Source organism: Papaver somniferum, unplaced genomic scaffold (assembly GCF_003573695.1).
Source record: "Papaver somniferum cultivar HN1 unplaced genomic scaffold, ASM357369v1 unplaced-scaffold_21, whole genome shotgun sequence".
Lineage (NCBI taxonomy): Eukaryota > Viridiplantae > Streptophyta > Magnoliopsida > Ranunculales > Papaveraceae > Papaver > Papaver somniferum.
The window spans coordinates 3,933,577-4,005,665 of NW_020631041.1; the positions used below are offsets into that span (position 1 = coordinate 3,933,577).

At 35.7% G+C, this 72,089-nt stretch overlaps 1 protein-coding gene and 1 long non-coding RNA gene across 2 annotated transcripts; both read right to left on the reverse strand.

Moving 5' to 3' along the window:
* Positions 1-2,771: 2,771 nt before the first annotated feature.
* On the reverse strand, positions 2,772-7,453 carry LOC113339457 (ABC transporter C family member 10-like). Its single transcript, XM_026584724.1, has 11 exons — positions 6,050-7,453; positions 5,652-5,972; positions 5,488-5,574; positions 4,827-5,396; positions 4,570-4,734; positions 4,184-4,478; positions 3,853-4,067; positions 3,454-3,759; positions 3,309-3,372; positions 2,988-3,227; positions 2,772-2,875 (listed from the first exon to the last, which is right to left on the reverse strand). The coding sequence occupies exons 1-11, from the start codon at positions 7,451-7,453 to the stop codon at positions 2,772-2,774; spliced, it is 3,771 nt and encodes a 1,256-aa protein (XP_026440509.1).
* A 13,911-nt stretch (positions 7,454-21,364) lies between these two features.
* On the reverse strand, positions 21,365-23,344 carry LOC113339948. Its single transcript, XR_003355195.1, has 3 exons — positions 23,219-23,344; positions 21,980-22,086; positions 21,365-21,703 (listed from the first exon to the last, which is right to left on the reverse strand). It is a non-coding gene; the product is annotated as an uncharacterized LOC113339948 (long non-coding RNA).
* Between the last annotated feature and the right edge of the window lie 48,745 nt (positions 23,345-72,089).

A 72,089-nucleotide genomic window follows, 5' to 3' on the forward strand; every position in this document is an offset into this window, starting at 1 on the left:
TTGATTTCAATTAGATAAGATTCTAGCCTGTTTTGTTGTTACATATTCTTCACCATGATGTTATTGTTGATGCGATGTTCATCCATAGATAGGGTTTTGATTGAAATCTTCACTAATTTCTGTTTCTTTTTCTCTCGGTTAAATGATTTTTTTGAAAATTTTTTTCTAGTTTTTGTTCAGATATTGAGAAAAATAACGGTTTTAATTCGCAGCATGTGTGGATTACGAAAAACATGTGAAAGATATTAATGTCTTTGCATCTTTTTTGGACTAATATCTAATTGACTCGGGATGGACCAAACAATACTTTTGGACTAACCGTATTTTTCCGTTTCCTCCATTTATAGCTTATTATTACTTACCACACCGGTCCCACACAGTCACCACTCGTATGGGTTACAATTACACTCTTTTTTGGGTTTTTTTCCCCAAAACTAGTCATAAAAACCCAAGGTGACCAAACTTGTGGTACAAAAACCCCACTCAAATGTTGGGATCCATTAAAACTCCACCTTAAACAAACTTTATACAAAACCCCAAATTTTTAAAAATTGATACAAAAACCTCAAATTTTAAAATTTTGTTTCATCAAATTTTATTATGGTTTCATCAAATTTTATGACGAAGCCAAAATAAAATTGATGAAACCAATAATAAATTTGGGGTTTTTATGTTACTTTTTTTTTTGGGGGGGGGGGGGGTGGGGGGGGGGGGGGGGGGGGGGGGGGGGTTGTGTTACTTTTGTTTTTATGGGTTTTTTGTGGATGGATAGTGACATCTTTGGGATTATAACTCGCGGACCGTTTTTTTTCCCTTCCGCTATTTATATTTCTGGAAACATTCTTTTTTTGTTCAAGATATAACTAAACTGCTGGTGTTTCTTACGCCATATTTGTATAAATAGGATGGATAGTTAGACTACACATTCTGTCCCTGGCTGATCTCAATTTTATGTGACCCAAAAATGAACAGTCATGACATTAAAATTTAAAAATAAATCTCAAATTCATGTTTGATTCATCAGGTTGCCATTTGAACTGACGCATCATAGAACCATCTACAAATTATTTTTTATCTGAAGAACTACATAGCTAAGCATGATGTAAATGTTAATGTTGGTAATTTTCTTTTTATGAAAATTGGTTTAGCTATTCAAAAAGGTGTTGGAGCCCAACTTGTTGCTAGGTTCCTATCTAGTTTATTGTAATTTTTCTTTTCTTTTCAAATAAAAATTGTGTTTTATAGAAAAACATAATATAATAAAAAATTTAAAATAAAATAGAAAATAAAGAGTTACATTAACTAGTTGGAAGCCTAACAAGCTAAGATCCAACAAAGTACTACTACATTAATTGAACAGGTTGTCGTGCTAGCCTACCAGCGAGCCTCATGGGTAACTTAGCCAAGGGAAAGGGGGGGGGGGGAAGCTACCTCTACCTTCCATGTTAATTCCTGCAATATTAAGCCATTGGGGGCTCGAACCTGGGACCTCCTGGAGCGCACGAAACTTACGAGGGTTTACTCGTTAAATACAGTTTGTGATTTCCAGAGACTTTAATGGATTTCCAAAGTATTGTATTACTGGTTGTATACTTTAGAAAAATCCTTGTAAGTATATGTTACTCGTTGCATACTTGCAAAATCTCGTTCAAAGTTTGTGTTACTCGTTATAAACAAGAAAATTTAAAGACTTTGCATACTTACCAATTTTTAAAACTTTGAATGACAATTATGTGATTTTTTTCCTTAGAGAAAGTCTTACAAAATATGAAAGATTTTGGGAGACTTCTATGAAAATTTAAAACTTCATTTATAATTTTTTATTTTATTTTATTTCAAGTTGATGCAAGAGCTTGCACGTATACGCTAGATCAATTTCTCTCTCTCTCTATCTCTTTCTCTATCTCTCTCTCTTAATTATATCCTTAATGCATACATGCACACATACGAATGTTTGTGTGTCATATGATACGATCAAACTTTTTTGAATTTGTAATTTGTTGAAATGAAAATTTCCATCGATAGCCAGAGTGTTTTCAGATTATGATTGTTGCTCAATTTAATTTGCAATCAACGTTTTTCAAGCATTGTTTTTGATAGGATAAATTTTATAGAACTCTACAAATCTCTAGATTTGTCATGTTTGGTTGTTATACAATTCTCTACAAATCTTGTTTTCACAACTTTTTAGAACTGTACAAATCTCTACAAGAATTAGGCCGACTCAACAAAAACTCTGCAACTATTTTTTCAACTCCTTAGAACTCTCTGAAAGTTGTTATTTTTCATGACTTTTTTTAAATCAATAGAAATCTACAAAAATATTTATTGAGTAAATCCCCCGTTAGTCATTTCCTAACTTTAGGACACCCTTTATAAGTGTAGGGCTAACTGCTAAGCTCATCCTGATCCCCAGAGTGATGCCCAAAAAAATCATTCTTTTTCTAATCTCAGATGTTTCCGAGCCCATATCTTTAAGTTTGCCGTCGAACACCCAAATCTCTACGTTTTGTATATACCTCAATGAAATGCAATGCACGATTTATACCTCCATATCACCTATAACTCTCTTCAAGTTGTTATTTGCCCATATCCACTGCCACAGTGTAATGACCAGGAAGTTTGGGAGCCACTTGAAAAAGTTACATTTAGATGGATAAACTGTGTGGCGTATCTTTTCGTATTCATATTTAATGAATGTGTTCAGGTTCTTGAGAAGACAGCATACATATATTGATCACTTATACATTGTCAGTATCTCGTGATTCTCATCATGCAGAATGACAGTGAGACCAATATTCATTGACAAGTTGCCCAAAAAGCGACCCTTCCTCCTTCATTAACTTCATGGGTTCATCATACTCTACGATTTTTCCTGTAGAATCACACAAGAAATAGTGGTTTAGTTTAGACATCAGGTAAAATTTCCTTTAGGATTTTTTTTTTTTGGTTGTTGTTGTTGCATAAAATAGTCAGTGAATACATACCATCACTAATAGCAAGCACCAATGTACTGTCCATCACGGTAGGGATTCTATGAGCTACTGTGATTACTGTACATTTTGCGAATTCTGTTCTGATGATTTTCTGTAGAATGCAGTCTGTTGCATTGTCAATTGAAGCTGTAGCTTCATCAAGCACCAAAATCTGACCTTTCCTTAACAAAGCTCGGCCTAAGCAGAATAGTTGCCTCTGTCCCATGCTCCAGTTAGCACCGTCATGTGCAACTGTAAAATCGTATTTTTTTTTTCAAGAATCAAAATATGAAATGAAACAATAATTGAAAGCTCTAAATCCTACCTACCTACCTAAACAATCCAAACCCTCGCCTTTATTTTGTACAGCCTCGAGAAGTTGACATTTACCCACAACCTTCATAGGTAAAATTGCAGAACAAGTCAGTATATGTCAGACAATTTTCATTTACAAGGTATTAACAAAATGCCACATTACCTCCCAAATTTCATGGTCCGCGTATTGGCTTAAGGGATCCAAATTGTATCTCACTGTCCCACTAAAAAGAGTAGGTTCCTGAGGTATGATCCCTAAGCGTGATCTCAGATCATGAAGTCCGATGGTGGAGATGTCAACACCATCTATGATGATTTTCCCCCCTACTGGCTCTACCAAGCGAAACAATGCACCTATTAGGGTTGTTTTTCCGCTGCCAGTCCTGCCAACAATCCCAATCTTGTGCCCTCCTTCAAATGTGCAAGTAACCCCTTGAAGAACAAGTGGAGTATTGGCCCTGTATCTTATCTGTTTGAGGTCATTATCAGATTCGTTAAATTAGTACTAACGTACATTTCAATAAAGCCAAAAGCTTCAAATTTAGAAATAGACGATATATACCTTCAAATCGCGAATCTCCACTCTACCTGCAGTAGGCCAATTGGGTCTCGGTCGATTCCCTTTTATGACTTGTGAGGCTTCACTAGGAATGTTCACGTAATGGTTTAGCCGTTCAACAGATATAATTTCATTTGCTAGTGTACACTGATTTTGAATGGAAGCACCAAGGGACAAGCTCAACGTGAGACCATAAAACAGTGCCAGTCCGATAAATCCTGCCACATAATGGCAGTCAAAGTATAGCAAAATTAATTGCTAATCGCAAATTCGTTATGGTTTAATTGCTTCTCTAAACTAAAAGATGTAATAATGCAAACTGGCACACCCCTACCCGAATTAAAAGTTCCCTGGGGAAGCAACACCATCACAAGTACTGAGCAAGAAAGGACAGTCGCACTTAGAGTTTCCAGACGTTGTAAGAGCCACTGATTCGTGGAAAATATGTGAAATGTAGGACTAGCATTTTTGTCGATGAGACTGAGACTCTCAGCAAAGAATCTTTCTTCCTCGTCGAAAGCTCTAATAGTCATCGCACCTGCTATGGATTCCCCAAGTTGGTTTGCCACCAACGACTTGGTTGTCCCATTAATCCTCCTCAACTCATTTGCAGAAGCTGAGTAGTACCTCTGTCAGTAAAAACAAGCAATGCATTTAAGTAAGTTACTTCTCTGTCTTAAATTTCTTTTGAGGTTCCAGAATACACAAGCAAAGTTTTACCTGCAAGTATATCACCAAGCATACCATGGGTATGGTGACAAACAAAACTTGCCAGGTAATAACAGCCATTACCCCGAGACTCGTACAAGTATTAAGAGTAGTTATAATTGCTAATACCAAACTGAATGGAACATCAAGGTCAACAATTGATGAATCAGAAGACACCTAAAACGTAGAAACATCAATTAGCATCGTGTGCATAGTTGTCACTTGTCAGTAAAAAAGTTTTAAATCGTAACTGTGATTTCGTTACTTACTCGACTCAATATCCTTCCCAATGGTGTAGATTCGTAAAAAGCTATCGGCGCATGAAAAAGAGATTTTAATAGTTTAGAGAAAAAGGACTTAGATGAATGGATACCCATAGCAACTGTAGAAAGAGATTGAACAAGCAACCAAAATATAGAGCTAAACCCGATCAGCAAGTATACTTGGATCAGTCGCAATTTGCTGATTTGAGGATTCTGAACATTTGCAGCCATCCAATAATTTTGTAGAATTTGGCTAACAACAAACATAATTTGGGAGACAGTTGCCAAAGAAAAGTAAAACAAGGCTTTGCCTTGATTTAGATATTGCAGGTAAGGTTTTAAGGAACTATTTCCGGATTCTCTTTCTTCTTGCTTAATCAACTGATGCTCAACTGCAAATGGTTGTACAGTCTCTTCAGCAAGTGGAACGCAAGTGTGGCGAGAATTCACCTTAGCAGGTAACCTGTCACAGTTAACCATATCTTTGTGTGCATTGACAAGGCCAGAAAATTCTTGGCTAGAACTCATTAACACGTCAAAAGAGGATGTATGTTGGATTTTCCCAAGCGACATCAACTGTAAGAGAAATAAAACGTTGATCCAAACCTTGGAAGGACATGAAAAACCAAAGAGTAACATAGCAAAAGACATTATACTGCAAACTTACCAGAACAGAATCAAATGCAGGAAGGAAGTCGACTTGGTGAGTCACCAGTAAGACTGTCTTTTTTGATAAAGCTCCCATAACGTAGTCCTGCAAAATACAGGTTAGTTACCATATTCATCCACGCGACCAGAAATAAAAAACATTATGTTAAGAAAAAAGTTCACATTAAATAGGCTTGTAGCAGTAACGGTGTCAACTGCACTGAATGGATCATCAAGGAGATAGATATCAGCGTCCTGATAGAGTGCACGAGCAAGTTGAATACGCTGCTTTTGCCCTCCGCTTATATTAATTCCTCTTTCTCCAATTTCAGTTAGATCACCATGAGGTAGCATTTCAAGGTCCTTTACCAAGGAACACTTTTCCAGTGTTTCTTGGTATTTCGGCTCATCCATTGTGCGACCAAACAGTATATTTTTTTGTATACTTCCTGACTGGATCCATGCAATCTGGGAGACATATGCAAGTTTTCCATGAACTTGAATCTGCATAGTAATGGGAAAAAATGAGTCAGCACTTCACATCACATGTTTATGAGTTAAGAAGGGCAAAAAGCACTTACCGAGCCTTCAACCTCTGGTACCTCACCGAGAATTGCAGCTAGGAGGGTTGATTTACCTGCACCTACCTCTCCACAGATTGCCACTTTCTCACCAGCTTTGACCTCTAAGTTTATGGATGTTAAGGTAGGATTTGATGGATTTTCTTCCCACGAAAATGTAGCCAACTTCGCATATATGGCATGGTTATTTTGTGGCTTTTCTTTTCTAGCATGCCTGATATCTCCACTTAGCAATTCTGGTTCAGAAAGAAATTTTTCAATCCGTTGTGACGCGACTTTTGCATGAATTACTGCTCGGATAACCGGAGGGATTGCTCTAATAGGATCCTGGATAATGCGTAGAGTTGCTATGAATGTGAAAACATTTGTAGCATTGAGAGGAACTTTGAGAAAGTAACAAGCTCCAATAGTTGCAGATGAGACTAATATGGAAACTGACAAAAAGAAAAATCCGTCGTACGCCTTACGCAACTGCACAGCTGACAACCACTTGTATTCTACTCTTCTGAGACTTTCAATAACAGTCTTGAAATGTGTCTCCCAAGCATACAGCTTCAACACTTTCATGTTCAAAAGTGCTTCTGACATTGCCTTCAGCCTCCTATCCTGAGCGACCGCAAGCTTAGTCTGGAATCTAAGCTGTAATTTGGCCAAGGGACCATTGCATAACAGGGAGAGTACTATAATGATTAATGCTGCAAGTGTTGCAATCCCCACAGCATGGACAAGAATTAATAACCCAAGGCATGTCTGGAGGACCGCTGTCCATATATGATGAAACCGATAAGAGAATTGGCCTACTCTATAAGCATCTACAGTTACATAACTTATTATTTCTCCGGATGAATGTGTATTCTTAGCAGCATTAGAAAGCCTGAGTTGCTTCCGATAAATAGCTGCTGAGAGCAAAGACTTGAGTCTGACTCCAATTAAACCGCTCTGAAAATTCCACTGCCTCATCGATTGCGACTCTAATAATTTTACCAAAAACAATGCTGTAACCAGTACAACACCTTCATGTTTAAAGGTTCTTTTTCCTTCTGTAACCTTAATCAAGGCACCGACAAACAGGGGAGTGGTGGAAAGAGTGAGTACCTTCAGAAGCGCAAAGAAGCCAGATATCAGAATTTCTTTCCAATAACATAAAGCAATTGCCCGCAAAATTGATGGTTTGGTGTGGTTTTGATTCTTGAATTGATCCATGAACAACAAATAACATGTTTCTGCTCTATCATCTTTTCGTAACATGGGTATATCATCATCTTCAAGCTTCTTCTTCTTCTTAGCTCTCTTCATTAGTGGATTTAACCACCAAAAAGACATCCTACTCAGTAATCCAGCATTCGAAAAAGGAGTAATCATCTCATTCTCATGATTTTGAGTCTTGATGTTATCATTATTCATCTCTAACTTTGGAAATTGTCCTTCCTTTGAATTGGAAAAGACCGAAATTAAAAGGTGTTTTGAAAAAGAAAAAAAAAACAAGAATGAATCTATTTAGACAAATGAAGAATGATATGCCCGTTAGATTATTATCTGAGCCTTTATTTGCCATGCTAATTCAGGATCAACCCGAGAACGTAGGTTACCCGTTTCATGCATATTTCAAAAAAAAAAACACAAAATTGGTTAAAAAGATCAAAATCAACAATTTTTGGGTGAAAAAGATATCTAGATTTTGATACTGTTTAAATGGACAAAAATGTAAAAATAGCCAGGATGTAAACAGTTTCATCATTCCCATTTTCAAATAGCTTTTCTTATTTTTAATTTACACATGATGCATCTAGTTTCATCCTCGCTATTTTTTAAGTTTAATCCAGGATGAATCCATCTTTGCTATTTTTTTTGTCCATTTCACTCATACTAATTTTTTTTAGTCCATTAGAACCTTATTTTAAAAATATTTGAACAAATGACCCATTTTTCGAAAATAAAAATAATAATATTATTCATAGCATTAATTAACAACCCCCACCAGCTGCAGGGATATCATTTTCCCGATATAACTTCAATCATGCTGCGCATGTATGAAAGTTCTCAACAGATGTATATCTTCTTATCACGTCTTGGTGCATTTTGTTTTTCTAAACAGTATCATATCAGGCAGTATCTCCATTATTAGATACGCAATCAATTGCCAACTGCAAAAACTGAAGTTAAAAAGATCCTGCACAGTTTTGGTTTTGACAAAATATGCATGGTGCTCTCTCAGACGATTGCCTCATCATGGCTGTACAGATTTGTGGGTTCAGAACGTGCCCAACAGAATCAAAATGTCTAAGTTCCAAGGCATGATTTGATTATCTCTAGATTTACCACGTGCCGGTAGTTGTATTAGATTGAGGTGAGGTTAAAATATTACTAGTAATTTGCACCAAATTAATTTTGATAAATGGCCGTGAAAAACGTCTGCACGGTTAATCTCCAACCGTTAAGGTCTCTGTCATAATGACCGGCGTGCAATTCTGATAACCATGGATTTAAGCTATAATTTTTATTTACTTTGGCCAAACTAAAACTTTAAAATAATACTAAGCCCTCGAACTAGAGTTTTTGAGAGCACCATCAAGTGGTTTAATAGTCCTCGAGCTTCCTCCCACGTAAGAAATTGGAGATCCAACCCCTTTAATAGCATAAATAGTAAGAGTATCACCAATAACAGGTGTTAAAAATCTAACTTGGAAATTTTATTCAAACCCTTATATTTTATTCAAACCCTTATATAGGTGGATTTTCACATATAATATATATAAGGCCCCATGGTTAATAAACTATCTCTAACGGTATAGAGATTTGATCCCTAAAAAAAAATTATGTGATAAAATCTTAACCGTTCAATAGTATTTTAATTAACTATTAAAAATCAAAAATATGACATGGTGGTCATTATAAAGGTTTGATAAGATTTTCTTTAAAACCTTCAATATTAATATCAAAAATTCTAAACGAACCGAGAAAACAGACCACACAAAACCACTAGACACAACAAAACCTAAAAAATGGGACCCTTCTGTCCTCCGCGGGGCCCACCAGGACCACACCAAAAATTTTGTGAGACAAAAATGGATATGCGGTTTTGGTGTGGTATGTTTTCTCGGTTTGTTTAGAATCACCCTATTAATATTTCATCCCTCCTATTTTGTAGGACCCACTCTTGGAAATGAATTTAGTTAAAATGAACCCACAATTGGGGGATATGAATTACTTCCCCCAACCAATAATGTTTGCTAAAGGGTGTTTTGGAGGACAAAAATACTAAAATACCCTTCCCTCAAAATAAAAATCAAAAAACAAAATCATATCTCCCATTTCCATCTTCACCTCTTATTAATCCCTTTTAAGGTTAAGGCTTTGAAACCTAAAAATTTCCCATTCCCTTTCAAATTTTAAAGTTTCCCCACTCCCTTTCATATTGTCTTCTCCTTCTCTGTCGGCTCCTCTCTTTGAAATCGATTTTATTTTTTAACATTCGGAAGTGATGAAGACCATGCCGGAAGTGATGAATACCATACCGGAATTGATGAAGACCATGCCGGAAGTGATGAAGACCATGCCGGAAGTGATGAATATCATACCGGAAAAGATGAAGACCATGCCGGAAGTGATGAAGATCATGCCGAAAGAGATGAATATCATACCGGAAAAGGTGAAGACCATTCCGGAAGTGATGGAGACCATGCCGAAAATATTTTTTTTTACATCGCCGGAAGTGATGAAGACCATGCCGGAATTGATGAAGACCATGCCGGAAAATGGTGTCGGCATTCTTAGTAACTATCATTCAATGCCTTAACTAAGTTCCGTCATGCTCGATAGAAATCTATCAATGCCGGTACTCAAGTGACAAAAAAATCAAGTTTCTGGATACTTTACATCATGTGCCGTCAAATAAATTCAAGCACATACCATGCCGGTAGTTGTACCGGCATGCTCGAGAAGTAACAGACTGTGCCGGAAGTGGACTAATGATAAGTGCATAATTCACATGATTTTAGTGCCCATTCTATATTTGTTTTAACTATATTTCTTGCATGTTATCCTTTTATTACTCTTGTTTTGTGTTTTATTTGTTTGTTTAGGTGAATCATCCAAAGTCAATGAAATCGGGGTTGAAAGAGCTAAAAAGAAGAAAGGACCAAGTTCTGGAAATACATACGGTCGGGAAACCCAACCGGACGCAAACTCAGGGCCACTTACGGTAAGGAAGTGCTACAAAACCACACCGTATGCCTGGGAAGAAGAGAACATTTTCTATCAGAGTTACGGTCGTAAAATCATATCAACCCAACCGTAGATGAATCAGGTTCACAAGGAATTTTCAGAGTCAGAGTTACGGCGAGGAAAGCAAGCCGTATGCAAATCCAGGGAAGGTTACGGTTTGGAAAGCATTCTCAACCAAACAGTAGAAAAAAAAATGAGAAGATATGAAGGATTTGAATACACCATCTTGCATAGGACGACAAGACAAAAAGAACACAAAAAGAATGAGCTTAATCGGACGTCGGATGACGAAGTTGTGGCAAAAATTGTGAAACAATGTAAAAGAGGAGATTCAGAAGTACATACGGTTGGGGAACCCAACCGTACGCAAACACATATGAACTTACAGTTGGGAAACTCAAAATTACCAACCGTACGTAATCTCAGGGGATATTACGGTGGAAAACATATAAAAACCCAACTGTAGCCAGGTGCTGAAGGTGCGACTTTTGACTTCTAAAACATGTAAAACCCGGTACCAGACGGATTCTAAACCCTATATTTCGTGGGTACTATATAAGGAGAGCCTCAAGACATTAAGAATCTATCTTTTGCACAGAACTTTGCAAGCTTGGAGAAGAAGAAAAACAACGAAGCTATGGTTTCGAAGCGGTTCTCATTAATAATAATGATTTCTTCTCTAGTTTATAAATTGTATAACATGGATGCTTCTACATCCATGAGTATCTAAACCCATACTTGATTGAGGATGAATTCTAAGTTCTAGACTTGATTTGGTTTAATATATGCATCTAGTTTCATTTCTTCATATGATTATCGTTTGCTTCTACTTTGATTAATGCTTATGATTGATAAATTGATTGCTCTAGGTGGCCAACCATAGTTGTTTATTAATTGATCTATTGCTAGTAAAGGGTTAGGTTATCCGTGTAATTGTTGAATAATCCTTACATAAGTAGAAAACGTGAGACGTGGCAGAGGGATTCCGTGGAGTAATCGCGTGTAGAAGAACATTAGAAAGTGGACCTTGCGCTAAGAGTCTAACTACTAAGATTAACCTAAGTCTTAAAACTTAAAGCATTCGACCAAGTTACACCTTGAGTGCGGTACTACTTGGTGGCTTGGCGAGTATAATCTGATATTCGAGCGCTTCGGTATCCAGTGACCAAAGGACTTTAAGGGATAGCACTGCTCTAGTTGTTATCCCACGATTGATAATAATCTATGATTAATGATGAAAGTGTGAATATATTAACTCATTGATGGTTTAGTAACGAAGAAGGATTCCTCGATCATCTCTCTCCTTATTGCTTACAACTCAATTTCAATTGCTTTGTTTATTTACTTTGAAATCTAAAAACACAAAACCCCCCATTTGTGACCTTTTTGACAACTAAACTCCCCGCTCTTCGTGGTAACGATCCTTCCTTATGTTATATTACCAGTTAATTGTTTGGAAATAATTGATTTAATTTGATTGCACTCACGACACGCATCAAATTTTGGCGCCGCTGCCGGGGAGCAGTCGGTAGCTTTAGTTGTTTTTGTTAGTTTAATTTTGTTTTTAGTTTTTAACTTTTTTTTCTAGATTTTTGTTTTAGGTGCTTAATATCTGGCATCGAAGGGTTGGAATTACGAGAGGTGTGGAATTCAAACTCGCAAAGGAACGGTACTACAAGCACGTCCAAAGTTGCAATAAGAACCTTCTACATCAACAATGGTCGGTGGTACAAATAATACTCCGCCACCTCCACCTGAGAGGAAGTTAGGAGATTTGACATCTCCATGCTTAGATTCACAATCACTGTGCATTACAATCCCTAACCACTAGAGCTGAAGTCGAATCTACTTCATCATCTGCCGAAGTTCAAGGGACATCCTGGTGAAGATCCGAACCGTCATATTCAAGTATTTCAACAAAAGATGACAAGTCTTAGGCAAAGTACCGAAGAATATAGGGATACAACTTTGTTACAGGCCTTTCCATTCTCCTTACAAGACTTGGCAGAAGAATGGTTGTATTATCTTCCTTTAGAGAGTGTTACAAAAGTACTTTCCTGCTTCTAAGGAGGCTGCTGCTCGTAAAGATATTAGTGGTATTCTACAGATTACTGGGGAATCTCTTTATGAAATACTGGGAGAGATACAAGAGGTTGTTGGCGAGTTTCCCTCACCAAAATATATCCTCAACACTTATCATTCAATACTTCTACGAAGTACTACTTCCAGAATAGAGGAATTTGATTGATGCAGAAGCTGGTAGTTCACTTACTGAGAAGACAATCTTGCAAGCAACTAGTCTGATTGAGAGTATGGCCTCAAATGCACAACAGTTTTATAAAAGACATGACTCAAATGTCAGAAGGGTTAGCGAGATGGGGGAGTCTCCAAATACAGAGCACCGGTTAAGTACAATTGAGATGGCGATTCGTATAACTTCCGTAGTAGCTCCACTATATGAAGAAGAGGTCGAGGTTAATGCTCTATTTACTAATCCAAGGCCAAGGTATGATCCATATTCTAACACTTATAATCCATGTTGTAAAGATCCTCCTAATTTCAGTTATGCAAACAAGCAAGCTGTATCTCCTAATCCTTATGCAAGGCAAGGTGGTTTTCAACAACAATTTTAACCACAACCGCAACCACAAGCTCCAAAGGAGGATGCCTCTGAGAAGATGATTACCATGATGCAAGGTATTTCATCTATGTTCCAACAAAGTCAACAAAAAGCCGAAAAAAATCAGTTAAAAACGACATTGAAAAGGAAGTAGAGGTGGAAACCATACAAAAGGAAAAGCCAACCTCAACCGGCCAACCTAAGGACACAGTTCCCACCTTTACCACACCACCTCCTTTCCCTAGTAGTTTTTCCAAATCAAAGAAGCAAGCTCAAGATAAGGAGATCATGGATATTTTCAGCAAGATAAAAATCAACATTCCATTTATTGAAGCCATCAGAACCGTACCCAGGTATGCCAAGGTTTTGAAGGATTTGAGTACAAGGAAGGATATGTTGATTGTTAATCAAATTACTCAGGTGGGCGAAAGTGCTACAGCTATGTTACTAAAGAAGATGCCTGAAAAATGTGAAGATCCGGGTGGTTTCACAGTGCCAATTACTATTGGTAAACGACGATTCTAGCGTGCTTTGCTTGATTTGGGAGCATCCAAAAGTGTTATGTCAGCTGATGTTTATGATTCTTTGAATCTTGGACCTTTAAAAGAGGCAAAGATTACTATTTAATTGGCAAACAAGTCCAATATATATCCTAAGGTAGTCGTGGAGGACATGTTAGTTCAAGCGAATCAGTTAATCTTTCCGGTTGATTTTTACATTGTGGACATGCAAAATGGAGATAATTGTTCATCTACTTTGTTACTTCTTGGGAGATCGTTTATGAAAACTGCAAATACGAAGATTGATGTGGACAATGGTTCATTCGCTTCAACATATTTGAGGCTATGCGTTATCCTAGTAATGTGCACTCCGCTTTCTATATTGATGTTATTGATTCGTTAGCACAACAAATGTTTAATTTGAGCAATGAAGATGAACTTGGAGTTGTGTTGCGAAATAGCATTGATTTGGACGTTCATGGGAAGCCTAATTTGGACGTCGAATTAGTCAAAGAGCTAGTGGAGATGTGTGGTGCTTTAAAAACATTACAAGAAGTTAAAACGGGTAATATCTCTTATATTTCTTTACCCGTGACTAATGAGGTTCCTTTAACTTCTATTTTGTAGGCACCTAAGATAGAATTGAAGCCTCTTCCCGACCACTTAAAGTATGCTTACTTTGGTGATAAAGAGGAGCTTCCGCTGATTATCGCAAAGAATCTCACTTCCATACAAGAAAAACGTCTACTTAGGTTTCTGAAAGAGCACAAAATGGCCATTGGGTGGACTATTGCTGACATCAAAGGAATTAGTCCATCAATGTACATGCATAGAATCCTTATGGAAGATGATAGTAAGCCAGTACATGATGCTCAGCGTAGGCTTAACCCCCCAGTGATGAAGGTCGTGAAGACAGAGATCCTCAAATTACTAAGTGTGGGGGTAATTTACCCAATTTCTGACAGCAAGTGGGTTAGTCCGGTACAAGTGGTGCCTAAGAAATCGGGCGTCACTGTTGTTATAAATAAAGATAATGAAATTGTTCCTACAAGATTTCAAACAAGATGGAGAGTGTGCATAGACTATCGAAAGCTTAATGCTGCGACAAGAAATGATGACTTTCCTTTGCCTTTCATTGATCAAATGCTAGAAAGGTTAGCGGGACATTCACATTATTGCTTTTTAGACAGTTATTCAGGGTACAATCAGATTGTTATTGCACCGGAGGATCAAGAGAATACCATTTTTACTTGTCCTTTTGGTACGTTTGCATATAGACGGATGTCGTTTGGTCTTTGCAATGCGCCTGCCACTTTTCAGAGATGCATGGCTAGTATATTTTCTGATTACGTGTAAAACATCATTGAGGTATTTATGGACTGTTATATCATTGCTCAGTCGAACTCGCATGCATTGCTATCTCAAGCATGTTTGTCAATGTTAGTGATCAAAATTATAAGTCTTGATTTCTAGTCTATTATAGCTAAGTCTCGGACTAGGATAGAAAGTGTAGTTGATCTCAAGGACTTCATGGCGATTCATCATACAAGTAAAAGAACTACTCAAGGAACCGGTGTAACTTCTCGACAAAAAGGTATGTGAAGAGTTGAACTTATCTGTCACTCAAAAGTCTATCTACTCTATCTCCTACTCTTTGAGACAAGAAGTCGTATGCTATATATATAGACTTGGATTATACACATTTGGTATTTCGAGCCGAGTATACCTCACCTATCTATATCTCGAAATATGTGTTGGTAAGCTTTCGCTTCGATCAAGTTTATCTTTACCATGTGACGAAAGTCATAATATGTTTCAATCATCTTGAAAATTGCTTTGACGAGAAATGGTGTAAAAACTATATAACCTCCTCTAAGAATGTTTCAATGGTTGAAATGAGAGTTTAAATTACATAACCAATGGTGGACATAATCATTTTTGTGGAAACACATTTATGTATAAGTCCTATTCCTTGAACCAAAGTTTGCGAACTTTATTGATCAAGAGAACCAGAAGAATGGCGTGAGCCAAGTCCGCGAACTCAGTCCGCGAACTACCAGAGTTCTCAAACCCGAGAATTTCTGCTGGAGTTGAAAAACTACTTGCGTGAATCTAAGTCCGAGAACTCAGTCCGCGAACCGGCGAAGTTCTCAAACCCGAGAATTTCTGCTGGAGTTTGTAAACTCTGCCCGGTAACTTAAGTCCGCGAACCTAGTCTGCAAACTTGAGAAGGTTATATATCTGAAGATGATTTCTGAACTTAAACTTAAAAAGGCTAAGGAATGCAGTTTCCAAACCGTGGCTATAAAAGTTCATGAACCGATTAAAGTGAATCAAATCATCTTTGCTTCAATTGTGTCTTGTGCAGTACATGAGATTTCCTTGCAATTGAACAACTCTCTAACTAGTTCATTTGAAGTCATTTGAACTATTTATCGTGAAGACGAACGTGGTTGATATGAAATTCTCATATGTCTAACCATTTGGTTAACTATTGTTGAACCAACAAGTTTATACGTTTGGGTACGATTAACAAACCTAGAAGCGTGCATTGTCAATTGTGTATAACAAGCTAAGTTTTAGATCTAACGGTTTAGAAATATTAACTTGAATCTAAATCAGGTTTTCATCTAACGATGGATATTGAATGCTTTGTTACTAATCTAACATTGATTGCAAACCCTTATTTGAAAGACTATATAAAGGGAACTCTAGTATTTGTGCTAAACTAATCCCCACACCTCACGTGTGATACTAGTTTGCATATTAGAGTCGGTTCTCCTTTAACCTTTGGTTTTCTTCTTCTAAAACCAGGTTAACGATTTAAAGACTTCATTGGGATTGTGAATCCATACCGACACTATTTTTATCGTAGTTGTGTGATCTGATCTTGCATCTTCAATCGTACGAGTACAATCAGATTGATTGGCTTGAGATTTCTATCTCCGATAGGCAAGATATAAAAAGTAATCACAAACATCTTCGTCTCATTGTTTGTGATTCCGAAAAATCTTGTTTCGCTACCATACGATTAAGATTGTTTTGAGGTGATTGATAACTCTAGGCTGTTCTTTGGGAATATAAGACCAATTGGTTCCTATTCACCTTGATTATTATCAAAAGGCGGAACAAAACCTTTAGGGTTTATCTTTGGGAGACAGATTGTTCCTTTGATAGAATTGTCTGTGTGAGACAGATTTGTTTATTGTCAAAGCCTGCGATTTTAAGTCGTAGAAACTCTTAGTTGTGGGTGAGATCAGCTAAGGGAATCAAGTGCGCAGTATCCTGCTGGGATCATAGGCATAGGGAGTACAACTGTACCTTGGATCTTTGGGAGACTAATTGGGGTTCAACTACAGTCCAGTCCAAACTTAGCTTGGAGTAGGATAGTGTTTGTAGCGGCTTAATACAGTGTGTGTTCAACCTGGACTAGGTCCCGGGGTTTTTCTGCATTTGCGGTTTCCTCGTTAACAAAATTTCTGGTATCTGTGTTATTTCTATTTATGCATTATATTTGTTTATATAATTGAAATAATACAGGTTGTGCGTTTGAATCAATCAATTGGAGATCCGACCTTCGGTTGTTGATTAATATTGATTGATCCTTGGATATTTCTCTTTGATACCATCCAAGTTATTCCTTGTATTTGATTAGAACTCGCAGTTCCATCTTGAGTAAATCAAATCAAGAGAGAGATATAAACTCGTTGATATACTTTTAATTGATTAGTCTTGTTGATTCTCTTAAAAGTATATTCGAATTTGTCCATACAGATTGCTAAGCGAAATATTGGGTGGTGTTGTTAGACCCACGCTTTTTCAATTGGTATCAGAGCAGGCAAACACGTTTAAGACCTTACAAGTCTGTATTTATAGCGATCTGACTCTATGGACAGAGGTGCTATCTCTATTAACGTACCACAAGTCTTCGATGTCTTTAATTACTTATGGTGGAAAATTGTTATGCGAGCTTTTCTTCAAGCACGTGATTTCCAATCATGGGTATATGTTATTAATGGCTATGATGCTCCTGTTGTGGCAGTTGGAGATGTAAACGTTCCCAAGAATATTGGTGAATACAGTCCTGCCGAGATACTTGCTTCAAAGCAAAATTCCGAAGGTTTGAAAGTCATTATACATGTCATTACCCCAAATCTTCAGCACCATTTTGTTAATTGCACTAGGTCTAAAGATGCTTGGGATATCTTAGAAACCGTATTTGAAGGTAACTACAGTGAAAAGGAAGCTAGGCTTCAAAACCTTAATTCCGATTGGGAGAACCTTCGTATGGCAGATGAAGATACATTTGATGAGTTTAATCACAGAGTGTCTGAAATTGTTAATGCATCTTTTGCATTGGGTAAGACTATTCCTGAAAAGGACATTGTGATGAAAATTCTCAGATCGCTGCCATCTAGATACGAGTATAATAAGCATGCCATCTTTGAGGGAAATAACCTTGATAATATTTCCAGAAATACATTGGTTGGAAAGCTAAAGATCTTTGATCATGATCACACATCCAAAATCGGAAAGGATGTTGCTTTTAAAACACAGCAGAACACTAAATTACTTGATAAAAGTAAAAGTGTTTATTTCTCTAAGGATGATCAGTATGAGGGTGATTTTTCGGATGAAGATCTTGAAAAATCAGTCTCCTTGATCACAAGAAAGTTTAGGAATCTTCTATTGAAGAGAAGTAAACGGTTTTCAAGAGACAAACCTAGGTTGTCAGATAAACCTCACCATCGCGATTCTCCTAAAAAGAGGGATGCTGACGAGGCTGATGAGGAGGATATTCCACAGTGCTTTAAGTGTAAAGGTTTTGGTCATTTTGCAAACAAATGCCCAAATCGTAGAAAATACATTGGGAACAAAGGTCTTGCTGTAACACTTGATGAAATGTCTGAGATCTATGATTCTGATGAATATAGGAAATCAAGTATCAGTCTTCTATGTGAAAACATTGATTTTGATAATTGTAGCAATACATATATCAACCTTGATATTTTCAGTGAAGAAGAGAATCCAATCAAGCTGGAAGAATCAATTGACCCATCCTTTGGAAACTCTATTTGTAATATTTCAGAATCTACTATGTGTCTAGATGCTTTCACACCACAAATGCATGAATACTATCCAAGATTGACGTGCTCGTTTTGTTCTCAGAAGGGTCATGAACTATCAAGATGTTACAAATACAAACATCAAATGAGGCACGCCAACAAACTTCAATGAAGAGCAAATCGATTGGCAAGGAAGCTTAAACTTTCCCAGAAGACTGCTGAGGTATGTAGGATTTTATCTTCGTTTAAGAAGTTGGTTTCCAAAGACAAAATAAGACCATTAGAGAAAAAGGTATGGTAAAATCGCTTTGATAGACAGAAGTCAGAGGATTCCTCTCAAGAGGAAAATGGTAGACAAATTGTCGTTCACCACAGCACAAATTAATTGTGTTATTTGGTAAATCTTGTCTCATGTGCCTGATCAAAAGAGATAAGATTGTGCACCGCTCAGGCTTTAGGAAAAGTTTTTTTTTTCTTAGGTTTGTTTTCCTATCTATCAAATAAAGTGTTATTATCGACAATTCTACTCTTTATAGGGTTTAGAGTTGGACGTCCACGAACCTGTTTAAAGGTTGCGAACCCTACATTCCTTATGATATCCTTTATATCTTAAGACTGATTTATGTGAATTCCACTCACAAAAAACAAGTTGTTTATAACTGTTCTCTAAGCATCATGTCTTTGGATGGAAAAGATGTCAACATGATTGTTAAGCCATCAATCAAGGAAAAGGAGAAATATCCAGTAACTCCGTACTTGAAAATAAATAGGAGGAATACAAGAAAACCAAGGGATGTCCCTTATAACTCTCAGAAGTTTTCTGATGTTCTTGATGAGTTGAAGGAAGTAAGAAAAGAGATTCGTGAAATAAGTTGGTTTCAGAAAACCAACTTTTTCTCTAATGGTCTTCCGTTTTAAGATCTTTGGAAATTCAGAAACCCATGGTTCGACATCATCATTCAAGACGGTTTCTTGATATTAACTCATATCTCCACGAACCTTATGTTCCAATGGCTGTTGACGACAAGGAGTTCGGGAATGATAAAGAATTTCTCAAAGACGTTGTTGCCTAGTATGTCTTCTTTTTGGTTTAGTTGGAAAAATAACTAGTGCTTTGAATGACAATGATTGTGACTATACATAGCTATTATTTTTCATCTTCTTGCTTTTTTTTTTAGGTTTATTGGTTTAAATTCTAAAAACTTTTTGGAGGATGATGTTTTGTAGTATTAATCTTATGATTTGTTATATTGCAATTTGTTATCAGATATTGGTGTTTACGTCCGTGACCTATGTTTGTCCCATACTTCTCAAAACTAAAGTTGTTCGTGATCGGTATTCACGTATTGATAAAAGAATGAATAGACTTTTGACAAATACAAAATTTAAGCCTATATTGTCAAATATTTGATGGAAGATAGGTTAAAATCTTTTGTTTTCAAGGATTATGTCTATTGTGTGTCATTGTGCAAATGGAGATGGAAAATAGAAAGAATCCTTGTGTATTCCGCAGCATTGATCATCCCTGATCCATATTTTATGTATTACTGTGAGGCTCCGTAATGTATCGTATGTTGAGCACTGTACAACCAAGTTGATTTTCTAGCTTAGTTGGTGTTCCGTGGGATATGTTATGTCGAGCATATTGAACTAAATTAATCATCTTGTTTGGTTATTTAGTTATTGCTCTGTAAGTTTTCTTATGTCGATAAAAACAAATAACAATTAAATTGATTAGTTTTGTGATTAGTTTGGTTGTGTATTCCGATTAGATTAATTATGAGTTCTCTTGTAATTAATCTAGTTGAATATTTTCGTGTCTCCATAAGTTCTCTTATGTTGAGCATAATCAATTGAATTGATCACTTTTTGTGTTTAATTTGATTGCATATTCCGATTAAATTAGTCATGGGTTTACTTGTGATTAATTTGATTGAGTTTTTTGATATAGAAAATCATTCTTATGGTTTTTTGGTGTCCAATAAAAAATCCTTCTTTTCTTTCGAAATTAAGGTCGCTCTTGTTGTTCCTTCGGGAATGACATCAAATGGGGGAGAGTTCTTTTGAACTTGTGCTTAATAGTCATATCTTGAGGGGTGTGCGGCTGTGGAATTTTAGAGGGGTTATCTTGTATCTTTAAACTCCTTGATGAATGCATTTAGCTTCGGCTTTATGATTGCATCTAAATTAGTTGATATGTATTTTTTCGTTGTCATGAAATGTCTCTCTCGGAAATTTCATTTTGATCCAGTTCTTGTATCTTTGCCAATTTAATTGACAAAAAGGGGGAGAATTTATATGTAGTTCACACTACAAATACATATGGTTTTCGGATGTGTAAGGGGAAGTGGTTTCCATGTGAGATGGAGTATTGACTAAGGGGGAGTGATACATATCACCATCGTATTATTGTTGAAGTTGTGATAGAATTGGATTTTGACATTGTGTAATAATACTATGACAATGTATAACAATGATCGAGACTGATGCTTTCTCATTGTTATAGCTACGGATATTCAACAACGGTGATGCTAAACTTACAACCTTTGGGATCATTGGAGTCGCCACACCAAATCAGGCATTTTGTTACACAAATAAGTGTGCCTTCATATTTAATGTCACACATATAAGTGTAATAAATATTGTGTTATTCTTTTGTTACACATTAATGGTCACACTAATAAGTGTGACTTTTATTTAATTTAAATCACACTAGAAAGTATGTCAAATCTCTTACACATATTAGTGTAACAAATCTGGGAGTAATCTGGAAAAAAAATTATATCCCCCTTTTGATTCGTACACCGACTTCCCTATTAAAATCTCCATTCATATGTAAGTAGAAAGGAAACCTTTGTATTTCATTAAAGGTGTTCTCAAGTTACATTTAAAAAATTGTATCCGCTACAAATATACAAGTTGCCAATAATTGAAAACCAATAAAAGTGAAGATTGTGCAAATATACAACCACAGCATATATCAATGCAATTTTCCATTAGTGACTATACTTCAGACAAATGACTATATCGATCCTTTCCTTGTTTCCTTTTATGGCTTAGCAAAGCAAATCAATTATACTTCCATGTACGATGTAGGATGTAGTGCAGTAGAGGGCTCTGTAGATGCATGTACTAATGAAGGTATTCATGCATATAGCAAAGAAAATAAATTATACTTCCATACATTATTTAGGATGTAGTGCAGTAGAGGGATCTGTAGCTGCGGGTACTAATGAAGGCCTTCCTGCACAAAGCATCCATGTATAAGGACATAAAAAATATACGAGTGTAAGATGAGAACAAATCGTGATCAATGCTACATCATATGAAAATCGAGTTTCTTTCCGAAAAAACTAACATTAGCGTCACATTGCAACCCCTCTTTTCATAAACTCAGACACTCTTACGAAAATGGGACACGAGCAAAGCACCAAACAGTAATAGTTAAACGTCTGCTTCCTACCAGTTATGAATTAACCAGTACACAGGGTCCTCTAAAATCGAAGCAAAGAGTTCATACCAATCACACGTGGGTGCTTCTAACCATTAACAATTATCCTTGCTGCGTCGCCCATGGACAGCTTCTCTTAGAAGACGGAGGCGCACTGCAGTAACAAATATGCCCTCCTGCAAATCCACCACAAAATCAGGTATGCTAGAAGGCTTAGATTCTAAACTTGAATCATAGAAATAATTTAATCCAAAACGTTTACCATCTCAGACATCATAGATGACGAAATATATGACAAGCAATGTACAACCAGTACATTTTCGTTACATCTTATGAAAGTTTAATGAATTGGTTATTGTATAATTTGTGACTTCTACTAAGAGAAGATCACCGACAAATCTAGCTCTACCTAATCCCCACAGCCAGGTGAAAGTATCTTTCTATGCCAGAACCATGTAAAAGCTATATAGACCATTAAGAAAAGCATATGTAGAAATGGCTAGAACAGAAATATAAAAGGAAAGACATTCACACTAACCGTTTGCCTGATATAATCTTGATCACTCCCTCATTTTATCTACAACATAAATAAAGCATGCGTGTAACTCAACTTCCCCTTTGTACCTATTTGGCCTCTATGATGCTATATTGAACTTCATTTCAATACACCAGGTTTCTTAAGAACGGCTGGAACAATATAATCAGCGAATATAGTAATCGAGCCTATGCCATTAAATTAACCATATCCCATTATTTCACTTCCTAGTTCACCTATATGGCAATGTATGCTGAATCATTTCAATAGCATAGTCTAATTACAAAAACACAAAACTTCAAGTAAATCAGTTTCTTTGGTGCAATTCATCGAACAACTTTGTCTACAAACAAGTTAAATTACTCTATATCATATAAATTAACACCAAAAAGAGTATGAAAGTAACATAGTATTAAATTGTGTTGCACATGATTTGATAACAATATCCTTGAAATTGTAACCTGAAATAGAAATTAGAGGAAAAACAAATAAAATTACAAAGGAAGAAGAATAGTAAGGTATCTCAATCATAAAATTAGAGCAACAGAATAATTATAATTAGGATAATCAAGCTACAGAAGTCCCTAAAATCAAGTCTATGAAAACCCCTAAAATCATATCTAACATGAGATAATATTCATATTCATAATTTTCTCATAGAACAAAGCCGAATAACAGTAAAGGATCTTCATTGTTGAAAGAAAAACAGGAGAACAGTACGAATCTTACAACAAAGAGAAAAAGTTACAAGAAAACAATGATTTCTTAAATACCTAATCTCTTGCTGCTTTACTTTCACGGTCGACTTTGGATACGACAAAAACATCATAGAAAGCAAAAGAAAATGCTTGAAATACCTAGAGGAGAAGATGATATTTTCCTTCTACTTTCTTTGTTTTTCTGGGTTCAGTTTTTTATGTTTTGATAATAACTAGGAAATATATATAGGGGTAGTTGTGGGAGAGTTTGAGAGATTTTAATGTATTTAAATTCTTAGAGATTTAGAGGGAGTGTATGAGAGTCTAGATAATTTGGGGGAGTTTAACCCTAACTCCCTAGAAATCTCTTGTTTTTTGAAAGATTTTGTCCAAGCACAAAAACATCATGAAACTCCCTCAAACTCCCCCAAATTGTAAACTCCCTATAACTCTAGTGTTTTACGACTAACATGGAGTTTAAGAGATTCTAATCAAATTTCTCACCACTAACAGGGGAGTTTAAGAAATTTTGAGGTAGTTTTAGAAACTCCCTAGAAATCTCTCCCCACTAACAGAGATTTTAAAAGATTTTGACAAACTCTCCCACGACTAACAGGGGATTTGCCAACTCTATTGAAATACATTGAAATCTCCCACGACTAACACCCCGATAGTTATTCGATAGATAAGGGAAGATCCACTAAAAAATCGTGAGTGGTGGGAGAATTTATTATTTTATATACTTTGAAGAAATTCTATTGGCTCTCAGAGGGGAAAGTATTTTTATTTTTAATTTATTTTTATATATAATAATAATAATATTTAAATTGTTACACTTTTTAGTGTGACATTTTCAATAAAACAAAAAATAAAATAAAATAGGGATATATTGTTACACTTTTAATGAAAGTCGCACAAATTTGTGTCACAATCACTGTCACACTAATTAGTGTAACAATTCAGTGTTACAAATTACTAAATTTGGTGTAGTGAGTACTTGGAACTGACGAAGATTTCGAGGAATGTTGAAGATTAGACATGTGGAATAGGAGCTACTAAAGTTTCTTTATCTTTTTTGTATTCCATATGTATTGATAGTTTTGTCACTAAAATTGACAAAGGGGGAGATTGTTCGAGAATTGCTTGGTCGAACTCGCGTGCGTTGCTATCTCAAGCATGCTTGTCAATGTTAGTGATCAAAACTATAAGTCTTGATTTCTTGTCTATTATAGCTAAGTCTCGGATTAGGATAGAAAGTGTAGTTGAGCTCAAGGACTTCATGGCGATTCACCATACAAGTAGAAGAACTACTAAACGAACCGGTGGAACTTCTCGACAAAAAGGTATGTGAAGACTTGAACTTATCTATCACTCAAAAGTCTATCTACTCTATCTCCTACTCTTTGAGACAAGAAGTCGTATGCTATATATATAAACTTTGATTATACACATTTGGTATTTCGAGCCGAGTATACCTCACCTATCTATATCTCGAAATATGAGTTGGTAAGCTTTTCGCTTTAACCAAGTTTATCGTTACCATGTGACGAAAGTCATGATATGTTTCAATCATCTAAAAAATTGCTTTGACGAGAAATGGTGTAACAACTTTATAACGTCCTCTAAGAATGTTTCAATGACTGAAATGAGAGTTTAGATTACATAACCAATGGTGGACATAAGCATTGTTGTGGAAACACATTTATGTAAAAGTCCTATTCCTTGAACTAAAGTTTGCGAACTTTTTTGATCAAGAGAACCGGGAGAATGGCGTGAGCCAAGTCCGCGAACTGCCGAAGTTCTCAAACTCGAGAATTTCTGCTGGAGTTGGCAAACTACTTGCATGAAACTAAGTCCGCGAACTGGCGAAGTTCTCATACCCGAGAATTTCTGCTGGAGTTTGTAAACTCTGCCCGGTAACTTAAGTCCGCGAACCTAGTCTGCGAACTTGAGAAGGTTATATATCTAAAGATGATTCCTTAACTTAAACTTAAAAATACTAAGGAATGCAGTTTGCAAACCGTGGCTCTAAAAGTTCACGAACCGATTCAAGTGAATCAAATCATCTTTGCTTCAATTGTGTCTTGTGTAGTACGTGAGATTTCCTTGCAATTGAACAACTCTCTAACTAGTTCATTTGAAGTCATTTGAACTAGTTATGGTGAAGAAGAACGTGGTTGATATGAAATGCTCATATGGCTAACCATTTGGTTAACAATTGTTGAACCAACAAGTGCGTAGTTTGGGTACGGTTAAAAAACCTAGAAGCGTGCATTGTCAAGTGTGTATAACAAGCTAAGTTTTTTATCTAACGGTTGAGAAATATTAGCTTGCATATAAACCTGTTTCTCATCTAACAGTGGATATTGATTGCTTTGTTACCAAGGTAACTTAATTGCAAACCCTGATTTGAAAGACTATATAAGGGGAACTCTAGTATCTGTGTGAAACTAATCCCCACACCTCACGTGTGATACTAGTTTGCATACTAGAGTCGGTTCTCCTTTAACCTTTGGTTTTCTTCTTCTAAAACCAGGTTAACGACTTAAAGACTTCTTTGGGATTGTGAAGCCATACCGATACTACTTTTATCGTAGTTGTATGATCTGATCTTGCATCTTCTATCGTACGAGTACAATCATATTGATTGGCTTGAGATTGATATTTCCGATAGGCAAGATATATAAATTAATCACAAACATCTTCATCTCATTGTTTGTGATTCCGCAACATCTTGTTTCGCTACAATACGATTAAGATTGTTGTGCGGTGATTGATAAATCTAGGTTGTTCTTCGGGAATATAAGATCGGATTATGAATTGGTTCCTGTTCACCTTGATTATTATCAAATGATGGAACAAAACCTTTTAGGGTTTATATGTGGGAGACAGATTGATCCTTTGACAGACTTGTCTGTGCGAGACAGATTTGTTTATTTTCAAGTCTTCGAATTTGGGTGGTAGCAACTTTTAGTTGTGGGTGAGATCAGCTATGGGAATCAAGTGCGCAATATCCTGATGGGATCATAGGCGTAGGGAGTAGAACTGTACCTTGGATCAGTGGGAGACTGATTGGGGTTCAACTACAGTCCAGTCCGAAGTTAGCTTGGAGTAGGCTAGTGTCTGTAGAGGCTTAATACAATGTGTGTTCAACCTGGACTAAGTTCCGGGTTTTTTCTGCATTTGCGGTTTCCTCTTTAACAAAATTTCTGGTGTCTGTGTTATTTCTATCTCCGCATTATATTTGTTTATATAATTGAAATAATACAAGTTGTGCGTTTGAATCAATGAATTGGAATTCGGTTGTTGATTGATATTGATTCATCCTTGGATATTGGTCTTTGGTACCATCCAAGTTATTCCTTGTATTTGATTAGAACTCGCAGTTCCTGCTTGAGTAAATCAACTCAAGAGAGAGATATAAACTCGTTGATATACTTTTAATTGATTAGTCTTGTTGATTCTCCTAAAAATATATTCGAGTTTGTCCATATAGATTTCTAAGAGAAATATTGGGTGGTGTTGTTAGACCCCCGCTTTTTCAGAACTATTACTATTAAATGGTTAGGATATCCACGTAATTGTTGAATAATACTTACACAAGTAGAAAACGTGAGACCTTGCAGAGGGATTCTGTGGAGTAATCATGTGTAGAACAACATTAGAAAGTCGACCATGCGCTAAGAGTCTAACTACTAAGATTAACCTAAGTATTAAAACTTAAAGCATTCGACCAATTACACCTTGAGTGCGCTACTACTTGGTGGCTTAGTGAGTAGAATCTGATATTCGAGCGCTTTGGACGGTTGTCAGCCGACGCAAAAATAATTTAAGTTCTTTCACTTCACAATTATAAATAATAGTATAATTATAAGAACAGATTTGTTCCACAGGGAGATATGGGTTGTCAAATTTTTTTGATTACTTATAGAAACTGGGGGTTTTTGTTTGTGATTCTAACTAAATAAGAATAAAGCAAATAAAATTTCTTTATATTAGTATAGTAAGATAATATGTGATTATTATTATAATATGTGAGCTATTGCAAGGGTTAGTCATTCGAACCGTCACTATATATAATAAGATATTGTGATACTTAATCACCAAACCTTCGTTATATTTTATGATCTATTGTGGGGGTTTATTACCTAACCGTCATATTAACAAGTATACATGACAGTTCGTAACTGTCATAGTATTGTAGGTCTATGGTAACATATTACATCATTCACCGTTAAAATAAGTAGTATATGTGACAGTTTTAACAACCGTCATGATTCTTAATGGCAATTCCTGACAGTTCTATCACAGAACTGTCACCTATAAATTTCCAGCAATGTATCGTGACGTGTTTTTTTTTAAACTTTCATGGTATAAAATTCCCAAACGTCACCAAATCCCACATTTGGCCTAGTGGCTCCAGATCCAAACTATAACTATCGTTGTTTATCTGCAGGAAGTTACAAGGAAGGATGAAGCTGCTGGTAATGATATCAAGTGCAAATCAAATTGGCCATACTTCATCTCAGCTTGAGTGTGTTAAAGTTCAAAGTTTGAGTGCTAATGTAGATTGTTAATAAGGTCTGCAATCCTGTCCATTTAATTTCTATCTGAAAACTTAGTTCTCTCTAATACATGCGCCGTCTCTCTGGATTGTGGGTACTGTTAGTGACAACGATGGTGAGTCCACTTTGGAATACATTTAATATGCATTGTCGTTTGAGTCATGTAGATAATCTTGTAGGATTATGTAACTTTTATTTATATCGATGCATATAGATATATCGGGTAGCTTGGGGAGGGGTAGACATTGGTAAATTCATATTTTCTTTGTTCATTGTAGGTTGTTTGACTCCGGTCGAAACTCTATCCTGACATTTATATCTGATATTGTAGTATCGATGAGGATTTCATGTTTAGATACAAGGATTTAACCTTTAAGATTCATGCAGGAATATCGTCATCTGTATCTGGACATGCCTGCATATACATGAGCATTTACGTTGGATTAAACTCCCGTGACTGTTAACAGATTATTTAATCGTTATTGTTATCCTTATCTTGACATATGATATAAATTTTGGTAAAATCATGACATATGATAGCATTACAAGCTAATCTTCAGTTGTCCTAATCACTGATTCACAGAATTGAGAGACGATGCTTTTCCTTGTCTCAACATATTTTTAAGTGCCAAATTAAATTATGTTGGGTAATGCTCTTTCTTTCCTTTTGTTCTTTCATTAAGGTACTGTGCTCAATCTAACATCTGTAATTCGACAGCCAACTGAAAGATGATTGCACAACTGCTGCCACAACTACTACATGCCCTTTTATCCATACAATAATTTGGTTGTCATGCCGAACTATTGGCCATGATGGCCTCTCCTCTGTGTTGGCTATCACATTTGGCGTTCCTTGATTTGTATTATACTTTCTCGTTGAACTTGTAACCTATTTTCGGTTCCTGCTTGCAATGGACGATAGCATTCAAAGTTGATCCCTTCTACCGTGTCTTTATTAAACGAAGGAATAGATAGTGAAGTCTTGCCTTTAACTTTGTGTTTAAGCTTTTTGTTGGCTAAACTTGTAATTGAAATATAATAGCATTGGAGGTTGTCAGATTTGGAACTCAACTACTTTAGATGGATAAAGTTGTAAACTATTGGCACCTTTTAATACAAATTCAGTTATAATTTAATTTTTGATCAATACAGTTTTGAAATAAATATAAATTTGATTGTGATTCAGCTTTTGTTTTTAAATTCAGAGTCAAAAGCTGATTCAGCTGGATCAATTTCATTTTTTTTAATAAAATATTTTCAATATAAACGGCTGCTTTCATCAGTAATATTGATCATACTGTTCATGGAAGTCGTTTCTGAAAGGATCTATGGGCTACCAAGCACAGTCGTTTTGAGAAATAAGACTATAGATTTAGGGCTCCCAGACACAGTCGTTTTTAGTGATTGTAAGGCTTTTTTTGGCAGACTTGTTTTTTGATTTTCCACTAGTGGAACTCTTGGCAACTGGCAGCTTTGAATCCTTACACTACTTTTTGGTGCGTCCTAGTTGTATCTAGAGTCGTTTTCTCCAGATTCCCTTTTAGGGTTTAGCGACTACAAAGACTTCACTGGGATTCGTGAAGTCAAGTCTAGTTATCTTTTATTTTGATAACTCAATTATCCTGATCTTGATTGTTTTTTGAGCCTTACTCCATCAATCAAGATAGGTAGTAATCAACAGATTAAGTCTCTTTATCTCATAATTTGTTGATTTATATTAAGCTCTAAAAAACCAAGGTGATACTCTTTGAGTTACAAAGACACCAGCCATATTATTTGGCCTTAATAAAAACCATTCGAAGAAAAAGTGGCACAAAAAAACCATTTCGTTCGATTATATGTAAATTTAGTTTTCAGGATCTTTGAAAAATCCAGAACTGACCTTCCGTGTATATTCGATCGATTTCAAAGTAAACATTGATGGAAGTTGATTGGAAACATATCAAAAACAAATCTTCAACATGTTTCTTCGTGTTTTCTTAGGGTTTCAATTCAAAAATTAATTGAAGAGAAGTTAATTGAAGAGAAGAGAAGTTGATTCGAGATCATCTCTTACCGATTTCTTAGTTTTTAATCATCTCCTAAGAAATCAGATTCAAAAAAAATCCGAATCTCCATGTTATTATTCTCTTCGTGATTTTAGGTTTCGATTTCATCATTCAGAGAAGAGAAGTTAATTCAAGATCAATTTCATGCCGATTTTCTTTTAGTTTAATTTACGAATAGAACTTAAGTTACAGTTTCACTTTATTCTAGATCTGTTTTCCATTCAGTTTATATCTCGACTTTATTATCAGTTAAAATTGCATCAATTGAAGTTATTTCGACTATAATTCATTGAATTTCATTTTTCAAATTTCATTTTGATATTTGTTTTGAATGGTTTTTTTTATTTATTCTCTTGTATACATCTTTTACAGTTAAACATGTTGATTATGTTAATTTTTTATAGATGTTTTATGTTTGTTTCGTTTTAGATTAAGTTTGTCAAAGTTTTGAAGTCTTTGATAATTTGCTGGAACCAAAACAGGTTTCATCGTATTATGTTGGAACCAAAATAGGTTTCATCATATTACATATGTTTTCATCTGGAATATGTTGGGACCATTTTTGGTTTCATCATTTTTTTTGTTTTTTTCTATGGATTCATTTGCACTATGTTGGAATTTTTTTCATTTGAAAGCAATCAGACATTTGAATCAATTCTACAAGACAAAGTAAATTTGACAATTTAAACCATGCATAAGAAATTGAAATCTGTTATAAACTATTATAAGTATTTTGAATTGAAACCTATAATGTTGCAAAATGCTATTACATCTAGTTAACAAGTATTACAACTAGTTTATTCATATTGTTGTAACCTATTCTCTGCATCATATTTTTCCAGCAGTGCTTCATATTCTCTAGAAATCCCATGATTTAAGATTTTCGATCAAAGTTCTCGCCCATCGATATTTGGCTTTATAAGAGTTTTCTTCAGCACCAACATTCTCTTCACTTTGAGCAGGCACTCCGTTGCTAGTACCAGCAATCTACTCATTTGCGATATGCTCTTTATTCACTGAACTTTTAGCACCGACATTATCTTCACTTCCAGCAACATGCTTTCATTGCCATCAGCAACCTGCAGTTCAGGATCAATGTACTCTTCAACACTGATATCCTCTTCCCATACGCGCCGGAAAAAGCCTTTTTCATGTTCACTATACGGAAGAACAATGATCCTTTACGGTGACCCACAACCATCTACAGAACCCAAAAAAATTGGTTTTTAGTTAAATTGTTTTGATGTAACAAAGATTGGTTTCATTAAAAAAATTGTAGCCAAAAACATATGGAACCAAACATTGTTCCGGAAAATATTAACAACATTTTTATCATTAAAAAGTGCAACCAATATGGAACATATGGAACCAAACATTGCACCGATATGACTCGGTTTCTCTTTTTCTCCATGTTGTTAAACCATATCTAAACCATAAGCACCAATAAAATTATGAAACCAATAACTGAAAATGGTGAAACCAAACATTTGCACAAATACGGCTCTGTTTCTCTTTTTCTCCCTGTTGTTAAACCATATCTAAACCGTAAGCACCAACAAAATTATGTAACCATAACCATAACTGAACAATTATGAAACCAATAAGTGTAAATGGTGAAACCAAATCTGGTTACATCAATTAAACACACCCAACAGAAATATGTAACCATAAGTGGAGATGGTGAAACCAAATATGGTTTCATCAACAAAATGAAGACAATATAACTCACCAACAGGAAATGGTTAAGCATATGTAAACCACAAAATGATGAAACCAAATCTGGTTTCATCAGAAAAATAAGAAATAAACACCCACCAACATAATTTTTTAAAATTGAACTGTTTCACATTCAGTTGAAAATAAACCCAAAAATCAAAAAAGACTAAACCTAATAATCTTTATTTCACATTCAATTGAAAAGAAATGAAGTATCAACCTAATTAATGGCTATGCTCATGTTGATTTCATCAAAAAAAGACCAAAAAAATTAACATCATCAACACCGAAACCATAGAGTTGGTACGATTCTTACCTTTTGGAGTTTTTTTCATTGTTTCCTTTAACTTCCATCTCTCTTTTTTCTCTTGTTTAGTTTTCTTCTTCACCATTTTGTTGCTTGAGAGGATTTATGTCAGAAAATTGAGACGATTTAGGTCACAATTGGTTTCATTGGTTGAAGTAAGTAATCATTGAAAAGGAGAAAAGGGGAAATCGAATATCGGAGGATGATTTTCGCTACCGATGAAGACAGGGATAATGAATTTCTTAGATGTGATATTTTTCTTATGTTTGGGAGACCAAGAAAGAGAACTAGAAGAAGATACGTGGTGGAACCGAGTGTAATATGTGAGTGTATTTTATACAGTTCGGGGAATTTGGGGTTTATTTACACCATTTGTTTTGTTGGAGTTTTATTAATCGGATGGTGACAACTGTGGGGCTATAACCCCCGCGTTATTGTTGATTCCACAAATTTTATACTTGTGGGTGAATAATAATTTAGAATTTTGTTTCTAATTGTAAGCTACCAACCCAATTTATCCGCATAAAAGCTTCTATACTATCCATGGCACACCATTAACAACCAAGATGTCCCAAATTTTCGACTTACTACACCTCAGATGTAATGTTATAGCCTGCAACTGGAAACAAAATTCATGTGTTGCTAAAACTAACATGCAAATGAATAAACGTACGAAATTATAACCTTCATAGGTACAAAATAATTCAATGAAGTTTTTTATGTTTTTACTAACTACCTTCCGAAAAAACCGTGGATACATTGTACTCTCATGGCAGTACAATTAGAAATCTACATAATCACCATCGTCATATACCTTAAGATGATTTCAAACACCTAATGATATTAAAAGTCTAAATTAAGTATGAGTATTCTATTGCAAATACTAATAAATTATGCTAGAGATCGTTAACAGATAAACATCAAGGTGCACTCAAATCAATCATAAAATCCTTATAATCATCATCATCAGAGATGATATATTTGTTCATTAGAAGAATAAAAATCTGGCATTTACTTCACCTTCTATTATTACCGGGAGCTTTACTTCATAAACTTCTAAAAAACAGTTCCCAAATCAAACTCATCACCACAAATTTGAAAACCCCCCTTGGTATCTCAACCCATTGATTCCAAACCTAATACCGAATCTAACAATAACCCCCCAAAAAACCTATTTTGATCCAGTTAAATTGAATTTTCTCAAGATATGAATAAATAAAAATTGTCGAATTAAATGGAATTTAGTATAAAACTTCAAACTAGATCAAATTTTTCTAGTTATACGAAGTAACCTGGCGACGAATCACAAAGATTACAGGATGAGAACGATACAAATCTATTCTGTGTATACTTCACCCAATTCTGAAGTGATTCAACCAATTCACTCAATTTCGAATTTAAGGTTACCAATTTCAATCAACTGAAAACTCTAAACTTTAAAGTCGAAATTAACTAAAGATTATTCGAAGTTCATGGTAGGAAGTTGATAAGGATGAAAAGAGATCTCGATTTCGACGGAGAAGATAGGATTCGAGAGAGAAGAGGCAAAATTTGGTGATGTTTGTTTTTGTTTCAAAAGAAAAAATAATGGATTGCTCGTCGCTTCTGCCCCTGGTTCTATTAGGATTTACGTCAGTTTTAAGGATGATATGAGAAAAATTGAACCAAAACACAAAGGGTAATTTCGTCAATTAAAAAAGTAATGAAAATAAATCACATGGATTATTTTTTTGTGACAGGAATCTTTTAAAGAATATTCTATTATCCAGCGGTACAGTTTTGAAGGGAGAAAAGATCCAACGGCTGATCTTAAATAATACTTTGACTTTTGATTAGTCTTGCTCCCATTAAAGGAGGGGAGATTATAGTAACATTTTGCTTTATTTTTAGATAGATCTTCAAACAGCTTAGATCTAGGATCGCGTTTTCCTTGACACGCACAATAAAAGTATGCCCAATTATGATCTTACTGTCATCAGTATACTACTTGATGACAAAGAAGTAGTATATTTTCGGATACCAAATCACACCGTTCTTGTATAACAATTGTAAGAGTCATATGATTCGTCTTGCGATTTAAATTCCATTACAATGTATGGTCGATAATCATTTAATAAATCATCAGTTATGCCTGATTTGTTGTGTTGCTACTGCAAAGCCCATTTTCTTCTTCTTCCCAACTAACCTTGTTTATATTCTTTCTATACTTATCTCCTCACCACAAGAAGTTCCTCTCATACCTATCAATCTTATATTTTAACCTTTTTAGGAGCTTAAGCATGGACATGCAAGATATATGTAAGGACCCTCAAGCTCATCAACGCTATTAGACCAGTCAAGAGACGAATTAACCGCTAGTGCCTCGATTAGTTAACATAGATATTAATTAATATAAATTAATATAACAATAATTTAGATATGAAACTAGTATCATTGAATATGTCTCTAAGAGTTTTGCGCAATGGACTGCTCGAACGTGTCATTCGGATACCGGACGAAGAAGATATCATTAAATTTGTATGAAGGGAAAATAGTCTTTTCTAGACAAATTGACATGGGCATCCCTTATCTGTTTCGTGTTCTCCTTAGTTTCTATTTGGTTTTATCCAAAACCAGATCGAAGAGAATTTCATTCTCTTACTTTTTTTCTCTTTCTTCTTCTTCTGCTTCTCTTCTCCTCTGTTTGTTTTTTGTTGATTTTTGAGAGTCGAGAGAGAGATTCTGAGATCCAGATAAGAAGAGGATAATCAAGAATCAAGTTATGGTGGTGGTGTTGAATAGGGTTGATGTTTCATAATCGAGGAAAAAGGTAAACTAGAGAATTAATTTAGGTTTTCGGTTTTGATTGATTTTCTTTATCGAATTAAGTTTGTTTTGGTGTTATAATTCATGGGTTTGCTGTTAATTAGGGTATACATGATTGTTTAAGGTTTAATTTTGTTACCAAAAATTCATCGAACGAGCAATATTCTCTCAAACCGGCAATATTTTCTTAGACTAGCAATATCTGCTCAAACCAGCAATATTTGCTCAGATTAAAGAATATTGGTTCAACTATCAATATTCATTGATTCAGCAACACGGTTTTCTCGTCTTAGGTTATCAACATAATAATACCTCGTCTCAGCAGACATTTAATTCATGAGTTTCAGAACATTTGCAAATCATGTTCAACTCAGCAATATATGGACTCATCGTCCCATAAAGCCAGCAACTGATTCCACAATCACGAGACATCAATCGTGTCACATGGGGGGATAATAACTAGGGTTTTGGTCTGGCGGTTTACATCACGTGTGTTCATACACACGATGAGAATGTGAGCAAGTCGTGCAATCAGTTGGAAGAGTCAGCAAAGTAGTGGGTGGAAAGTTAACCAAGTCTCCGGACGATGAGCAACTGGTTTTGACATGATTTCCCACTTCCCCATTCTCTGATTCCAGCAACTATCACACTTCATGGGATCATGGTGTTTTCAACTTAGCAATATAAAAGACCTCTGAATCATGATTGAAAAGACAAGGAATTTCTCGGCAAGTTCATACAGACAATCTTTCGTCTATACGAACTCATCGTCTGAGCAATCACTCTGAATTGAGTAAAATTCAATCATTCAGAGCGTTCTTACGCTGAATTCACAACACATCTACAATCTCATATCAGCATTGATCTCACACATTTCTCAGCTACCCTCCTACAGATCAACCCATCCTCTCTTTTGGCCGAATTGACTCTGGAACGGTGATGTGATTTCAAGTTGAGTTCTAGTAAAAAGTTCGTTGAGACTTGTGAAAGAAATAGATTTTAGACTTAATTTTAAAGCAAAGAAAACAAATAAAATAAATGTTGATATGTTGTGAAAATTATGGAGAGGCTGGAGCTAGGATTTCACCATTCATCAATACTTATATGGTTCTAAATTAATTTAAATCATGCAATTTAAACAATTGATTCGATTCTAAAGTATTGCCAAAATCATATTTCCAAAATGTCAAATGTTTGTCGCAAGTATAACGCATCAAGAGTCTGAAGCTAAGCATGCATCATCAAGAGAAAACACATTTGATTAATAAGAATCATTTAATTTATTTTTTTATCAATGCAATTAATCATATAAAAATATTGCATAAATTTATAAAATAAATATTACTACATAATTCTTGAGAAAATGGCTTCCTCCGTCGCCCCAAGGATTGGGTTTAGCTCATCATTAGGAAAACACGCTCAAAATTCATTTTTCTATTGCTCAAAGGTGGTGTACAAATGATGAAATGGGAGAAACAATGATAACCGGGTTTGCAATAGTTATAGGTGTAACAAACTGAAAAGAACGATAGAACAGTACTGTCGTTGTTTCTCGACCCACGCTCGTGTGTCGTTTCCACTGTTGAAAAACGACTGTCTTGGATGGTATGTTCTTCGCATTCTTCAGATGAACAGCAGAAGAAAAATATTTCTGGAACTCGATTTTTTTCGACTCTGTGATGCTCTATAATCTCCCAAACTCTCCGTAAACCTTCTATGATACTCCATCACCTATTTATAACCCAGCAACAACAAAATCTCACGTAATTACTTCATATAATTCTCCATTATTCTTCACGGCCAGTTTAGGAAATAATTCAGATTTTTAATCTCTACAGGCGTTCTGAAGCTTCCAAATTTCCATATTTAACTCCTTCACACTCCAAATAGTTGTTAGGGTCTTCCAAACACGTGCAAACTCCTCTGCTGCTCGCGCAAATCCCGTGATATCCTCTTCCGAGAATAAACTCCCATGTTTTCTTCTCGTGAATTATCTCACCAAATTTAGCCAATTAAATCACTCATGATAGTTTTGTTGGGACGTATCACAACTAACCAAGAAGTTTCAGCCCTTTAATCGACCCAGAACTCCTTCAAATATCGATCGAAAAATCACACAGTTCTGTTTAGGCCTGTCAATGGAAGAATATCCATCGGATATTTAGAAATCCGATATCCGACATGTTAAGCACTACCGGATATTCGATATCCGATAATATCCTATAGGATCTCAAAATCAGATATCGATTCCGATAGGCTAAGATGTCGGATATCCGATAAATATCCGATAGTATCCGGTTATAACAAAAAAGCTTAAAAACCCTTGTAAAACATTTTCATAATTGACACTTATGGGATATTTATCCGACAATGTCCGATAATATCCGATACTAGACTCGAAATTAGGATAAATTATAAATAAGTTCATATACTATCGGATATCGGATATTAACATTTCGGATGGGGTCTAATCCGTTTCCGATATGTTAAGGAAGAAATATCCGATAAAATATCCGATCCGATATCCGATATCCGATAAAACGGATAAAATCCTATAGGATCTCGAATACTCGGAAACGGATACCGCATATCGGACAAATATTGACAGGCCTAGTTCTGTTTTTATTTTCCCGCCAAAATTCAGTTTTGAAATGTTGAAGATGAAGTGCCCCTATCCTGTTCTGGGGTGCGAATAAAAAATGGGTGCTGAGGATGAATTTGGCCTACGCAGAACCTTGGGTGCTCCTTAGCCAAATCTGGGGTTCGTATAGCAAATGTCCTTCAAGGGTCCAAATAGCACTTTTTGAACAACTTTTTCCACACAATTGTATTTCTCCAAAAACACCTACACAAACATAAAAACACCATAATAAGTACAGAATCAAGCACTAGCAATAGAGTCACTGAGGACAATTCAGACACAAAAATGTGCCTCTCATACGGCCATTGTTCTTGGTTTAGGCCGGGTCCTACATATTGATCTCTCGAACTTAAAGAACCCCCTTTTTGCAGTGCATCTGTGTGAGGTTCAACAGTTCGCTCGTTTCAAGGAGTCTCCACACGGACGTCTCTTCAATTCCGTAAAAACCATCATTCTCTTATTTATTTTTTTCTCTTTCTTCTTCTTCTTCTGCTTCTCTTCTCCTATGTTCGTTTTCTGTTGATTTTTGAGAGTCGAGAGAGAGATTCTAAGATCCAGATAAGAATAGGCTAATCAAGAATCAAGTTACGGTGGTGGTGTTGAATAGGGTTGATGTTTCAGAATCGAGGAAAAAGGTAAACTAGAGAATTAATTTAGGGTTTCGGTTTTGATTGATTTTCCTTATGGAATTAAGTTTGTTTTGGTGATATAATTTATGGGTTTTCTGTTAATTAGGGTATACATGATTGTTTAAGGTTTAATTTTGTTTTCTTTATGAAATTGAGTTTCGGATTAGGGTTTAGTTGAATTGAAGGTGATGAATTAGGGTCCCTGAATCAGGTAGTTCAGATGAAGCTGATGAATTGAGAAGTAGTGTTCGTATTTGAGTTACTGATGTAGGGTTTGGAATCTTATTTTGGGGTGTTTTAAATTGAGAAGCATACAATTTTGAAGATGAATTGAATAACAAGGGTTAGGTCAGTTATTGAGGGGTTTGTATTTGGGAATCAAATTGAATGGTGCTGGAAGGAAGCAGAATTGAGTTTGATTACTGGTGAAATTTAATTACAAAATTGAAGGTATTGCAGTTCAAGGATGGTATGAGATGAATTTGGGTTGTGTTGTGATTCAAGTTGTAGTTATTGCAGGCGTGGTGGTGTTGTTTATTTTATTATGAATTTTAATGTTTCAATTTAACAAGAAGAAGATGAGATGGACTTATCATCTCTGAAATTGAGAAGTTAGGGTTCTAAGATGGATTACAGAGATTGGAGATGAGTTGGTTAGTGGTAATTGTGATGGTGTTATGGGAATGTGATACTTTTAAGGATAATTTAGATGTATGTTAGGTTAGTGTAGAAAGGTTCAGTGGGGAAGCTAAATTGATGGTGGGTTTGATGAAGAACAAGCTAAATAGGTGTTGGTGTTAATCTGTGTAATAAAGTGATGTATGTGTGGTCGTGGAGGTTTGAGTCTTTGGTACGAGCTAAAGTTAGTATTGTTGGTACTATGGCTGAAATAAAGATTATGGGTTCAGATCATAGGGGGTATTGCATTTGCAATTGGGTTGTACTCTGAGTATGTAATTGTATATGATAAGATAGCTGAAGTTGTAAGTGGTGGTGAATGGACTGGTTATGGAAAGGGTAACGGTGATGTTGTTGTTGTTGATATGAAGATATGAAGAATGGTCGGATATTTATTTGGTGATAAAAGTGAAGCTGTTGGTGTTGAACTGGTGGATCATGAAGGGAATGTTGTTGTGAAGTTAGAATTGCAGAAGCAATGGTTCAATCAATAGAGTTATGGGAGTAATTAGATTGTGTTACTAGATTGTAGTGATGGTTGTATATAGTTTAGGTTACATTCTTTATGAAGTTGTATAACGTGTCTTTGTATTACTACTTGAATTGTTGCCTGTTAGTCATCCCAGTCAGTGTAGTTGACTTAACTGACTCAGATGTCTGATTGAGTTGAATCGGTTTGACTCAGTGAGCCTAAACCAGACCTGACCTTGACCAGTGGACCTCTGATTTGAACTTTGACTCAGTTGACCATTTGACTTGACTTTTGACTGACGTTGATTGTTAGATGACCTATGACCGTTAGTTTGAACATTAGGGACCGTTAGTTGACTCAGATGGATCTGGACCTTAAGTTAATGGGCTTGTTTAGTGGACTAGGGCTTGTTTAGGCATAACTTTCCTATTTTGAAACTTGGACCTTTATGGTACGAACTAGCCTTTGGTTCCTTCTACAAAGTTGTAGTTATTCATCATACATATCTAATGAATTAAAGAACCAGTCTAAATAGATTAGTAAACTTTAGTATTAAAGATAGATAATGAAAATGTGTAGAACCATAAATGGGCTTAGAAACATTAGATAGATCACTTAGCCTATAACTAGAGAATTTCATGAGATTATGTTATGACTTATGAGCCTTGTGTGAGCCTTTTAGCTAATCTCTTAGAGTGCTTGTTAGATTAACAGCTACTCTTTATTAACCACGATCGATTCAAAAGACGAAACAGTGGATTGTACATCTCGAGGTAGGCGAGGCTTGTCATCAAAAGAGGTGGGAATCGATAACGAACTCTCTTGCATTTATTATTGTTTTACAAATCTGTATCTTACAAAATGCATGCATATCTTTGCTGGTATAGTGTATGTGTATGCATGTATTATTTGAGTGTAATACAAAGTAGTTTTATTTTACATTTTTTGATTGGGATTGAATCTTTAAAAACAACTAATATTTGTGTGTTGGGAGTATTTATTTAACTTCAAAATGTGATTCATTCTATTAGAGCTTTGCTCGGTCAAACTCGCATGCGTTGCTATCTCAAGCATGTTTTTCAATGTTAGTGATCAAAGCTATAAGTCTTGATTTCTAGCCTATTTATAGATGTCTCGGACTAGGACCTAGATAGTGTAGTTGAGCTTAGCTCTCTCGGCTTTCATCATTTGAAGACGAAGAACTACCAAGTAGAGCTTGTGGAACTTCATCAACAAAAAGGTATGTGGAGACTTGAACTCATCTATCACTAGGAAAGTCTATATTTTCTCTATCTCCTATATTGAGACATAAGTCGTATTTACGATATAGTTTTCAACTATACACATTTGATATTTCGAGCTGAGTATATATCGCTTACATATTTCTCGAAATATTTGTTGGAAAGCTTTTGCTTTAGTCATGTTGGCATTTCGATAACTTGAAAATTTCTTTGATGCTAATGGTGTGTAAAAACGACTATTGTCCTCCTCTAAGAATGTTTCAATAATTGGAATGTAGAGTTGATAATGTAACCATCTTTGAATATAAGCATATATAGTGTGTTTGCACATTAGTGTATAAATCTATAAACCGGGAACCATGTGCATGCATATGTGTGTATACCAAATTGGTGAAAGGCGACAAGATAAGTGTGCGTACCCGTACGCATACTGGCAGAGGTTTTCAAACCGAAAATATCTTCTGGGTTTAGGAATTACAAATTCCTAAACTAGTCACCTTAAGTATGCGTACGGGTACGCATACTAGAGGGAGTTTTCGAACCGAAAATATCTGCTAGGTTTGGGAATTACAAACTCCTAAACTAGCCACCTTAAGTATGCGTACCCATACGCATATTGGCGGAAGTTTTCGAACCGAAAATTTCTGCTGAGTTTGGAAACTTAACAAACTGTAAATCTGGTTTCTTAGGTACGCATACCCGTACGCATACTCAAGCTGGTTATTTTATCAAATCGATTTGTTCATGAACTTAAACATTTAAATCTTAAGGAATGCAATCTTTGCAAACCGCGGCTATAATGTTCATGATTGATTCAAGTGAATCAAACTGATTTTGTTTCGATTGTGTTTTCTATGAAATTGAAAAACTCTTTAACTAGTTTCATTTGAGTCATTTGAACTAGTTATGGTTAAGATGAATAAGATTAATATGAGAGTAAACATATGACTAACTTTGGTTATTCATTTGTGAACCAACATGGTGTAAACATTTAGGTACGGTTACATAAACCTAAATGAAGGTACATTACATTTGTGTGTGACAAGCTAAGTTCGATCTAACGGTTGAAAGATAGTATCTTGGTTGAATCAGATTTTTCATCTAACGGTGAATATTGAATATTTTGTTACTAAGCTACCATTGATTGCAAACCCTGATTTGAAAACTATATAAAGGAGAACTCTAACAACTGGAAAACCTAAATCCCCACACCTCCTGTGCGATGATAGTTGTATGATAGAGTCGATTCTCCTTTAACCTTAGTTTTCTTCTCGAGACCCTGTAGGTTAACGACTTGAAGACTTCATTGGAATTATGAAGCCAGACCGATACTACTTCTCTTGTAGTTGTGTGATATGATCTTGTTGTGTCTATCGTATGAGCACAATTAAATAATTGGCTTGACATTTACTTCTCCGATAGGAAAGATAAAAAAGAAGTCACAAACAGCTTCGTCTCATCGTTTGTGATTCCACAATATCTAGTTTCGTTTCCATACGATTTATACTATTGTGAGGTGATTGATAATACTAGGTTGTTCTTCGGGAATATAAGACTGGTTTATCAATTGGTTCCTGTTCACCTTGATTTATCAAAAGACGGAACAAAATCTCTTAGGTATTTCTGTGGGAGACAGATTTATTCAATCCTATAGACTTTTCTATGTGAGACAGATTTGTTTATCAAGTCTTCAACTTTGGGTCGTAGCAACTCTTGGTTGTGGCTGAGATCAGTCAAGGGAATCAAGTGCGTAGTATCCTGCTGGGATCAGATACGTAAGGAGCGAAAATGTACCTTGAATCCGTGTGGGATTGATTAGGGTTCAACTACAGTCCAGTCCTAAGTTAATTGGTAGTGGGCTAGTGTGTGTATCGGCTTAATACAAAGTGGTGTTCAATCTGGACTAGGTCCCGGGGTTTTTCTGCATTTGCGGTTTCCTTGTTAACAAAATTCTGGTGTCTGTGTTATTTCTTTTCCGCATTATATTTTGTTATATAATTGAAATATCACAGGTTGTGCGTTAAGATCAATCAATTAGAATATCCAACCTTTGGTTGTTGATTTACATTGATTGACACTTGAACATTGGTCTTTGATACCGTTCAAGTTAAACTCCTCTTATATTCATTCGGGCTCGCAAATTTCTATTTGTTGATTGCGGATTGAACTAAGAGTTAGAGATATTAAACTCTTTGATATAGTTTTATCTAGATTGAGTCTGACTGTCTAGTTGATTCTCTAGAAAGTGTATTGGAGTAAGTCCTCTCATATTACCAAATGAATTGTTGGGTATGGATGTTAGACCCCCGCATTTTCAATTGGTATCAGAGCAGGCAAACACATTAAAGACCTCATAAGTCTGTGTTTGTAGCGATCTGATATGGACAAAGGTGATATCTCTATAAACGTACCACTAGTCTTCGATGGATCAAATTACTTATGGTGAAAAATTGTTATGCCAGCCTTTCTTCAATCGCGTGATTTTCAATCATGGGTATATGTAGTTAATGGCTATGATGGTCTCGTTATTGCAGTTGGAAATGCGACCGTTCCTAAGAATATTGGTGCATATGACGTTACTGAGAGACTTGCTGCAAAGCAAAACTTCGACGGTTTGAATGTCATCATTCATGCCATTACCCCAGATCTTCAGCACCATGTGACAATGTGCACTCGGTCTAAAGATGCTTGGGATATCTTAGAAACTGTATTTGAAGGTAATACCAGTGAGAAGGAAGCTAGGCTTCAAAACCTTAATTCCGATTGGGAAAACCTTCGTATGGTAGATGAAGATTCATTTGATGAGTTTAATCACAAAGTGTCTGAAATTGTTAATGCATCTTTTGCATTGGGTAAGACTATTCCTGAAAAGGACATTGTGATGAAAATTATCAAATCGCTGCCATCTAGATACGATTCTAAGAAGCATTCCATCTTTGAAGGAAATAACCTAGATGCTCTCTCCAGAAATACACTGGTTGGAAAGCTAAAGATCTTTGATCATGAGCATACATCCAAAATCGGAATGGATGTTGCTTTCAAAGCACAAAAGAACACTAAATTACCTGACAAAAGTAAAAGTGTTCATGTCTTTGAGGATGATCTTTCCGAGATCGACTCATCAGATGAAGATCTTGACAAGTCAGTCTCTTTGATCACAAGATAGTTTAGAGACCTTCTACTGAAGATAAGTAAACGGTTTTCCAGAGACAAACCTAGGTCATCATTGAAACCTCACAATCGCATTCCTCCTAAAAACAGGGATGCTGACGAGGATATGCCATAGTGCTTTAAGTATAAAGGTTTCGATAATTTTTCAAATGAGTGTCCAAACCCTAGAAAATACATTAGGAACAAAGGTCTTGCTGCAACTCTTGATGAAATGTCTGATCACTATGATTCTAATGAAGACGAAAGATCAAGTGTTGCACTTCTTAGTAAAGATATTGATTTTGATAATTGTAGCAATACATACATCAATCTCGATATTCTTCCAGAAGAAGACTCAACCAATCTAGAAGAAAAAATTAACCTTTTTGTTGGAAACTCTCTGTCTGATTTTTCAGGTTCCACCTTGTGTCTAGCAGCTTGTACATATCGGGCGTCTGAATCATCTTGTCAATTGACATGGTATTATTGTTTACTCAAAGATCATGAACTTTTAAAGTGTTTCAAGTACAAACACAAGATGAGATATGTCAATAAACTTCAACGAAGAGCAAATCGCCTGGCAAACAAGCTTAAACTTGTTCAAAAACCCGCTGAGGTATGTAAGATTTTATCTTCTTCGAAGAAGTTGGTTTCCAAAGATAGGTAAAGACCACTAGAGCAAAGAGTATGGTATAAATGTTTTGATATACAGGAATCTATGAGTTCCTCTCAAAAGGATTATGGTGGACAAATCGTTGTTCACCGCAGCACATCTTGATTGTGTTCTTTTTGTGCATCTTGTCTCATGTGTCTGTTTAAAAAAGACAAGATTGTGCGCACCTCAGGCTTTAAAAAGAAAAAAATTTATCTTGTTTTTCTTAGAGTTACCATCCTTTTTGAGTTTGGAATTCTTTCATGTTGGAAGGGATTTTCCTGTGTATTCAATGAAAGAGGGTTATTCTATACAATTCTGCTCTCTTTAGGGTTGTAATTGTGCGTGCGTGGATCTGTGAATTAAGGTTCTGTAACCCTACATTCCTTTTTCCTTCTCTGAAACGTTTTTCATCTTGAGATCTCCTGTTGAGTTTAATTTGTGATTTCCTCTCACAAACCCATACTCGTATGGATACTCCAAGCATCATGTTGTTAGATGGAAAAGATGTTAATGTGATTGTTAAGCCATCAATCATGAAGGAAAAATAAAAATCTCCGTTGCCTCCAACTTTGAAAAGAAAAAAAAGGAATGTGAGGAAGCCAAGAGTTGTCCCTTCAAATTCTCAGAAGTTTTCTGGTGTTCTTGATGAGTTGAAGGATACAAGGAAGGAGATTCAGCAAATAAAGGTTATTGTTTTGAGAACTCTTGAAATTCAGAAGGCCCTGGTTCGACTTCATCAGCCTAGAAGGTTTGTTGGAATTGACTCCTTTCTCCATGAACCTTATGTTCGTATGGCTGTTGACGACAAGGAGTTCGGGGACGATAAAGAATTCTTCAGAGGTCTCAATGTCTAGTAAATCTTCTTATGAGAATTTATTTATTCTTGTTTTGTTTAAAAGAATAACTAGGGTTTGGAATAACCATTATTGTGACTACACATAGCTAGTTCCAAACATTTTTCATCTTTATTGTCTTTAGATTTATTTATTTAAATTCTAAGTATTTTGGAAGATGATCTTTTTCAATTTTAATTGTTATGATTTTGTATATTGCAAATTGTTATGGGATGTGTTGTTTACGTTTGTGAACCTGTGACTGTCCCATACTTGTTCAAAAGTTATCTCTATTATATGTCATTATGAAAGTATTGATAAAAGATAGAATGAACTTTTGACTTATAAAATTTAAAATCCTTTTATGTCATTAATTCGATGGAAGAAAGTATAAAGCTTTTGTTTATAAGGATTAAGTCTATTATATGTCATTGTGCAAATAGTGATAAAATATAGAATGAATCCTTGTATATTCCGCAGTATTGATCGATCCCCGATCCACATTTTTGTGTATGTACTGTGTTGCTCCATAATTTGTCTTATGATTGAGAATAATCAATTGAATGATCAATGGATCATTCTCATGATTTGTTCAGTTGTGTTACTCCGCAAGTCTTCTTATGTTGAGCATGACCAATTGAATAGATCACTTTCTTGTGGTTAGTTAGTTGTGTATTTCAATTGAATTAATCATGGGTTCTATTGTGATTAATTTAATTGAGCATTTTTGTATTAAGAATTCATGTTTTCATGATATTTGTTTGTACCCAAACAAATCCTTCTTTTCTCGCAAAAGTAAGGTCGCCTTTGTTGTTCCTTTGGGAATGACATTTTATGGGGGAGAGTTCTTTTGAAGTTGTGCTTAATTTCCATATCTTTGTGGGGAGTGCGGCTGTGGAATTTTTGATGGGTTATCTTGTATATTTATAAACTCCTTGATGAATGCGTTGCTATATGATTGCATCTAAATTTGTTGGTATGTTAATACACCTTTGGTCATGAAGTATCTCCGTGGAAATTTCATTAGGATCCCACTAATTTTCGTACCTTTGCCAATTTTATTGACAAAAAGGGGGAGAATTAATGTGTAGTACATATGGTTTACGGATCATTATGTAAGGGGGAGTAGTTTTCATGTTGAGATAAAGTATTGACTAAGGGGGAGAGATACATATCACCATATTATTGTTGTCAAAGTTGTGATACAATTGAACTTTGATACTATAATAATACTATTACACTGTATAACGATGATTGAGAGCATTTGTTTTCTCATTTTTATAGTTACGGATCCTCAACAACGATGATACTAAACTTATAGCCTTTGGAATCATTGGAATACTTGGAAGTGACGAAGATTTCGAGTCGTGTTGAAGATGCCAAGAAAATCAAGCATGTGGACGAGAAGATACAATTCTTTATTTATTTTGTAATCCATATGTATTGATAGTTTTGCCACCAAAATTGACAAGGGGGATATTGTTAGAGCTTTGATTGGTCAAACTCGCATGTGTTGGTATCTCAAGCATGTTTGTCAATGTTAGTGATCATAACTATAAGTCTTGATTTCTAGACTATTTATAGATATCTCGGACTAGGACACAGATAGTATAGTTGAGCTTATACCTCTCGGCGTTCATCAGTGGAAGATGAAGAACTACTAAGGAAAGCTTGTGGAACTTCATCAACAAAAAGGTATGTGGAGACTTGAACTCATCTATCACTAGGAAAGTCTATTTCTTCTCTATCTCCTATATTGAGACATAAGTCGTATTTACGATATAGTTTTCAACTACACACATTTAAGATTTCGAGTTGAGTATATCTCGCTTACATATTTCTCGAAATATGTGTTGGAAAGATTTCAATTTAGCCATGTTCATCTTTACTCGTGACGAAAGTCATGTTGACATTTCAATAACTTGGAAATTGCTTTGATGTTAATAGTGTGTGAAGACGACTATTGTCATCCTCTAAGAATGTTTCAATGATTGGAATATAGAGTTGATAATGTAACCATCTTTGGATATAAGCATATATAATGTGTTCACACATTAGTGTATAAATCTATAAACCGGGAACCATGTGTATGCATATGTGTGTATACCAAATTGGTGAAAGGAGACAAGATAAGTGTGCGTACCTGTACGCATACTGGTAGAGGTTTTCAAACCGAAAATATCTGATGGGTTTAGGAATTACAAACTCCAAAACTATCACCTTAAGTATGTGTACCCGTACGCATACTATAGGGAGTTTTCGAACCGAAAATATCTGCTAGGTTTGGGAATTACTAACTCCTAAACTAGTCACCTTAAGTATCCGTAACCGTACGGATATTAGCGGAAGTTTTCGAACCGAAAATTTCTGCTGAGTTTGGAAACTTAACAAACTCTAAATCCGGTTTCTTAGGTACGCATACCCGTACGCATACTTAAGCTGGTTATTTTATCAAATCGGTCTGTTCATGAACTTAAACATTTAAATCTTAAGGAATGCAATCTTTGCAAACTGTGGCTATAATGTTCATGATTGATTCAAGTGAATCAAACTGATTTTGTTTCGATTGTGTTTTCTATGAAATTGAACAACTCTTTAACTAGTTCCATTCGAGTCATTTGAACTAGTTATGGTTAAGATGAATAAGGTTAATATGAGAGTAAACATATGGCTAACTTTGGTTATTCATTTGTGAACCAACATGGTGTACACGTTTAGGTATGGTTACATAAACCTAAATGAAGGTACATTTCATTTGTGGGTGACAAGATAAGTTCGATATAACGGTTAAAGGATATTATCTTGGTTGAATAAGGTTTTTCATCTAACGGTTAATATTGAATGCTTTGTTACTAAACTAACATTGATTGGAAACCCTTATTTGAAAACTATATAAAGGAGAACTCTAACAACTGGGAAACCTAACCCTACACCTCCTGTGTGATACTAGTTGTATGATAGAGTCGATTCTCCTTTAACCTTAGGTTTCTTTTCGAGACCTTGTAGGTTAACGGCTTGAATACTTCATTAGGATTGTGAAGCCAGACCGGTACTACTTCTCTTGTAGTTGTGTGATATGATCTTGTTGTATCTATCGTATGAGCACATTGAATAATTGGCTTGAGATTTATTTCTCCAATAGGAAAGATAAAAAAGAAGTCAGAAACACCTTCGTCTCGTCGTTTGTAATTCCACAATATCTAGTTTCGCTTCCATACGATTTAGACTATTGTGAGGTGATTGATAATACTAGGCTGTTCTTCGGGAATATAAGACCGGTTTATCAATTGGTTCATGTTCACCTTGATTTATCAAAAGAAGGAACAAAATCTCTTAGGTATTTATGTGGGAGACAGATTTATTCAATCCTATGTACTTTTCTATGTGAGATAGATTTGTTTATCAAGTCTTCGACTTTGGGTCGTAGCAACTCTTGGTTGTGGGTGAGATCAGCTAAGGGAATCAAGTGCTTCGTATCCTGCTGGGATCAGAGATGTAAGAAGCGCAACTGTACCTTGAATCAGTGTGAGATTGATTAGGCTTCAACCACAGTCCAGTCCGAAGTTAATTGGTAGTTGGCTAGTGTCTGTAGCGGCTTAATACAGTGTGGTATTCAATCTGGACTAGGTCCCGGGGTTTTTCTGCATTTGCGGTTTCCTCGTTAACAAAATTCTGGTGTCCTTGTTATTTCTTTTCCGCATTATATTTTGTTATATAATTGAAATATCACAGGTTATGCGTCAATATCAATCAATTATAATATACAACCTTTGGTTGTGTTAGAGCATTGCTCGGTTGAACCCACCAAGCTTTGGTATGTCAAGTTTGGTTGTCATATTTTAGTGAATCAAAACTCATGTTAAGAGTCGCTTGATTATGTACTAGAGTCAACTTCGTATAGTTTAGCTTGAAAGTATTAGGTTATGAGACATTACAAGTATTGCGAAGTCTTGAAGATGTGAATAAGCAAGGAGCTACAACGACAATAATCATCCTTCTACTTGAGGTTAGTGATATTTGACTTCAACTTTTTCATTCCCTAACGTATCTTTCAAGTCGTGCATATTGAAAACATAACTGCGAAGCATATTTGAACTCTAGATAGACATAGTATTAAGATATAAAATACGAGGTTTATTGCTTAACTATTAAACTTTGTAGATAAGACATAACCATAATCATTTGAATGCTATTGTGATTATGTATGGGTATGAGGTGAGGATTTCATCTTAGGGAACAATGTTTACATGTGTTCTAAGGAAGGAAGTTCATAAACTTGTTTGTGGACCGAAAAGGAAATTTCCAGGAGTTATTGGTTTTGTTATTCATTGCATATCTTATGAACAACCAATATGTGTGACAGAGAATAACCGCTCATAACTTGTTGTGTTCTTGGTAGAACTATTCACAAAGGCCTGACTTATGTATTGGTATAACTTTTATTAGTAAAACCGATCTTAAGTAATCACCCATGGAATGATCGGATTTTGTATGTCTGACCAATTAATAGGAAAGGGGAACTGATCTTGTAAGGGGTGCAGTACATCAAAGGGAACCGATCCTTGTATGGCGTGCAGCAAGGTTTATAGCAGAAAGGGGAACCGATCCTATGGACATGTGCAACACGTTTTTAGGCAAAGGGGAACCGATCCTGTGGACATGTGCAACACATATAAGTTAGATACCATATATATGTGGGTAACCGATCTTAGTACCTAGTCAACCGAATTTTTGGAAAGCTAGTGTGACTATGCACAATACTCACATGGAGGTAGAACCGAAACTTGTTTTGGTAGAACCGTAAAACCATGATTGTGATTGAATGTTGGTTTGATCAATCACATAGTACTTGAAAGTCAGATGAACCAATTCTAAACTTGTTTGGGAGTGTGGAAAATCGGTTTCAAGATTGTAGGTGTGAAAGAGAACTTACAAAGTTAAGATGTCGACAAACTTTGAACACGTGCTGTGAATGTTTATTTCTTTAATTGTTCAAAGATATTCCTTAACGACTAAGGGAAGAAAATCCCAGGATCGAAACATAAGTAAGTTAAGAATCTTTTAATTAAGGTTATTAATTTCATTTTGTAGGGAAATTACAGAATTAGTAATGTGCATTTAATAATTAGATTTTTCGAGAGATTTCGATCGTTATTTTTGGACATAGCATTTCCAGGAAATATGAAAAAAGAATCTGTGCTTTAATGAGTATCTTGAGAATATTTTCGGTTTTGGAAATTCCTTGGTGTCCAAACTTCCTTCTCTAAAAATACTCGAAGTTTGCCTTTCTAGCAAACTAATCCTTCGTAACAACAGATTTACTCTTTTGTTGTTGTTACTGGTGTAGCCGCCTATTCGGAGAGGAGAGTAACCTAATTAGGAGAAATATCTTACGACCGCTCAGTTTAAAGTCTTCTTTGGGATTGAGAAGCTCTAGCGCGACCCGTTAGGGGGAAACTAGATAATTGCGGTTTATATTTTGTTTTAGATTGATTTGATTTTGTAACGGTGGTTGAAATCTGATTGCACTCAGTTTTTTTATTCTTGAGAATCTTCTATTATGATATAAGATTCACTCAAACTAGTTCAGAGTTTCGACAGGGATCTTTAGATTGTTGTTAGTTCTAAAGACGATCTTGTGATAATCCGTTGTTAACAGACTCCGTTCTGTGCGTGATTGATCACAAGAGCTTCAAGTGATTGTGTGCAGGTTTTATTGAATATTTAAGAAGATTTGAAGAAAAAGAAATTGAAGATCTGACTTGGATTTTATAATCTTTGGTGAGCACAATACTTGTTTCGGTAAAAGAGGATCCAATTAATAATCGGTTTATCCTTGTAGTAGATTGGATTGATTAATTGATTAGATCCGCATCAACACGATTCTTCGGATTAAAGGTGTTGTTGGCTTAATCTTAATTGATTACCTTTGGGTGATTGAATATATGATAAATCTAAGGACCTGACGAAGGATTTTATGTTGAGATAAACGAAAGAGCCTTTGTCCGAATTATATCACTTGGTTGAATAGAGTTGATACCAAACAGATTTGTTGTTCCTTTACTGTTTGGAATATGAACCAAAGGAATTGTTCCAAGTATGTGACTTATTTATAAGTTGGAGGCATGGGAATAAAGAAGGAACTAGGTTAGCTATAGGGTTAGTTCCTTGGTCTCAACTATACGAAGTTAGTGTAATTTTTTTAGCGGCTTAATCCTGAGTGTATTCAATTCTGGACTAGGCCCCGGGGTTTTTCTGCATTTGCAGTTTCCTCGTTAACAAAATATTGCTGTGTCATTTACTTTTATATTCCGAATTATAATTTTTTTATTATAATTAAAGTAAATTACACAAAAGTTAATTCCTATTTACTTGATAAGCAATCCTATTGTGTTTGGTTAAGTCCGAACATTTGCATCAAGTAAACATACTTCATTGTTGTATTGTCTCGATCTCATATCCATAGACGATCACACGAAATGTGAGCCGATTAGTTGTATTGTCTCGACTCAGTACATAGACAATCACTTTCGAGAAAGGACTTGTAGGTAGGAAAAGTTTTAGCTTGAGGTATATTTGGGTACCCTCGCCTTTTCAATTGTTATCAGAGCGGGCAAACACGAAAATATCTAACAATATGTGTTTGGTGCGATCAACCTATAAGAATTGAATCTAATGTCCAATTCAGTTAACGTTATTCAAGATTTTGAATGCTCAAAAGTTGAAGATGTTAATACTTCGTTGACTCATGATCCAGGAGTTACGAAAACATCTATGTATTTTTCTGAGGAAAAAGAAGATGCTGATAAAGAGTTGGTAAAACTCCTAAAGCCTATACAATCTCTGTCTTCTAAAGTATTTATTTTAAAGACAAAGTCAAATCTTCTTAAGGAGGAGATCAGAGAAAAATACATTCAACTGAACTGTCTAGCCAAAGAGAAAATGGATCTCACTGTCAAACCAGAATCTCTTGGTAAATCTCTTACAGATACAGAGACACGTCTTATGAATCTGACTACTGATGCTGTTGTGATTTCTTCTGATGAGGAAACTAAAAGTCCTTGCTCGACTTTTACAGATTGTGACAAAACCGGGTTAATCACATCTGAAACAGATCAAGATGATAGTAGTTTTCCTAACTACATCAAGTTAGAGGAGGATGAGAAACCAGCTTCTAGATCTAGTGATGATCAAACAAAATCTTGTCCAAAGGAAACTTTGAACCGATTCCTTGATGACTCTAAGGAATACAATTTTCAATCACTTTACAGCAAATTTATACTTCTTTAACATTCGGTGGTAAAAATTTTGAAAGAAGTTTTTTGTCTTAAAAAACTGAAAGATTATTCCTCAGTAGAAAGACATATTATATTACATCCCAATAAGATCAACTCAAATGAGCCAGAGGAAAGAGATGATAATCGCTTCTGGAAAAAGGTTCCTCCGCACCCATATCAAAACAGTTCTGGTTTTGATGATGAATCACTTCAAAAGGAATGGAAATAGAGAATCTCTTTCAAAAGAAACAATCAGGATTTTCCGATAGTTGTTTCAAATGATCACACTAATGTGAATAATAAGGAAGTCCTTAGAATGAGAAAATCTTATGAAAATCTCATTGAAAGAATTAAGAGAGATCTAGCTGTCTCCGAGAATTCTCACATTAGTACATTTTCTCCACATGATCATATCTCTAGAGATAGAAAAGATTATCGTCTTGGGAGAAAATATTTTAGGCAGAAATTCCCTAAAAGAAACATGAACTATGTTTCTGATAACCACTGTAAGCTGGAAAAAGCTTACTCCGATGCAACTTACTTGTATCAGATGTTGTGCTTTCTCATATTTTCGATCTCATAATCTTTGATGGGAAAGGCACAATAAAACTGGAGCACATGTACCTTGTGTAGTAGTTGATCAGAAACTCTGTGATAGTATATGGGTGGCTGCGAATCCACGGCAGTCTAGAAAAAGTTTATGTTTAAACATGTTTCTCCAAATTGGAGTTATTTGGAATTTTCAGATGTTTTTAATAAACCTTCCAACTTAAGTTTCTCGAATTAAGGGAACAAAATATATTGTTTTATTTTTTCGGATTTTCCAGAGGTGTTTTGCTCCGAAAGTTGTCTCTTTTAAGAGGAGAAACTTTTTCTTCTCTGTATTCGAAACCCTGATGAATCCTTTATATTCGTTCATAATCGATCATGCCTCCAGTAATTCGTAGTATCTCAAAGACTAATAAGGAGGAATCTCAAAAGGTTAAGGGTTGTCAAGGAATCAATACAGAAAGAAAGAAGAAAGGAATTATATCTGATTATGACTCTGATAGTTCAGTCGGATCACAAGATGAGTCATGTCTGTTGGCTTACAACCTTCAGATCCAACCAAAACCAAGTGGATTCGTTTTGATAGTATAATTGACTATATCCAAGGTTTTGAGGAACTGAAAAGCAATCTCATTACAACAGTTCGAAATCAAGATTGGCTCAAAAACAAGATTGATGAAACAAAAGTTGATATAGGTAATATGAAACTTCAAGTTGAAAGACTTGAGAAACAAGAAGTGGTTGCAGACAAGTCTCTTGAGACATGCGTTAAGAGTTTGAACACTTAAGAGACCTCGTTGAACAACAAGAGCACCACTAGAGATTAAGTGATTTGCTGTAATACTGAATCTAGTATAATAGACATCAATCTTTGATTTCTTTCATTCATTGTATTGGTCTATTATGAATAAAATTATTTGATTAGTAATTTTTCTTGTGATAGTTTTTGGTTTACATAGCCTGTGCTTAATTGCTTTTATCTTATTGCTATGTATGTTTATGGGATGTTTGATTTCGGTTTTACTACCTTAATAATCGATCTCATATAGTGTAGCATCACGGTTCTTTTTCTTAAGTACTAGGGTGCGAACCCAATCCATATGGATTGGAAGGCTAGATTTAATGCATTGTGGAGCGTTGAACCTAGTTGTTGTCGTGTTTCGGTTGCGAAACACTTGATAATTTCTTGAGAAACCATGTTTCTCTCCGTGTGAGCCATACTTGGTGTGTACATATGCCAATAGGGATACATATTTCATGGATTTTAGAGAACACGACACTTGCAAGGGGTACGTGTCATGTTTTAATCGAATCAGGGGTATTTTAGTCTTTTTAGATCTCTTGATAAACTTAAAAATACGATTTTCTTTCAAAATCAGATTATGTTCTCCCATGTTCGATTCATCTCTTTCACTAGCAGAAAAATCAGACACAAAAACTAGAAATTGAAGCATATCTTTCATAGTTTGATCCGTTGCTTGAATTCATTGCTTTGGAGCTATTGTTTCACACCAAAGGTAGGGGGAATTCCTTCTCAAAACTGTTTTGAATCTTCAATTTATATATATGTTGATTCTCTGATTTACAACTCAAAGGAATTCATATCTTCACATTCTTACAATGGGATTTGTGTTAGAATTCTAAATTTCAAGTTAACATGTTTATCCTCTTTGATTTGAATGATTGGGTTCATGAGAAAGGTTAGGGTTTTCAAATAATTTCATGTTTAAGTCATGATTCTTTCAAAATATAGCCTGGGTTACTTGGATCTATTGGAATTGTTCTCTATTTCTTGATAGAACTCAAATTAGGGCATTTCAGGATTCAGAAAACAGATTACTGTCATGTTTTTGAGATGGTTTAAACACCATGTTCATGTTACTCTTATTTTTGATAATATTTTATTCTGAAATAGGTTTTTTTTATACTTTCTAACGATCTAAGAACCGTCGAATTCGGAAATATAATGTAGCCTGTGTGAATTTTCAACTGAACAATTTTAAAACTGAAAAATTCCTGTAACAGTTTTCTGTCAGTTTGTTTCAAAGGAGTTTTGAACACGTTACTGACCTTGTTTGATTTTCTTATAATTTTTATGTGATATCCTATTGTCTGTACTTTAAAACTAGCCGAAAAACACTCAATTTGATTGAGTAACGAAGCCTATGTGAATTTTCGAGTATAGGCTATCCAAACTGTGAATTTCAGGAACCAATTCTGTTGTCCAGTTTTCCTAAGGTCTGTTAATACAGGTACATCTAACTTTTGTTACCTCTTATTATTTTTCTGTTAAATATGGTCTCATCTAGTTTCAAAAAAGACTTAACTCACTGAATTCCGTCGCTCAATGAATTTTGCACGAATTTTTGAGTGGAGACTGAGCAAACTAAAAACTGCAGGAAAACAGTTTCTGTCCTGCTTTGTCAAGACGTTTTAAACACAGGTGTATAACTTTCTCTTATTTCCTATGAACCCTATGTTAAAGATGGTTTTCTCTATTTCCTAACGATATCAAAACCACTGAATTCCATTGCATAATGAATTTTGTGTGAATTTTTGTTTGGAGTTAAGCAAAACTGAATTTCTGGAGTGTTTTAGAGTAAATCATGGAGTTAACTCATATGTATGGTTTTGTTTTGTGTATTTAGCCTTATGTATGAATACTCCTCATTGATTTTAGCTTTGTTTCATAAAGTGCAAGCTAAGGTAAGGGCATTTCATGGTTCATGAATTGAAACTTTGACAGTTTAAGCGATATTCATATTTAACGATATTTATGAACTATCTATCGATCGTTTGAGCACTCTTTTGGTTACAAATGCTACTGATGAGTTTGTCGGGCCCATTAGGGGTAATCCATAATAATGGTTACCTGCGGAAGATCGTCTGGGACGATGGTTAGTTTTCAGATAAACTCCGACACTTGGTAGGACCCTCACAGTAGAAGATTGCGAACTCAATCGCTTTGGATGATTTCAGAATAGTTTACTGACTTTATAAAGTCTTTGAAACTTGTATATGGATGTGCTCAACAACTTAATGTTTTATTTACATATATTTGATGTTTTTGGCTATCCTTATTGGGCATTGAATTGTACGTTCGACTTCGTATCATCGTCTCCCTACTGGGCTGTGGCTCACCCTATTTGTTTTGTTTTCCACAGAGTTTGAGAGCGGCTTGAGGCAGTAAGCTTGTTAAAGCTTGGTGCGTAAAGCATTGGGGGTCAAAGTGAGTACACTCGCTTTTTTTGTTCATGTATATATCTACGTGTAATCTGGGATGGTTTGTGAAAACTAGTACTTTGTGTTTACTTTGTGAAGGTTTGAAAAGGAAATCTTTTGTTACTTTTGTAAATGAGGTTTATGTTGATAGTTGTGTTTTTTTGAAAATCGGCTAAAGCTATTTTCTTGTAATCTTTAAGCTACCACCTTTGAGTGAACTTCTTAAAGAAGTTAAATCCTTTTTGGTATTGTTTATATTAGAAGTTGTAAATTACTACTTTGACTGTTTGTAAGAGATTGGAAGTTCATATCTTGACTGTTATATAAATGTAAAGTCTTGGTTTTTGGTACTTTTGAATTAATCAGTTTTGTACTAGTCGATCCCTCTTTTATCTTTAAACTGTTTTCTTTAGTATATTTTCGTTTTGGCAACTCGGAAGATTGAAAACTTGTCGGTTGACTGGACACCACGGCCAATCGAAAGCGAAAAATTTTCTGGGTCGTCACAGTTGGTATCAGAGCAAATGTTTCGATTTTCTTTGGGTTTCTCTTTGTTTTGTGTTAGTGATACCAGCAAATTTACTCTATTTTGCTTTGGATTGTGAGTATTTAAGTGTTGGTTTGTTGTGAGATTTCTAAAAAGGAGTTTAAAAAAAAAAAAAAAAAATCTTTTTATTTGGGAATTTTTAGAAAACTACCAGATTCCGTGATATGTATATGATTGGGTGGTTAGTAATGAGTAGTTACTGACCAAACTAACCGAGCTAACTCGTTGAAAGTTTGATTCGTAGATGTCAAATATGGAAAAAATAGCTCGTTCTACTCCAACTAAGAAGATCAAGGTTCTGAATAAGAGAACCAAGACTATGCAGCAATATGGCAGAGCTAGCAGGTTCCGTGAAGACCATTGCTAAAGCTATAGAGAAGCCGAACAAATCCAGTCATGAAGTTGATGTACGAAGGTTCAAGAAATCTTTAGGTAATGACTTCATATTTCATGGAACCGAGGAACCAACTGATGCTGAAAAGTGGTTGCTGGGTATAAAGAAAGAATTGAAAGTTATGTTGGTTTCAGAGGAAGACAAAGTGAGATTTGTTACATACATGTTCCATGGGGATGCGGATTTTTGGTGGAGCTCCATTGAGAGAATGGAAAATGTATCACGGATGTCTTGGGAAAGATTTGAGGAGTTGTTTTTAGAGAAATATTTCCCACCGACTGCTCAAGCTGCAAAATGTATGGAGTTTGCATTATTGGAGCAGGGGGATATGTCAGTAACTCAGTTAGATAAGAAGTTTGCAGAGTTAGAACGACATGGACAACATTTGGTACCGACCCAGGAGCTGAGGGCTCGTAAGCTAGAGTGTGCTTTGAAGGGACCCATTCGAGATAGGGTGGTCAGTCATAACCATAACACGTATGCTGCAGTCTTAAAATCTGCGTTGGCTGTTGAAGCTAGTTGGGCTAAAACACTGAAAGAGAGAGAATCTCGTGAAAAGAAGAAGAAGGTGAAACAAAACCCACAAGCACGGCATAAGCGACCACGTACCGAATCTCCGGTGAAGAAGGAGAAGAAGTCTGGGACAGAGTGTTATAATTGTAGAGAGGAAGGTCATTACGCCAGAGATTGCCCCCATCCACAGAGGCAGAGACCACAGAACACGAATCAGCCACGTAATCAGAATGTTGGTAATAGACCGCAAAACCAGCCACATAGTCAGAATGTTGGTGGTAGACCTCAGAATCAGCCACGTACTAACGCACCGCCATTCCAGCCGAGGCAACCAAATGTCCAAGGGAAGCTTAACTATGTTGCAGGTTAGAGGAGAAGCAGAGAACTCCGTTATCGAAGGTAACTTCTTAATTTTCAGTTCTCGTGCAAAGTTTTGTTTGATACTGGTGCTACCCATTCGTTTATATCTCTTCACCTAGCTGCGTATATAGGTTTAAGTGTTGATCCTTTAGGGTTTAATTTGAATGTGTCTTCACCACTTGGGAGTTTGGTTACTATCAGTAAGGTATGTAAGAATTGTGAGTTAACTCTTGGTGACCGTAGGGTGAGTATAGATCTTATACCACTGAAAATGCAAGAGTATGACGTTATTGTGGGTATGGATTGGATGTCACACAATCATGCCACATTGCGTTGTTCTGAAAAGAAGATTTCTTTCGTGACAACGAGTGGGAATCGTGTGTTCGTGCAAGGGGAAAGGTGGAAATTCATTACTCCATCTCTTCCTGGGAAAAAGAGACGAAACGAAACAGAGGAATATATTGGTTACTTGGCGTATCTAGACGAGGAGGACACCAACACCAAGGTGACAGAAGAAGCAAGGATTGTTCGAGATTTTCCAGATGTCTTTCCAGAAGCATTGCCAGGATTGCCACCAAGGAGAGAGGTTGACTTCGTGATCGAAGTACAACCAGGAACTACACCAATATGTCTATCTCCTTATCGTATGGCGCCGAAGGAAATGAAGGAGTTACGGAAGCAACTAGATGAATTACTAGAATTGGGATTCATCAGACCAAGCACATCACCATGGAGAGCCCCAGTTTTGTTTGTTCTGAAAAAGGATAAAACATTGAGGATGTGTATTGATTACCGGAAGCTGAATCAAGTGACTATCAAGAATAAATATCCTTTGCCCCGAATAGACGACTTGTTCGACCAGTTGAAGGGAGCACGATATTTTTCTAAGATTGATCTCCGTTCCGGGTACCATCAATTGAGAATACGAGAGGAAGATATCCAGAAGACAGCTTTTGGCACTTGTTTTGGGCACTATGAGTTTCTTGTGATGTCGTTTGGGTTGACGAATGCACCTGCAGCATTCATGGACTTGATGAATAGAGTCTTCAGGACTTATTTGAATCAGTTTGTGGTGGTATTTATTGATGATGTTCTTATTTACTCTAAAAGTGAAGAGGAGCACGAGAAACATCTTCAGATTGTGTTGCAGACTTTGAGAGACAACAAGCTATATGCCAAGAGAAGTAAATGCGAGTTCTGGATACCGGAAGTGTTATTCTTGGGCCATGTCATTCTGGTCGAGGAATAGCTGTAGATCCAGAGAAGATAGCGGCAGTAGTTAAATGGAAATCTCCAAGAAATGTGTTTGAAGTTAGGAGTTTCTTGGGTTTGGAAGGATACTACAGAAGGTTTGTGGAGAATTTCTCGAGGATAGCTGCATCTCTCACTCAACTGACCAAGAAAGGTGTAAAATTTGAATGGACAACAAAGTGTGAGGAAGCATTTGCGGAATTAAAGTAGGTTAACATCAGCGCCTATCTTAACAACACCTGAAGCAGGACTTGGTTATGAGGTGTATTGTGATGCATGCGGAACTGGGTTGGGTGGAGTTCTGCAGAAGGGAAAGGTAATAGCTTATGCTTCGCGACAACTGAAAACTCATGAGAAGAATTATCCCACTCATGATTTGGAGTTGGCAGCAGTGGTGTTTGTACTTAAGCTCTGGCGACATTATCTCTACGGCGAAAACTTTGTCGTATTTTCGGATCACAAGAGCTTGAAGTATATATTCAGCCAAAAAGAGTTGAATATGAGGCAGAGAAGGTGGTTTGATCTTTTGAAGGATTATGAGTTTACTTTGAACTATCATCCGGGAAAAGCAAATGTAGTAGCAGATGCTCTTAGTAGAAAGGGTCCAGTAGCCTCTTTGAAGATGATGGAAGAGTTCAAAGATTTTAATCTCATCGTTGATAATGATGAGAAAGCATTTCTATCTCACATAGCAGTAGTTCCAGAGATTGTGGGGAAGGTGATTGAAGCACAAATAACTGATATTAGTCTACAAGAAGTAAAAGGGAAGTTAACTACAGGAGAGGCACCTGTAAATTGGTCATTCGGGACTAATGGAGGTATTTGCTTTAGGGGCAGATTGTGTGTACCAGAGAATGAGGCCTTGCGAAAGGAGATTCTAACTATGGCACACGAATCTGTACTTACACTTCATCCTGGAACTACCAAGATGTATTATGACTTGAGACGTCAGTTTTGGTGGAGGGGTATGAGGAAGGATGTCGCTTTGTTTGTTTCAAGATGCCTTACTTGTCAAAGGGTGAAGGCCGAGCATCAACGACCAGCAGGACTACTCCAACCATTATCAGTTGCAGAATGGAAATGGGATTCCATTGCTATGGATTTCGTTAGAGGGTTGCCTAAAGCTCAGCAGGGCAGAGATAGTGTATGGGTGATCATCGATCGACTTACGAAATCATCTCATTTTCTTCCCGTGAAGCAGTCAGACAATGTTACTAGTTTGAGTAACTTGTACATCCGAGAGATCGTAAAGCTACATGGTATCCCTATGTCGATTGTTTCAGACAGAGATCCCTTGTTCGCATCTAGATTCTGGAAAGAGTTCCAGTCGGACTTTGGAACTAAGTTGAATATGAGCACCGCGTTTCACCCCCAAACAGATGGACAATCAGAGAGAACAATCCAAGTGTTGGAAGACATGCTTAGAGCATGTGCCTTGGATTTTAAAGGGAGTTGGAGTGAACAACTACCACTCATTGAGTTTTCCTACAATAATAGCTACCAGTCTAGCATCGGAATGGCACCGTTTGAAGCCTTATATGGTAGACCGTGTAGAACACCATTGTGTTGGGCAGAAGTCAGTGAGAAGAGCGTTATGGGGCCAGAAGGTGTTCAAGAGACGACAACGAAGATAAAGATTATTCAAGATCGTCTAAGGAAAGCTCAAAGTCGACAGAAAAGCTACGCTGACCAAAGAAGAAGACCTTTAGAGTTTGAAGTTGGAGACCAGGTCTTCTTGAAGGTTAGTCCAAGACCTGGCATTAAACGATTTGGTAAGAAGAGTAAATTGGTGCCACGTTACATTGGGCCATTTGAAATTCTACATCGTATTGGTGAAGTAGCTTATCGATTAGCTTTACCACCTTCGTTGGCGAATATACATAATGTATTTCACGTATCCATGCTTCGGAAGTACCATGCGGATCCATCACACGTCATCGAATGGCAAGACATACAATTGAATGAGGACGCAACCTATATCGAGAAACCATTATGAGTTGTGGACTCCAAAGAGAAAGTCTTACGAAACAAGACCATCAAATTAGTGAAAGTGATTTGGCAACATCACAACACTGAGGAGATAACTTGGGAACTAAAATCTGAGATCCGGGAGAAATATCCGGAGCTACTTGAAGGTAACTTTCATAGCTCTTTCCTTTGTCTTGAATTTCGGGACGAAATTCTTTTAAGGGGGTAATAATGTAGCATCTCGGTTCTTTTTCTTAAGTACTAGGGTGCGAACCCAATCCATATGGATTGGAAGGCTAGATTTAATGCATTGTGGAGCGTTGAACCTAGTTGTTGTCGTGTTTCGGTTGCGAAACACTTGATAATTTCTTGAGAAACCATGTTTCTCTTCGTGTGAGCCAGCCTTGGTGTGTACATATGCCAATAGGGATACATATTTCATGGATTTTAGAGAACACGACACTTGCAAGGGGTACGTGTCATGTTTTAATCGAATCAGGGGTATTTTAGTCTTTTTAGCTCTCTTGATAAACATAAAAATACGATTTTCTTTCAAAATCAGATTATGTTCTCCCATGTTCGATTCATCTCTTTCACTAGCAGAAAAATCAGACACAAAAACTAGAAATTGAAGCATATCTTTCATAGTTTGATCCGTTGCTTGAATTCATTGCTTTGGAGCTATTGTTTCACACCAAAGGTAGGGGGAATTCCTTCTCAAAACTGTTTTGAATCTTCAATTTATATATATGTTGATTCTCTGATTTACAACTCAAAGGAATTCATATCTTCACATTCTTACAATGGGATTTGTGTTAGAATTCTAAATTTCAAGTTAACATGTTTATCCTCTTTGATTTGAATGATTGGGTTCATGAGAAAGGTTAGGGTTTTCAAATAATTTCATGTTTAAGTCATGATTCTTTCAAAATATAGCCTGGGTTACTTGGATCTATTGGAATTGTTCTCTATTTCTTGATAGAACTCAAATTAGGGCATTTCAGGATTCAGAAAACAGATTACTGTCATGTTTTTGAGATGGTTTAAACACCAGGTTCATGTTACTCTTATTTTTGATCATATTTTATTATGAAAGAGGTTTTTCTTATACTTTCTAACGAGATAAGAACCGTCGAATTCGGAAGTATAATGTAGCCTGTGTGAATTTTCAACTGAACAATATTAAAACTGAAAAATTCCTGTAACAGTTTTCTGTCAGTTTGTGTCAAAGGAGTTTTGAACAAGTTACTGACCTTGTTTGATTTTCTTATAATTTTATGTGATATCTTATTGTCTGTACTTTAAAACTAGCCAAAAAACACTCAATTTGATTGAGTAACGAAGCCTATGTGAATTTTCGAGTATAGGCTATCCAAACTGTGAATTTCAGGAACCAATTCTGCTGTCCAGTTTTCCTAAGGTCTGTTAACACAGGTACATCTAACTTTTGTTACCTCTTATTATTTTTTTGTTAAAGATGGTCTCATCTAGTTTCAAAAAAGACTTAACTCACTGAATTCCGTCGCTCAATGAATTTTGCACGAATTTTTGTGTGGAGACTGAGCAAACTAAAAACTGCAGGAAAACAGTTTATGTCCTGCTTTGTCAAGACGTTTTAAACACAGGTGTATAACTTTCTCTTATTTCCTATGAACCCTATGTTAAAGATTATTTTCTCTATTTTCTAACGATATCAAAACCACTGAATTCCATTGCATAATGAATTTTGTGTGAATTTTTGTTTGGAGTTAAGAAAAACTGAATTTCTGGAGTGTTTTAGAGTAAATGAAGGAGTTAACTCATATGTATGGTTTTGTTTTGTGTATTTAGCCTTATGTATGAATACTCCTCATTGATTTTAGCTTTGTTTCATAAAGTGCAATCTAAGGTAAGGGCATTTCATGGTTCATGAATTGAAACTTTGATAGTTTAAGCGATATTCATATTTAACGATATTTATGAACTATCTATCGATCGTTTGAGCACTCTTTTGGTTACAAATGCTACTGATGAGTTTGTCGGGCCCATTAGGGGAAATCCATACTAATGGTTACCTGCGGAAGATCGTCTGGGACGATGGTTAGTTTTCAGATAAACTCCGACACTTGGTAGGACCCTCACAGTAGAAGATTGCGAACTCAATCGCTTTGGATGATTTCAGAATAGTTTACTGACTTTATAAAGTCTTTGAAACTTGGATATGGATGTGCTCAACAACTTAATGTTTTATTTACATATATTTGATGTTTTTGGCTATCCTTATTGGGCATTGAATTGTACGTTCGACTTCGTATCATCGTCTCCCTACTGGGATGTGGCTCACCCTATTTGTTTTGTTTTCCACAGAGTTTGAGAGCGGCTTGAGGTAGTAAGTTTGTTAAAGCTTGGTGCGTAAAGCATTGGGGGTCAAAGTGAGTAAACTCGCTTTTTTTGTTCATGTATATATCTACGTGTAATCTGGGATGGTTTGTGAAAACTAGTACTTTGTGTTTACTTTGTGAAGGTTTGAAAAGGAAATCTTTTGTTACTTTTGTAAATGAGGTTTATGTTGATAGTTGTGTTTTTGTTTGAAAATCGGCTAAAGCTATTTTCTTGTAATCTTTAAGCTACCACCTTTGAGTGAACTTCTTAAAGAAGTTAAATCCTTTTTGGTATTGTTTATATTAGAAATTGTAAATTACTACTTTGACTGTTTGTAAGAGATTGGAAGTTCATATCTTGACTGTTATATAAATGTAAAGTCTTGGTTTTTGGTACTTTTGAATTAATCAGTTTTGTACTAGTCGATCCCTCTTTTATCTTTAAACTGTTTTCTTTAGTATATTTTCGTTTTGGCAACTCGGAAGATTGAAAACTTGTCGGTTGACTGGACACCACGGCCAATCGAAAGCGAAAAATTTTCTGGGTCGTCACTGTGAACCATTATGGTTTGGGTGACTTTTTGATTTAGAGGGATTAAGTTCTAACCCTAGTAGGTAGGCTTTATCAAAGGATCATGAGGGGTTCTGATAGAAACAATATGTGAAAAAGTCACAATATGTTGAATCAGTTTTGGTTTAGCATAAAAGCATATGTGTTTCGACGGTTTTGAACTTTTTCTTGCAATTGTTAAAACCGATTTTCAACCTTTCTCTGGTAAAGCTTGAGGTGTGTTGTTATTCTTTTGTTTATGCATAAGGATGACAACGTGGTGATATTTCGATATCAATTCTCCCTGGAAGAAGATGCTATCATATTGGAGAAGTGGATGCGAAATTTGAGGTAACAATCTTGTTAGTTAATTGTTTTCCTGTTTAAGAAAAGCCTGAGTTTATATTATATATATTTGTTGTTTTTGCTTAACAAAATTTTGGTACAATTGATGTTCATTCCATGATGTGTGTGTGGATGTATGTTTCAATTAATTCTGGTTATGAAAAACTATTGTTATCTTGCTTTATTGTGTGGTGTCAATTGTTTAGGCTTACAAAATTTCGGTACAATTGGTGTGTTTATGATTCAATTGGTTCCGGTTAAGAAAATACATTGTTATCTTGATTTTGTATGGTATCAATTGTTTAGGCTTACAAAATTACGGTTCAATTGCGGTGCTTTTAATGTCTATGTTGTTTCAATTGCTTCCGGTGGAGGTGAATAATTATGCAAGTTGATTTGTTTTAGTTTGTATGAATTATTTATGGCTTAACGAAATAATCTGTGTATGGGATGAGTTGTTTAGTACAAATCAATTCTGGATAAGAAACTAAGTTAATTCTGATTTTAGTTTGTCTTATAAAAGTGAGGTTTCGGTTATTCAAGTCTAATCGAATGCCTAAACAAGGAATGCTAGTTAACTAACCTAGTACTTGTCTTGTTTAAAATTGAAAGTTCTAAGTTTATGGATAATTAGAATATGATGAGATAAATGGAATTTATCTTTATTTTGGTCTTATCGAATTAAGGGGTTGTTTTTGAACAATCGGTTTAGCAAAGGGACTAATGTGCTTAGTTGTTTTTGGTTTTCTAAACTAAATTGGAAAAATTGTTTCGGACAATTGTTTCCTTGGTAACATATCAAAATAAGACTACTTGTAGTTTCGGTTTTGATATTGGTTATCAGAACGTGATGTGTGGAACCCTCGTGCCTAACTCTACAGGTTTGCAAGTCTATTCTGAGATTTGTAAGATTCTTTTCGTGTTGTCCTTTATTTTTTCGTTTCTTTGTCATTTTTGTGACAAAAAGTGGGAGGAATATATGGAGTAAACAGGTGATGCTGGCATTGATTTTATATTGATTGACATAGCTAGGTAAAAGAACATTGGTACTTGAATGTTTTATCTAACGAAAGAGTGAAAGCACAGACTAAGGGGGAATAACATGTCATATAAATTGGTATAACAAAGACGTGCGAATTGAATATCTACCTATCTTCCTTAGGGGGGGTATTAGCTTTGTTATTATAATGTCAACAACGACATTTTCAATGATTGAATGTAAGCAGTTTTACTGTGCTGTTGAATCGGGAATCAAGCGGATTGTAATGAATTCTTGTAATTTGTGTATCCATATGATGTAAGAGTTTTGTCACTAAAATTGACAAAGGGGGGAGATTGTTAGAGCGTTGCTTGTTTGAACCCATCAAGCGTTGGTATGTCAAGTTTGGTTGTCATATTTTAGTGAATCAAAATTCATGTTAAGAGTCTCTTGATTATGTACTAGAGTCAACTTCGTATAGGTTAGATTGAAAGTATTAGGATATGAGACATTACAAGTATTGCGAATTCCTGAAGATGTGAAGAAGCAAGGAGCTAAAATGACAACAATCATCCTTCCACTTGAGGTTAGTGATATTTGACTTAAACTGTTTCATTCCCTAACATATCTTTCAAGTCGTGCATATTGAAAACATAACTGTGAAGCATATTTGAACTCTAGATAGACATAATATTAAGGAATACAATACGAGGTTTATTGCTTAACCATTAAACTTTGTAGATAATACATCGTCGTAATCATTTGAATGTTATTGTGATTATGTATGGGTATGAGGTGAGGATTTCATCCTATGGAACAATGTTTACATGTGTTCTAAGGAAGTAAATTCATAATCTTGTTTGTGGACCGAAAAGGAAATTTCCAGGTGTTATTGGGTTTGTTATTCATTACATATCTTATGAACAACCAATATGATAGAGTATAACCGCTCACAACTTGTTGTGTTCTTGGTAGAACTATTCACAAAGGCCTGACTTATGTATTGGTATAACTTTTATTAGTAAAACCGATCTTAAGTAATTACCTGTGGTATGATTGGATTTTGTATGTCTGACCAATTAATAGGAAAGGGGAACCGATCCTTGTAAGTGGTGCAGTACATCAAAGGGAACCGATCCTTGTATGGGGTGCAGCAAGGTTTATAGCAGAAAGGGGAACCGATCCTATGGACATGTGCAATACATATAAGTTAGATACCATATATATGTGGGGAACCGATCCTAGTACCTAGTCAACCGAATTTTTGGAAATCTAGTGTGACTATGCACAATACTCACATGGAGGTAGAACCAAAACTTGTTTAGGTAGAACCGTAAACCCATGATTGTGATTGTGATTGAATGTTGGTTTGATCAATCACATAGTTCTTGAAAGTCAGATGAACCAAGTTTAAACTTGTTTGGAAGTGTGGCAAATCGGTTTCAAGGTTGTAAGTGTGATAGACACATTTTTGTGTTTAATTTGATCTCAATACTATATATTGTTGGCACTCGAGTTTGTACTAATTTTGGTGTTTTATGTGTTTGTAGGCACCTTTGGAAAATAAAGATTTTTGGCGAAATCAGCTCGAAAAGCAGTGTTTTACACCCCGGAGAAAATTACCAAAGGCATCCCAGAAATGCACCGGAAACGTCCCAGAAATGTACCGGAGGATCCCAGAAAAATTACCATTTCCACCCCAAAATTACTATTTCCACCCAAATTACTATTCACTTGGATAAATATAAAAAAAAAGGATAAAATGGTTTTCTTAATTAGTTGTGAATCAGTTTGATGTTTCATGCTTAGAATAATTCTTTGATAAATCATGCTTAAGGATTACAACTTAATATTTGGACACCTTTTAAATTAAAAAATGATTTAATAAGAAAAAGAGCTTAATAATAATTTCTGAAATATTATTTATAACCAATCAACTTGAAGTGGTAGTGAATCCTGAGCCTTAATCCTTCTAAAATCTTGACATTACTATTAATTTCCTTCATTTATTTATTTGTTTAAATCTTAAAAAAAAAAGAGTTACCTTCACAAGTTCGAAAAGAACCCCTTTTACCACTATCTACAACAACATTTGAAAATACATCAAATTTTTGGCGCCGCTGCCACCTAGCGGTTTAACGGCCTGCTGCACGTTCTAAGTGTAGTCTTTTTATCTTTTCAAAAATAAATTTTGCGCGAGGACTAGAAAATAATAAGTTTAGGGGTATTTGATAGACACATTTTTGTGTTTAATTTGATCTCAATACTATATATTGTTGGCACTCGAGTTTGTACTAATTTTGGTGTTTTATGTGTTTGTAGGCACCTTTGGAAAATAAACATTTTTGGCAAAATCAGCTCGAAAAGCAGTGTTTTAGACCCCGGAGAAAACTACGAAAGGCACCCCATAAATGCACAGGAAACGTCCCAGAAATGTACCGGAGGATCCAGAAAAATTACCATTTCCACCCCAAAATTACTATTTCCACCCAAATTACTATTCGCACCCCAGCACTCTGGATAAGGGGCACCTTCTTCAACAATTTGAATTTGTGTTTTGGCGGGAAATTAAGTTTTCAACTGGCAGAATTGTGATCGTCAAAATGAATGGGTTAGAGTGCGATTCAATCGCTCAAACTTGGTAGGAAGTTATGATTTATCCTAAGGAAGATAGTTTGGGTGTCGAATTTGATCGGAATTGGCTGGAAATATCGATTTGATTCTCGAGCTCAAAACAGAGCTACACGGACTGAACACACCCTGTACACGCTGTTGTGTGTGTTTTGGCTATGCATGGAAGTGATTAAGGGACGTTCGACGACTTACTAGGCGTGGGAGAGCTGAATTGGAGTGTGCAGAACCAATTCTAACGTGTGACAGAGTTAATTTTGGAAATTATCGTTATTATTGGCAGCCGAGAATAATCGGATTAAATGGAGAATATACGCAAGTAATGTTGGGATTTTTGGTCCTAAAACACTATAAATAGGCTCTTTGGGTCTACTAGAGAGGGTGTCGAGAGTTTGGGGAAGGCTAGGAAGCAAAGAGAAGCGAAAGAAAATCACACAGTGCAAGTTTCTGCTGCTGCTGGCGAGAGGAAGAAGATGAAGAACTGACGCTACAGAAGCGTCGTTCTTCAACAGTTCCCGCAACAGTTCTATTGTGTCGCTGTTTACAGCGCTGTGTATGTATCGTTCTTTCCTACACTTAAGTTTATGCAGCGCAACAGTTAACAGCGCAATTGTAACGCTTATAACTGTTGCGAAATCTCTGTTTAGCATTTTCTCATCATTTTATCAACTTGTTCGGCTATAAAATTGTATTTTGAGAACATGGTTAATATGAGAGGCTAAACCCCAACACTGGGATGATGGAGGAAGCCGTACTTTATGCATATAAAAAGTATATTTAATTCTTTTATGACTTCTTGCACTTTTATTAAATGTTTTATGATTTTTCTTAATTGATTGTCATTTCTTTTGATGGTCTATGCTTGGTCTTAGTACTTTTGATATGCCATGCTTTCGATTTACAGTTAATCTTCTAAAAATCTACCTTGGCAAGAGTGAGAGTCCTTTTATTTGAACTATAACTGTTTGGAAAAAAATATAATAATTATATGAATAATTATGGTGGAATCCTGAATCCTAGTAACTCTTGATCTTGTGACAATTTTGTATATATTTATGTTTTAAAAATCTATTCAAAACCGAGAAACGAATCTCTTATTTACCGCAAAACCAAAACTACAACAAAAAAATGGCGACGCCGACGCGGACTTGTATATAGATTTATTTTTATTTTTTTTTTAGGTTTTTTTTATTTTTTTTATTATTTGTTCCTTTTTACTTTGTCTTTTTTTCTTTGATTTACAGGTTCGAAGTGGAGCACTAAGGACTTGGAGAGGAAAAATCTTAAAGCGACAAGAGAAGAAAAAGGACAATTTTAGGATTTAATTTTTAATTTTTAATTTTTTTTACAGTGTGTGAGGAAAACTGTAATTTTTTTATTTATTTTGGACTTTGGACTTTAAACAATTGGACTTTATTTTTTTTTAACCCTACGGAAGGGTATTATTAAACAAAAAAAAATTATATAAACTGTGTGCAGGGAAGGACGACGATTACTATATCGTCTCGGCCCCTCGGGTTCGTACATGGAGTTGTGGCCCGAGTCGACTTCAACGGTTAATCCCCCGTCTGGTACGGGAGGTAAGTCCATCGAAACACTCGTGAATCTCCTGTAAGCGAGTTACTGTATTCCTTAAGGTGATCATTGATGGAGGACGAATTTGGACTGTCTTTATTTTCCTAGTAAAGGGAAAGTAATTGGGAGAGAGTTAGAGCAGAGAGAATCAAAAGAAGAGGTCGACAGGCGAAGAAGTTCTGCTGCTGCTCAGCCAAGAACACGAAGAACATTGTACAGTCCAGGAGAGTCGTTGACTAGTGTCGCATATTTGCGACAATTCTCAGTATCTTTCCCCCGACTTCGGTGTTGTGCTTACAGCACTTCTAAAGTGCCATTGTTCCCTGACGCTTTCAGTGGGTCGCAAAGAACGGTCTTAAAACGATTTTCTTCTTATTTCATCATTTGTAATCAACTTTTGAGCATTAATAAAATCTTTTGAGTATATTTCCAACACGATGAGAGGATAAATTCTTGGTGATTGAGGCAATGGAGGATCTATTCACTCATGTTTGATTGGTAATATTTTTATTTATAATTTCTTTAATTATTTACTTTATTTAATTCACTTGGATAAATATAAAAAAAAAGGATAAAATGGTTTTCTTAATTAGTTGTGAATCAGTTTGATGTTTTATGCTTAGAATAATTCTTTGATAAATCATGCTTAAGGATTACAACTTAATATTTGGACACCTTTTAAATTAAAAAATGATTTAATAAGAAAAAGAGCTTAATAATAATTTCTGAAATATTATTTATAACCAATCAACTTGAAGTGGTAGTGAATCCTGAGCCTTAATCCTTCTAAAATCTTGACATTACTATTAATTTCCTTCATTTATTTATTTGTTTAAATCTTAAAAAAAAAGAGTTACCTTCACAAGTTCGAAAAGAACCCCTTTTACCACTATCTACAACAACATTTGAAAATACATCAAATTTTTGGCGCCGCTGCCACCTAGCGGTTTAACGGCCTGCTGCACGTCCTAAGTGTAGTCTTTTTATCTTTTCAAAAATAAATTTTGCGCGAGGACTAGAAAATAATAAGTTTAGGGGTATTTGATAGACACATTTTTGTGTTTAATTTGATCTCAATACTATATATTGTTGGCACTCGAGTTTGTACTAATTTTGGTGTTTTATGTGTTTGTAGGCACCTTTGGAAAATAAACATTTTTGGCGAAATCAGCTCGAAAAGCAGTGTTTTACACCCCGGAGAAAACTACGAAAGGCACCCCAGAAATGCACAGGAAACGTCCCAGAAATGTACCGGAGGATCCCAGAAAAATTACCATTTCCACCCCAAAATTACTATTTCCACCCAAATTACTATTCACACCCCAGCACTCTAGATAAGGGGCACCTTCTTCAACAATTTGAATTTGTGTTTTGGCGGGAAATTAAGTTTTCAACTGGCAGAATTGTGATCGTCAAAATGAATGGGTTAGAGTGCGATTCAATCGCTCAAACTTGGTAGGAAGTTATGATTTATCCTAAGGAAGATAATTTGGGTGTCGAATTTGATCGGAATTGGCTGGAAATATCGATTTGATTCTCGAGCTCAAAACAGAGCTACAAGGACTGAACACACCCTGTACACGCTGTTGTGTGTGTTTTGGCTATGCATGGAAATGATTAAGGGACGTTCGACGACTTACTAGGCGTGGGAGAGCTGAATTGGAGTGTGCAGAACCAATTCTAACGTGTGACAGAGTTAATTTTGGAAATTATCGTTATTATTGGCAGCGGAGAATAATCGGATTAAATGGAGAATATACGCAAGTAATGTTGGGATTTTTGGTCCTAAAACACTATAAATAGGCTCTTTGGGTCTACTAGAGAGGGTGTCGAGAGTTTGGGGAAGGCTAGGAAGCAAAGAGAAGCGAAAGAAAATCACACAATGCAAGTTTCTGCTGCTGCTGGCGAGAGGAAGAAGATGAAGAACTGACGCTACAGAAGCGTCGTTCTTCAACAGTTCCCACAACAGTTCTATTGTGTCGCTGTTTACAGCGCTGTGTATGTATCGTTCTTTCCTACACTTAAGTTTATGCAGCGCAACAGTTAACAGCGCAATTGTAACGCTTATAACTGTTGCGAAATCTCTGTTTAGCATTTTCTCATCATTTTATCAACTTGTTGGGCTATAAAATTGTATTCTGAGAACATGGTTAATATGAGAGGCTAAACCCCAACACTGGGATGATGGAGGAAGCCGTACTTTATGCATATAAAAAGTATATTTAATTCTTTTATGACTTCTTGCACTTTTATTAAATGTTTTATGATTTTTCTTAATTGATTGTCATTTGTTTTGATGGTTTATGCTTGGTCTTAGTACTTTTGATATGCCATGCTTTCAATTTACAGTTAATCTTCTAAAAATCTACCTTGGCAAGAGTGAGAGTCCTTTTATTTGAACTATAACTGTTTGGAAAAAAATATAATAATTATATGAATAATTATGGTGGAATCCTGAATCCTAGTAACTCTTGATCCTGTGACAATTTTGTATATATTTATGTTTTAAAAATCTATTCAAGTCCGAGAAACGAATCTCTTATTTACCGCAAAACCAAAACTACAACAAAGTGTGAAAGAGAACTTACAAAATTAAGATGTCGACAAACTTTGAACACGTGCTGTGAATGTGTATTTCTTTAATTGTTCAAAGATATTCCTTAACGGCTAAGGGAAGAAAATCCC

Coding starts and splice junctions, on each gene's coding strand:
- LOC113339457 (XM_026584724.1), bottom strand. CDS start 7,453: ATGAATAATGATAACATCAAGACTCAAAATCATGAGAATGAGATGATT. Junction 5,575..5,651: donor CTGCTACAAGCCTATTTAAT/GTGAACTTTTTT, acceptor TGTATTTTGCAG/GACTACGTTATGGGAGCTTT. Junction 3,373..3,453: donor CGGACCATGAAATTTGGGAG/GTAATGTGGCAT, acceptor TTACCTATGAAG/GTTGTGGGTAAATGTCAACT.